We start from the raw sequence: 72,089 nt of genomic DNA, 5'->3' as shown, positions 1-72,089 counted from the left end.
CCCCTATCCCTCGGGCCCCTGTCCCGTGGGGAGGAGGGGCGGGGAGAGAGGGAGTTACATCCCTTGCTCCTGCAGAGGGGCAGGGGGAGGGGTGTCCTGGCCCTGCCCCCCGATGGGGGGGTGCCTGCCTGCCGGGCCTGAAGGGGTGGAGCACGGACCCCCTCCTGGCTCCAGCGGGGATGGGGCTGAGTCCCTCCACAAGCCCGATGAGGGAATGGGAGCCCCGGAGCCCGGCGTGGGGGGATTTGGACCCCCGGAGCCCGGTGTGCGGGGGGGCGGCCCCCCCGCCCGGCTCCTGCGGGGGAGGAGCTGTGTCTCTCCACAGGTGTGGGGAAGGAACAGGCACCCCGGAGCCCAGCGGGGGCGAGCAAAGAAGCCCAGGGAATGGCAGCCCTGGAGAAAATGAAGTTATAGTAACAGCAGCCCCTGTTGTATACAATCACAACAGAGGAGCAATGAGATTACAACATCAGCCTTTCAATTACCAAGTAATCAAAGATATTTGTAAAATTAAAAATGATTTTGGTCGTGATAGTGAAATCTTAAGGGGAATGATAAGAACTACATTGAAATCACTGGATTTAATTCCTGCAGATATTAAAAATGTATTTCGGTGTTTGCTAACTCCCTCTGAATATGATCTTTGGGAAAGTTTATGGAAAAGATCGTTAACAAAACTCCTAGCTGAACTCAAACAAAGTAATCAAAATGCACATGATACAGAGAACAATGAAATCACTTTAGAACATTTATGTGGGGAGAGAAATTGGATTAACCCTGCCGATCAAGTGAGAATATTAACAAAGTTTGTTGCAGATAAAGTTTGTGATGTAGCTGAAAACATTTTTTACCAATTACCAACAGCTGATATTCAAGTCAATTATGTTAATATTAACCAGTTTCCATTTGAGAGTTTCTTACAGTTTGTAGATCGTCTGAGACTACAGATACAGAGACAAGTTAAAGAACCAGTGGCCCAGATAGAACTGCTTAAAGAAATAGACCAAAGAAATGCCAACGAGGCTTGTCGTCAAGTAATTCTGAGTCTACCTATTAACCCTCCACCCACCATAGCAGATATGATTGAAGCGTGTGCCCAGAAAGCAGACTTGTACAGTGTACACGACAAGAAACCGGGCAACCCAGGGACAGTGGCAGCAGTGACACCAGGAATGAACAAGCCACAGATGCCACCAGGACAGCTACAGCACATCATCTGTTTCCAGTGCAAGAGGCCAGGACATTTTGCAAGGAACTGTCCTCAAACCCAGCAACAAGGGAAACAGCAGAAAAAGGACTCTGTTTTAATGGGAAAAGGGGAGGAAAGGGAGCGGGGTGGGAGACTGCAGAAATGTAATTGTGAGGAATGTTTGCCTAATAAGGTCTGGCAACCACAAAAGCGATTCAGACTTGTAACTTCTAAAGCTTTTTGTTTCAGATCTGACCGCTGGGCTGTTGTTGAAGTAGATTTGCAGGAAAATTCACAAGACCTGGCTGGACTGGATAGTAGGTATTTTGTTATTGGAGACATAGCACACACACCAATAGAGATTGAGGTGGCTCCCATGGCAATTATGGGAGACCTAACACATCTCATTCTCTTAGCTAGGTGCCCTCAACCACCTTTCTATATAGACAAAGGGCAGGTAATAGCCCAGGTGATCCCTATTCCAACAGAAGTCCCAGTAGATGACAAAGCACCGGGAGTCTACTGGGCAGAAGTAGTGGGTGAAGATAAGCCCATTATGGGGTGTAATTTAACACATAAATCAGAACATCTCCATGTAGAAGGGTTAATTGATACTGGGGCAGATGTAACCATCATACCGGAGAAGGTGTGGCCCTCACATTGGGAATTACAACCGGTGGCAGGGAAAATACAGGGTGTTGGAGGAATGAAACTGGCAAAAGTTGCTAAAGATATCGTCCAGATCGAAGGTCCGGACGGTAGAATAGCTAGTGTCCGACCTTTTGTAATTGACTACAAGTGTCCCTTGTGGGGGAGAGATACCATGTCGCAATGGGGGGTCAAATTAACAATTCTTGAGACACCTCAGGATTTTTGATAGAGGCCACTGCAGAGCGTCCGGTCCAAAAGTTATCTTGGCTAGATAATGATCCAATTTGGGTGAACCAGTGGCCTCTCAGCAAACAAAAACTTGGGGCGCTAGAAAAATTAGTGGAAGAAGAATTGGCTAAAGGACACATAGTAGAAACAACCAGCCCTTGGAATTCCCCGGTGTTTGTAATAAAAAAGCCAGGGAAAGATAAATGGCGTCTCCTTCAAGATTTAAGAGAAATAAACAAAAAAATACAAGATATGGGATCTCTCCAACCAGGAATGCCATCTCCCACCATGCTACCACAGGATTGGCTACTAGCGGTACTTGATATTAAAGATTGTTTTTTTTCAAATTCCCCTGCACCCAGAGGATGCACCAAGGTTTGCCTTTTCCATTCCTACAATTAACAGAGAAGCTCCAATGAAACGGTACCACTGGACAGTATTACCTCAGGGGATGAAAGCCAGCCCTTTCATCTGCCAGTGGTATGTGGGGTCATTGCTGTCCTCAGTGCGTGCTGAAAAGAGAGAAGCTATCATTTTGCATTACATGGATGATATTTTAATTTCATGTCCCAATAACAACATACTGAAAGATACCCTTGACCTAGTGGTTAAAGTTTTAACCTCTGCTGGATTTCAGTTGCAGGAAGACAAAGTTCAAAGGATGCCACCTTGGAAATACCTGGGCCTGGAAATTACTGCACGGACTGTTGTTCCACAAAAATTGGAAATTATTGGTAATCCTAAAACTCTAGCAGATCTCCATTCTCTATGTGGGTCACTAAACTGGGTCAGACCATGGCTAGGTCTCACAAATGAGGACCTGAGTCCCCTACTCAATTTATTGAAAGGGGAGAGAGAGTTACTGTCTCCCAGGGAGCTGACTCCAGAAGCAAAAACTGTAATTGAAAAGGCACAAAAGGCCTTGACAGAAAGACAGGCACACCGCTTCAAACCGGAGCTGCCTTTCAAATTTATTGTCCTGGGGAAGTTACCACACCTACATGGGTTAATATTCCAATGGGCTGAGGGGCAGAGAGATGCACTCTTAATCATAGAGTGGGTCTTCCTCTCTCATCAAAGGCCCAAAACTATCACCAAGCCACAAGAGCTGATGGCTCAGCTGATTCAAAAGGCCAGGGTAAGGCTGCGAGAACTAGCAGGTTGTGACTTTATGTGTATTCACCTCCCAGTCAGGCTCTCTGGAGAAGGCAAACACTCCCCTGAGAGACTGACCAAAGAGATGTTTGAGCATCTGCTGCAGAGCAATGCTCACCTCCAGTTAGCTCTGGACAGCTATAGTGGGCAGATTTCAGTTCATGCACCATCACACAAATTGTTTCATGAGGAATTCCATCTCATTCCTCGTGAGAAAAGGAGCCGAAGGCCACTCAAGGCGCTCACAGTGTTCACTGATGCATCTGGGACGTCCCACAAGTCGGTGATGACTTGGAGAAATCCACAGACTCAGCTTTGGGAAGCTGATGTTGAGTTTGTAGAGGGGTCACCCCAGATAGCTGAACTAGCTGCAGTCGTGAGAGCCTTTGAGAAATTTTCAGAACCAATTAATTTAGTTACTGACTCAACCTACGTAGCAGGAGTGGTGTCCAGAGCGGAACAGGCAGTTCTCAAAGACATTGAGAACGAACATCTCTTTAGATTGCTTTCAAAACTGATTTACTTGGTCTCAAATAGAGAACAACCTTTCTATGTAATGCATATAAGGGCGCATACACCGTTGCCAGGTGAAATTGCTGAGGGAAACCGGAGGGCTGATTCCCTTGCTGCCCCAGCGGAAAAAGTATGTCTCCCTGATGTGTTTCAGCAGGCAAAAATAAGTCACCAGCAATACCATCAAAATGTGCCAGGACTGATCCGTCAGTTCCAGCTGACACGGGACCAGGCTAAAGCCATTGTGGCTACCTGTCCCAATTGTCAGCTCCAGGCAGTGCCATCATTAGGCCTGGGGGTTAATCCCCGAGGCCTTAAGAGCTGTGAGGTGTGGCAAACAGATATCACTCACATCCCCAGTTTTGGCCGCCTTAAGTATGTACATGTGAGTATTGATACATACTCAGGAGCGGTGTATGCCTCTGCTCACGCAGGAGAAAAGTCTGTGCATGCTAAACAACATTTAGTACAGGCCTTTTCTGTATTGGGAATCCCTAAAGAAATTAAAACAGATAATGGCCCAGCGTATAAATCCAAGGAGTTCCTGGAATTTGTCCAGCAGTGGGGAGTGGAACATAAAACTGGCATCCCGCACTCCCCCACAGGTCAGGCTGTAATCGAGCGTACCCACCAGACGCTCAAACAAGTTCTAGCCAGGCAAGGCAGTGAAGCAGTGTGGATGTCTACGCAGCAGAAACTCTGTAAATCTCTGTTTACCATTAACTTCCTAAACTGCTCATTTGAAAACATGAATCCTCCTGTAACCCGGCATTTTAACATTGGTGGTCAGTTTAAATTGTCACAACATCCACCGGTTTTAATCAGAGACCCTGAAACTTGGCAGACCAAGGGTCCCTATGAACTTGTCACCTGGGGGCGTGGTTACGCGTGTGTCTCCACCCCTTCAGGCCCCCGATGGATTCCTCAGAAATTTGTAAAACCTTTTGTTCCAAAGAATCCAGCACCAGCAAGAAAAAAGAAGAAGCAAGTGGCTGTTGCTTCCAAGAGAAGACGCCGCTGAAGAGAGCAAGAAGAAACCTCTCTAGCCTCTGACCTGCATACTTTAGCTGTGATTATGTTTTAAAAAATTTCTGTTCCTCTTTTTTTCTTTTTGTAGAAATAACCTACCTCTTGCTCAAATCCATGTTTTTCATTTTCATATAACAGAAAAGGGTGAGGTGTTGTAGTGCATCTAAAAATCTTGGTACCTCCCAAGGGTAAAACTCACCTCTGGGTTGTGTAATGTTAGTTCCTACCTGAGAACCTTCTTTCCCTTCCCCCTTCCCATTGGCTGTGACCTTCCTGCATCCCCTAATCACCCCTGCCCCCTGGTATAAGAGATAAGACCCTGAGCATTTTGGTCTCTCTCTTGCCCTGGATGGAACACAGACAATAAACCCGGGATTATTCCAGCAAGTTTGAGCCTCCTGTGTCTAGATACTTTGAGTCCGTGTTGTATCCACTCCAGGACCCCCTCCACTGCCTGTGCCCAGAGACGAGCAGGCTCGCACCACGGGGGGTGGGACAGAGGGGTCCCACTGAGGAGAGGGATAGCGACACCTTCTCTATCTCCTGTGGCAAATTCCTTCATGTCTTAGAGTTTCAGAAATGTGTTGTGTGGCTGTGCTGCACCCCAGGGCCAGGCTCTGCCTCTCTTTGCTCTGGCTGCTGCTTCCAAGCTGTCCGCTGTGATTTTGATTTGCAAGCCACCTCTCTGACCAGCTTCCACTTTGCTTGAAAAATTAAGCAACATGTTGGTGGCTGAACAAGTCCCAGAACTGGGGAGAAGGATTTGAGCATCAATTTGCATCACAGAGTTGTTAGAGTGGGGAAAATGTCCCATCCCTCCTGTGCCTGGAGCTTCTAATCTTGTTGCAAACATTGAAAAGCTTTTCAGCTTCTCTCATTCTACCTAAATTTGATTCCTGCTTTGATTTCACACCTCTTTCATGCAGCTTTTTCCTCTGTCTTTGGCTAGAATTGTCAGGCCTGAGAAATTTGGTCGAGCCTTGGGACAGCTCCCCTCACCTATCCCTGCTCCTAATGCTGCTTTGAATTCTCTTGGGAATCTGAGCATGAGGGAAACTGGGGGGACTTCAGTGAGAGGCAAAGTGAGGCCCAGAGGCTGAAGTGCAAATGCAGAGTGTGGGTCACCAGAGTCTGCAGTGTTGTGGGGATTTGGGCCATGCAAACAGATGTTTCTTCTCTGGGAATGGCTGATTCCTTCGGTGTGTCTCCACCTGAAATTCCTGTGTACCAGGGCTGATGCTGGAGCTGCAGCAGCACAAAGTTGCCAGGGAGCCGTGTGGGACCCAGTGGGAATCATTTCTTTGCTGCTTGTGATGAAAAGCTGTGACATGAATCTCAGTGTCAGGGAGGTGCCCCGTTAATGCTGCTGCAGTGCCCACACACTGTGTCTGCAGACAGCTCAGGAGAAAATGAAGAAAAGCCAGGATGAAATCCCATGTGCTACTGAACTCGATCAGAACCTGCTTGGAGTGAAGTGTGTGAAGTGACTGGGGAGAGCTGGATAGAAGGGACAGCTCTGAGAAGTGTGTGGTACATCAACGACATCCTTCCAGTGATCTTTGCACAGAAACAAAAAAGTATCAGTTTGCATGGCCTGAATCTCTGGGTGTGGAAATCCTGCGTGTTGCACAAGCTGTGCTGAGTTCTTCTGGCTCTGAAATATCATCTCTGCACCATAGGCAGGAAGAGCTTCAGAGTTGTGAAGAGATGAATAAAAATCAGTGGTAACCAAGAAGCAAACCTTGGCAATAGACATGTGTGGCAGGTGAGGAGACTGAAAGCTTTCATTCTTGTTGTGGGAGAATGAATTCAGCAATAAAAAATCCTGTCTCTTGGCATTAAAATACTTTAGTTTCATCTCTGCCCCAGCCCATCAATGTCCCTGTGTGGTTGGGGGTAGGTTCTCCCCCTGTAGCTCTCTGCAGGTTGGTGCTAATTCAAGATGTTCTGGCAGGTTCCATTGTTTTGGTGCCTGTGCAGGGAGTGCAGAAGAGGGATTGCAAGTGCTGCCATTTGCTGTGCTAGAAAGTGCAAGGGACAAATTTATGCCAATTAAGGTCTCCCCTTGAAGTAGGAGGAACAATTGATGTTGTGCTTGTAGCAGAGTGTGGTGACAGAGGGGGTTTCCAAAGGAAATGTTGGTGCATGTAGGCCAGAGGCCCCTGTGCTGAGGCTCCCTCCAGGCTGGCTCCAGCCCCTCAGGGTGCCCAGGAAGCAGGCTGCCCGCAGCCCAGTGCAGCCTCCTTAGCCCTGGGGCTAGCCAGGGAAGAGCCATGGATGAGGCTGAGCCCTGCTCCCATGTGGGATGCCATGGGACAGGGCTCACTGGGATTTGCCCCTCCAGCTCCCAAGTGTGTCCAGAGAAACTGCAAGGAGAGGGTGAGCTCTGTCAGTGGGACCCCCTGTGCACAGGGAGCCACTGCTGGGGTGGCTGTGCCAGCTCCCTCCGGGACATCCAGCCCTGGGAACCTGGAGCAAGTGGAAACCACAACTTTGCAAATGTGCCCGAAGAAAATGCAAAGACAACTGGGGTGTGAAAAACAAAGAATGTTTATTTGTAGAAGAAAATGAACAAGAATGAACTACACAACATATTTACATGGTAAGAATATTTGTAACAACAACAACAAACTATAGAACCTATTAACCTAAGAACTTCTCTAACAGAACTATATGAAACATATTTACAGAAAACTTAAGCAAGCCCTAAAACATCTATCGTGAAGACAACAACTGTAAAACGTATATACAGAAGCGCGTCGTCTCTGCCTGGGATGTGCCTCAGTCCTGGAAGAAAAACAAGTGGCACGGTCAGTGCAGTCAGGCATGGAGGGGTGTTCCATGTGCTCCCGGGCTGGGACACTGGCACAGGGGGACTCTGCTGCCAGAAGTGAGCCTGGCTGGGGCTGGGGGCTGTGGCCCAGGCACTGGAACAGGGCTTGTGTGGCCCAAAGCAAGGCCAGGCCAGGCCAGGGATGGCCACCAGAATCCAGTGCATGGGCTAGCGTGTCCCTGAGCAGGGAGTGCCCAGCCCAGCCCCAGCCTGGCAGCAGGGGACCCACTCTGCCCGTGGGGAGCACCTGCCTGTTCTGCTGCTGGCATCGGTCTTCATCCCAAGACCATGTCCTCCTCCTCATCTTTTGTATCAACATCCATCAACTCAACGTAGTCACCAATTTCCACATCCATTTCTTCCTCTCTGGTGTCCTCTTCATCCACTTCCATTTTCTCTTCTATATCCATCTGTGTATCCACCTCCATCTCCTCCTCTCTGTCCATGACAGCCTGCAGAGGTAGCAAAATCTCAGAGTGGGGTCCCTTTCCAGCACTATCCCACAGAGCTCCAGCCCACCCAGGCAGCTGCGGGATGTCCACCTCCATGGAATAGTACCATACCTTCTTTGGAATAAATGCAGACATCCTGCAGGGATGGGCAGCAAAATCCAAGGAATGGGGAGCTTTCAGGACTGAGGACGGTATCGGGTGGCTGGTGACAAACACGGTGACAGGGGTTGGCTTGGAGCAGGGTGAAGAGCGTCCTGACACAACGAGCCAATCACAGGTTGTGTTGTGGCCGTTGCTGGATGCTGGAAGTTCTAGCTGGAGCGTGCACTGTGACATCACTGCCAGGAGCCCAGGCCCAGGCTGAAGTGGACAATGGAGACCATAGAATGATGGAATCCCTGGGTGGCTGGGCTTGGAAGGGACCCTAAAGACCATCTTGTTCCAAGCGGAGCAATCTTCCCCCAGAACAGGTTGCTCAGAGCCCTGCTCCCAGCTGGCCTTGGATGTTGCCAAGGATGGAGCATCCCCAGGCTGTGTGCACAGCCTGGGCCAGTGCCCCAGCAGCCTGAGTGGAAAAGAGCAGCTTCATTAGATGCAACTTCAATCTCACTCCTGCAGTTGAAAGGCTTCTCCTCTCGGTGCCCATCTTTCCTAGAGCTGCAGGGAGGCCTCCCCAGCACCTTCTCTTTCCAGGCTGAGCATCCCCAGCCCCACATGGACAGCAGTCCGATGCATGGGGGGTGAAGGCTAAAGGGTAGCAAAGAGCATCAGGAAGTGAGAGATGGAAGCTTTTGGAGATGGAAGCTTTGCCTCTAAATGTAGAAAATCAAGAAAAGTGGAGGGGAAAATGGTGGGACTCTGGCTCTGTTCTAACTGGTGATGATTTTCTTTTCTTCTTTTCTGTCGTGCTGCCCCAAGCTTTGTTGTTTAAAAGGAGCTTTGGCAAAATATCCATTGTCTTCTCCATTGGTGAAACACTGAGCAAAGTCTGGGCAAGCTGATGATGCAGAGCAAAACCTGGAAATATCTCCTGGTGATCCTGATGCTGGGGAATGCAGCTAAAGCCAGCCAAAAGTCATTTCTGGAAAGTCAAGCCTGGTTTACATTTTCTGGAGTTTGGCTGTTCCAACTTCACCAGTCATTCATAAAAAAGGAAATTGGGTTATGTCCAATGATGCATTTGGGTTTCCTCCTTACTCCTGTGTGCCCCTGAGTAACCTTCCACGTGGATGGAGGAGATTGTGTACAGGACAATTGATTCCTGGATTGCCATTTTGCTTCACTGTCGCTCAGTTGAACATGGTCCTTATCTAAGAAGGACTTGCAAGAAATGGGTAGGAGTTTTGGCTCTGAGAGGAGCAGAAAGCACATTTTCTACACCAAATTGCCAGCTGATGCACTTTCCCTGCCAAAATAGTGATTCTCATTCATCTTCCTGGGAAGAATGTGAAGACCCATTCAGAGATCCCAGGTTCAGCTGGCCTTTGGCTTTTGTAGCTCATTTCACATGTCCAATTTCAAGGGCCACTAAAAGAGGCTCATGTTTGCCTTGCTAGCCAGAAGTGCTGTAGGTATTTCCAGGAGAAAAGGAAAAACATCGCTGTCCTGTGGTGTGCTAGAAATGCCACCACAATTGTGAGTCTGTGAGCAAAGCCAGCCAGTGCTTTTTGGCACTGCAAGAGCTGAGAGTGTGGCAGAGCGGTTTTGATATTCTTTTTAGAGTCCTGAAAACATTGTTGCCAAAACAATCTTTCTCTCCTGTCTTCTGTCCTAAACTGTGGAACACAGAAAATGGAAAGGAGCAGAGGTTTGTTTCAATTTGCTTTTTTATTTTGAAGTCTTCAAATAGTGTCAGCTTGATGCACGATACTTTAGAAATTGGATGAGTAGCACCTATTTCATCCCAGCAGAGAGGTGGGATTGAAGACTTCCAACAACAGAAGTACTGGATGTGTAAGAGCTCAGTTTTCCACCCCTCACCCCCTGGTATCTCGCTGGACTATTTGAAGCAGCCTCAGCCAGATACATTAAAATACTGCTCCAAACAACAACAGAATGCAAATGTTCCACCAAATGGGCAAAAATAAGCAAAGTGGGCGGGCGGCATCCCTTTCTGAAGAGCTCGTGTTGATTTTGCAATGTCAGATGCAAACAAGTTTTGCCATATTTCTTCCCTAGATAAATGGAGATATTCAATAGAAATCTGTCTCTGAGGCTGCTAAGTTTGGTCTGATTTTCGATGTGGGAGGAATAGACCAGGTTGCAGAGAAGCTGTGATTGTCTGACCCTTGGAAGGGTTGAAGGCCAGGTTGGATGGGGCTTGGAGCAAGCTGGTCTAGGGGAAGGTGTCCTGAGTGTGCTGAGAGTTGGAACAAGAGGAGCTTTAAGGTCCCTTCCAAGGCAAGACATCCTGGGAGTCCATGAAGAGAAACTTGGACTTTTCCTGAGATGCTGCCTTTGCAAGGGCAAGTCCCAAATACTCCAGGTAGTTTGAAATGCCCTGAGCAGAACCCAGCTGTGCTTTCTCATAGGTTGCCGCGGTGGTGGAGGTGGCAGGGGTGCCGCGACTCCCGGAAAAGCGGTCCGCGGTTGGGCTGCCCGGGGCACAGACACGTCCTCTGCCCGGCGAGTGATTTCAGCTCAGCTCAGCTCAGCGGCAGCGTGCAGGCGACACGGAGGGAGAGAGCAGAGCGCTGTGTGGCGTTCCGCAGAGAACTGGCCTTTATTACAGCCGGGCCCTCGGCCAAGGGAGCCAGTGACAGCAGCTCTCTGGAACAGGGGATAAACTGGGGTATTTATAGGGGAGGAGAGGGGCTGGGGGGAAACTGGGTGTCGTGGGTTTAAACTAGTAATTATCAAAAGGGGAAAAAAAAAATTACTTATTTCTTGCTGTGAGATATGGATTAAAACAAGAGCAAAACAAGCATAAAACTTAAAAGGAATAAAGAAAGTTTATTGACAAACTACAAGAATACGAACACCAGAATAAACTTCCAGAAAAACCTTTTCATTTCTTACTGCCCACCATTCCTTTGTTCACATGACAACAGAGACAAAAACTTTAGAATTTTGATGGTTTAAACAGTCCCAATTCTTTCTACAGTCTTTTCACCAGTCTCTGTAGAGAAACAGAAGTTTCTTTCTGTTAATTTATGGAGTTTCTCACAAGAAAACTATTTTTGTTATAGTTTTCTGTTTATCAGCTGATATCAGCTGCCCACAGCTGCTGTTATCAGAGCTCACCCCTCCCATTCCACATCACTCTGAAATGTGTTATGGGTCATGAGTTTGGGGATAGCATTTTTAAGGATAAGTTATTCAAAAGCAAAAGTTTTCTTCATCTGTTTTCTGTGAGCTTTACCAGAAAACAGTTTTTCTCATTGCCCTCCCAAGGCTTCAAATTTTTGCTTTACTGTTTCTACCACTTCACTATACCACAATCACTCTACTTTTTACTCAAATTTTACTTAGAACACTCTATTCCTCCCCATACTCTGTCATGAATTAAAGGAGCTCTTTTCAGGACTTCATTGTCCATCCCCATAGTTTTAACAGAAAGATATTTCAGCTTAATTAAAGCATCTTCTTAATTCTCTACCTTTCTTGAAGCTTCTTTTCTTTCCTGTCACTGGTAGTTTATAAAGTCTCTTTTCATGTTGATCACTCTCCTTTTCTCTCTCTGGATAAAAAGATTAATCCGCCAGTCTCATCTGGGTAAGAAAGAGTTAAAATCCTGCCCAAGCTTTTGTAGATGTTTCAGTGATCTCTGCTGAACAGGAGCTGGAGCTGTCTGCGATGGAAAGTTCTTCATAGCTGCTCTAGAGAGTGTGGTCGGTGTCTCTGCTTGCTGCAGGCCCAGAGCCCCTCTCCTTCTTCACTCAGCAGTTTCTGGTAAATTCCATCACGGCAAAACCTGCAGCCGATCCAGGAACCGGCCTGGCCCGGCTTGGCCCGGGGTAAGCCCCCGCAGGCCCCATCTCCCAGCCGGGAGATACGTCAGGCCCAGCCCGGCCCCCGCCCGGCCGCATGGCCAGGCAGAGAGCGAGAGGCCGCAGCTCAGTTACCTTTCACAGCCAGGAAACAAAGAGCACAAAAAAGCTCTGGTTTTACACTTTAAGGTAGGGTTCACAAGTTGATCCCCCTTTTCAATGGCTAAAACTGCTGTCAGTTCTCAGCAATGACCGATAATTGGTCAGGAGAAAAGACTCCAGACAGTCCCGAGCAACTCCAACTTTCCTTAAAGGTAAAGTAACTCCATGACACTGGGATACAGGTATTGGGGTGGGATGGCAGGGGAGAACACCAATGGAGTGTAACAGTTTAACATAACTAACTCAAAGATTGCTGGGACTGATACTTTACTCTCTCTTAGAAAAAAGTATCTTGACTCCAAGGAAGGGCCAGGATATCTGAATCAGGCAGTTCCCCAGCCTCCACAGTCAACCATGGAAAAGCAGCTTCTGAACAATAAAGATTGCTCTTGCCGTGCCAACCTCGCTGCGTCGTGTGTCCGTCTCAAGCGCCACAGCGACCCTCTGCAAACAGAGCTGCACCTGACTGAAAATGAATGGGACAGAAATCAGGAACTCTGAAAGTTTGATTTCCTATCCAATACAGCCCAGCCAGCCAGCCCCACACAATCCCCATCCCACCGCTCCAAATGTGGATCCCACTTCTCCCAACCTCCTTCTGGCCTGGGGTGACTTTGTGATCCTTGGATCCCCAGGCATCTGTTCTGTTTCTGCTGCCTATTAAGTTCTGCACCTTCAAGACTGGCTCTGAGAGCCAAGGGGGGGAAGACGAAGCTGCAGTTTGTTTGCAGAAATGGCACTCACTGCCCTGCACGCTTCCCCAGCCTGTGTTGTCTGCAGCAGGGACAGACAGTGGGACAGAGCTCTCCTTTGCTTCTAGGCACTCCAGTTCAGTTTCCTTTTTAGTTAGTTTTTAGTTTAGTTTAGTTGGTTTTTAGCTAGCTGAGGCACAGGAGTTCCCCGGAGTGTTTTTTGCCTTTTTCCTTGGATCTGTTCAAAGCTGTTCTGGACTGAGAACCCAGACAAACCCCGGGAGCTCACGGCTGTGGCCCACGGGGGCCTGGGCCCTTTCCAGCGCTGGAGGAACAGATAAGAGACTGAGCGAACTGAGCTACACCCCATGGAAAGGACTTTTCTGGCTTTGCCATCTCTTCAAGCAGCCAGAGGATTAATTCTTTAATATTATTCATATTATTCATATTATTCATATTCAAGGGACAACTTTAATCTGCTTTTTACAGGGACTCCTTTCAGAGGGTTTCTTCCAAATTTGCCCTAAACCAGAACACCTTCCCAATCCATCTCACTTGGCAGCCGTGGAACTGAGTAATTTTGGTGTGGGATTGAGATTTTCTGAGGAGGAACAAGCCCTTTTGAGTTGGGATTGAGCCCTTTTGGGGTTAAATGGAGCTGTTTTCAGTGGGATTGAGTGGTTTTGAGGTGACAGATCGATCCCTCCTGGTTTTTGGAGTGCAAAGAGATGGAGATGAGAAGCTGTTGGTGGTTAGGTGTCCTTCTTTTAGTTCTGGCTCAACTGTGGAATTTTTACCCATTAGTTGGGGGAAAACCTGACTGTGGGTGGTACTTGAGAAACACAAAGAGTTCGGTTGGGCCCAGGGCTGAAGGGGGCAGGAGAAGGGGAAGGTGGGCAGAGTTTGGCGGCTTCTTCAGCTTCAGAGAAGGACACTTTGCTGGGAGCTGTTGCTGCTGAGAGAAGGGTATTTGCCATCACCGAGATGGAGCTGCTGTTTCTCCTTCTCCTTCTTCCCTCTTCGTTGGTGGCCTCACACCCCCTGTCCTGCCAGGACGTGTGGCAGTGCCAGGCAACACCACTGAGCTACTGATCCACCTCAGCCACCAGCCCAGGATCTCAGCTCATCCCTGCTGTTCCAGCTGAGTGTTCCTCAGAGCCCTGAAGGAGCACTGGCACTGACTGCCAACCCGAGGGGGTTTGTGAAGCAAAGCCTCTCCTCCATCCTTTCCTGTCCCGGCCGAGAAGGCTGTCACGGGGTCCCTGGTTCTGTTTTGTTGTTAACGCTGTAGTTATTGTTGTTTGTGCGCCTTGTTATACACATTAGTAAAGAACTGTTATTCGTATCCACAGATCTCTGTCTGAGAGCCCCTTGAGTTCAAAATTATAATGATTCAGAGGGAGGGGGTCTACATTTCCATTCCAGGGGAGGCCCCTGCCCTCCCTAGCAGACACCTGTCTTCCCAAACAAGGACAGATGGGGAATTTCTCCATCCTCCTTACCTTTGTGGGGCCAGCAGTGCTCCTGGTTCCCCATGCTCTTTTTGTGGGGTCTTTCTTGTCTGTCCTGCTCCACTATAGGGGGGGTGGGCGTTGTGTCTGTGCCCCTCCAACTTAGGGGGACAGGGGATATTTGCTGCCCCCTTTCTTCTCCTGGGAAGCCTTTGCGGGCTCTTTGTCCCTCTCTGATTTGGGGGGTGCCAGTGTTGTCACCATCCTGGCAGCCCCCGGCCGCTCTTTGCCCTTTGACAGGCCAGGGCTGTTCCCTGTCCCCTTGCCATTTGTGGGGCATGCACAGGCACAATTCCCCTCGTTTTTAGGGGGGCTGGCAGTCTCCCCTTCCCCCTCTGACTTGGGGGCCTCTGTGGGCTCCATCCATCTCTTATTTTGGGGGGGCCGGGTATTTATCTCCCTTCAGTGTTGTGGGCCCAGGGATCGTCTCCATCCTCCTCCAGTTTTGAGGGGCCTGGGAGTAGTCTCTGCCTCCCACCGATTTGGGGGGACTGGTGCAGGCTCTACCCCTCTCTGATTCTGAGGGACAACCTGGAGGAAAGGCACCAAAAGCTTGACAAAGGCTGAAGGGAACGCTCTGATTACCCCTTTTGCCAAGAGGTTCCCTTAGCTGAAGTTACTAGCAAGGACCAGACTTGCCAGCCCGCACCGGGTTTCGGGTTCTTTTATTTCCTGGGCCCCCAGTCCTGCGTGGGACACGGGAACTGGGTGCTGCAGAGGCTGCGGCAAGGCATCAGAAATGGCTGCCCAACACCCAAGGATGGTAGAAGATCTGCTCCAGCACTGGCCGATCCATGGGGTGCTTGGACAAACAGCAGCGGATCAGATGTTGGCACTCTGGGGAGAGAAGGCAGAAAGCGGCGCTCACTTGCAGAAGGCTCCTGCCCAGCTGCTCCCGGCGCCTGCAGAAGCCGGGCCACGCTGCGTGTGCTGGGAGCTGGCCTTGGCGGGAGAGCGGCACGGCAGGACAAGCGTCCCCTCCTTCAGCCAAGCGTGCCACAGCCAGCCTGCCACGGGCCACCTGCTGCAGCCGGCCCTTGAGGGCACATGGACGTCCCGCGCAGCTGCGGGAGGGCTGGGCTGGGATGCGCACTGCCACCTGCCAAAGCCTGCCTTCTTCAGGCCCCATAGCAACCTGGAGAGGCCTCCTGCGGGAAGAAGAGCTGCCCCAAGACGATGTCTCGCTCCTTCTCCAAGGGTAAGTACCCGCACACCATCTCAAACAGCAGCACGCCCAGGGACCAGATGGTCGCCCCATCGCCGTCGTAGCAGCGAAGGCCGATCCACTCGGGCGGGCAGTACGTGCGTGTTCCTAGGGGAGACGGGCCTTCAAGTCCCCTCAGAATCCAACAAAATCCTCTAAAAGCCCCACAAAATTCCAGAAAAATCCCAGAAAATCTCCAGATATTTTCACAAAACTCATGAAAAATCCATCAAAATTATTTAAATTTTCCCAAAATATCACAAACTTCTAGAAAAATACACTAAGTTCTAGAAAAATCCCTCAAAATTCCCTAAATATTCAGAAATCTCTATCACATTCCAGAAACATCCCACAAAATCTCCACAAATTCCCACAACATTCAAGAAAAATCCCTCAAAATCCCTTAATCTCTTCAATATCCAAAAAATCTCCTCAAATATCTTACAAAATCTCTACAAATAACCACAAAATACATGAAAAATACCTCAAAATTCCAAAATCTCCTCAATATCCCAAAAATTCCACAAAAATCCCAATAAACCCCCACAAATTTCCACAACATCTAGGAAAAATTCCTCAAAATTCTTCAGGTTTCCTCAGAATCCCACAGAATCCCAGAAAAATTCACAAAATTCCTGAAAAATCCCACAAAATTCCCCAAATCTTCTCAAAACCGTACCAAATTCCACAAACATCCCGCAAAATCTCCACAAATGTCCACAAAATTCCAGAAAAATCCAACAAAAATTTCTGAATCTCTTCAATATCCCACAAAATACCACAAAAATCCCACCAAATTCCAGAAAAATCCCAAAAAATCCCCACCAATTTCTCCAAAATTCAAGAAAAATCCCTCTAAATTCCCTCAATCTTCTCAAAACCCAACTGAATTCGAGAAACATCCCACAAAATCTCCACAAATTCCCACAGAATACATGAAAAATCCCGCAAAATCCCTAAATCTCCTCAATATCTAACAAAATTTCGCAAAAATCACACAAAACCTCCACAAGTTTCCACAAAATCCAAGAAAAATTCCACAAAATTCTTCAAGAATCCTCAAAATCCCACACAATTCACAGGAAAAATACACAAAATCCCTGAAAAATCCCCAAAATTCACCAAATCTTCTCAAACCCTTACCAAATTGCAGAAACATCCCACAAAATCTCCACAAAATCCATGAAAAATCCCTCAAAATTCTTCAAGCCGCCTCAGAGTCTCACAAAATTCCACAAAAATCTCACAAAAATCTCCAGAAATGTTCACAAAATCTAAGAAAAATTCCTCAAAATTTGTCAATTCTCTGAAGAATCCCACAAAATTCCAGAAACATCCCACAAAATCTCCACAAATTCCCACAAAATCTAAGAAAAATCCAGCAAAATTCATCGTCTCCTCTAAATCCCACAAAATCCTAGAAAAGCCTTACAAAATTAAAAAAAAATCACTCAAAATTCCCTAAATCTTCTGAAAACTCTAAAAATTCCACGAAAATCCCACAAAATCTCCACAAATTCCCACAAAATTCCTGAAAACCCCCACAAAATTCCAGACAAGACCCACAAAATTCTCTAAATTTTCTCAAAAGCCAACTGAGTTCCAGAAACATCTTACAAAATCACCACAAATTCCCACAAAATCCTCGGAAAATCCCTCAAAATTCTTCAAGTTGCCTCAGAATCCCACAAAATTCTTGAAAAATCCCACAAAATTCCAGAGAAGTCCCACAAAAATCCCTAAATCATTTCAAAACCATACCAATTCACAGCAATGACCCACAAAATCTCCACCCATTCCCACAAAATCCCACAAAAATCCCTCAAAATTCCCTAAATCGTCTGAAAACACTACCAAATTCCAGAAACGCCCCATAAAATCTCCACAAATTCTCACAAAATTCAAGAAGAACACCACAAAATTCGCTCAATCTTTTCAAAATACCACCAAATTCTTGAATAGCCCCACAAAATTCCAGAAACATCCCACAAAATTTCCTAAATCATTCCAAAACCCTACCAAATTCCAGAAACATCCCACAAAATCTCCTCAATAGCCAACAAAATTCCTGAAAAATCCCACAAAATTCCCTAAAACTTCTCAAAACCCAACTGAATTCCAGAATCATCTCGCAAAATCTCCAAAAATTCCCACAAAATACATGAAAAATCCCTCAAAATGCCAAAATCTCCTCAATATCCCACAAAATTCCAGAAATATCCCACAAAATTTCCTAAATCATTCCAAAACCCTACCAAATTCCAGAAACATCCCACAAAATCTACACAAATTTCCATCAAATTCAAGGAAAATCCCTCAAAATTCCCTAAATCACCTTAAAACCATACCAAATTCCAGGAATATGCCACAAAATTCCCTAAATCTTCTCAAATCCCAACAAACTCCAGAAACATCCCACAAAATCTCCTCAATAGCCAACAAAATTCCTGAAAAATCCTACAAAATTCCCTAAGTTTTCTCAAAACCCAACTGAATTCCAGAAACATCCCACAAAATCTCCACAAATTCCCACAAAATACATGAAAAATCCCTCAAAATCCTTAAATTTCCTCAATATCCCACAAAATTACACAAAAATCACACACAACCTCCCCAAGTTTCCACAAAATCCAAGAAAAATTCCACAAAATTCTTCAAGCCTCCTCAGAATCCGGCGCAATTCACAGGAAAAATACACAAAATTCGAGGAAAATCCCACAAAATTCTCAAAATCTTCTCAAAACCCCACCAAATTCCAGAAACATCCCACAAAATCCCCACTAATTTCCATCAAATTTAAGAGTAATCCCTCAAAATTCCCTAAATCATCTTAAAACAATACCAAATTCCAGGAATATGCCACAAAATTCTCTAAATTTTCTCAAAAGCCGACTGAATTCCAGAAACATCCCACAAAATCTCCACAAATGCCCACAAAATACATGAAAAATCCCTCAAAATTCTTCAAGTCTCCTTAGAATCCCACAAAATTCTTGAAAAATCCCACAAAATTCCAGAGAAGTCCCACAAAATTCCCTAAATCATTTCAAAACCATACCAGTTCACAGGAATGACCCACAAAATCTCCACCCATTCCCACAAAATCCCACAAAAATCCCTCAAAATTCCCTAAATCTTCTGAAAACTCTACCAAATTCCAGAAACGTCCCACAAAATCTCCACAAATTCCAACAAAATTCAAGAAAAATCCCTCAAAATGCCAAAATCTCCTCAATATCCCACAAAATTCCACAAAAATCACACAAAACCTCCACAAGTTTCCAAAAAATCTAAGAAAAATTCCTCAAAAATTCTTCAACTCTCCTCAAAACCACACAAGGTCCTTGAAATGGTCCGCAAAATTCCAGAAAAATACTTCAAAATTCCTTAGATCTTCACAAACCCCTACCCACTTCCAGACACATCTCACAAAATCTCCACAAATGTCCACAAAATCTAAGAGAAATCCTGCAAAAATCATCAAGTCTCCTCTATATCCCACCAAATTCCGGAAAAAACCCAGAACATTCCCTAAAACTCCACAATATCCCACAAAATTGCAGTAACATCCCACAAAATCTCCACAAATGTCCACAAAAATTAAAAATAATCTCTCAAAATCTCCAGAAGTTTCCACAAAATCTAAGAAAAATTCCTCAAACTTCTTGAAGTCTCTGCAAAGTCCCCAAAAAAATCCAGAAAATACCACATTATGAAGAATCCAACAAAATCCCTAAATCTCCTCAATATCCAACAATATTCCACAAAAATCCCACAAAATCCCACAAATTTCCATAAAATCTAAGAAAAATTCCTCCAAATTCTTCAGGTCTCCTCTGAAACTCTCAGAATTCTTGAAAAAAGCCCAAAAATTCCAGAGAAATTCCCACAAAATTCCCTAAATTTTTTCAAAATCTCATCAAATTTAAGATACATCCCACAAAATCTCCACAAATCTCAAAATCTAAGAAAAATCCTTCAAAATTCTTCAAGTCTCCTCAAAATACCACGGAATACTAGAAAAATCCGCAAAATTCAAGAAAAATACCACTAAATTCTTTAAATAATCTCAAAACCTTACCAAATTCCAGAAACATCTCAGAAAATCCCCACAAATTTCCAACAATTAAAGAAAAATCCCTCAAAATTCCAGACAAATCCCACAAATTCCACAAAAAACCCACAAAATTATTTAAATCTTCTCAATATCACACAAAATCCCATAAATATTTTACAGATTCCACAAAAATCCCACAAAAATCCACAAAAATCCCACAAAATTATTTCAATCTGCTCAAGATCCTAGAAACTTCTACAAAAATCCATCAAAATTCCCCAAATCTCTTCAAAATGCCACAAAGTTTTTCTCCTGGCCAACAAGTGGCCGATGCTGGAACTGACAGCAGTTGGGACCATTGAAAAGTGACATCAACCTGGGAACAGCACTTGAAGACCTAAGGCCGGCAATTCCTTGCTCTCTTTGCTTTCCGCCTTTTCAAGAGGTACCAGGGCTCCCCTTCAGCCTCCTTCCCCCCAGGCCAGCCAAGGCCACGGGAGGGGAGCGGGGCTGGCCGCAGCTCTGCGCTTCCCGGGGAGGATGGAGACTGGCAAGTGACAGGAGCCCCTTCTCAGAGGCTTGGCTGGGCCTTGCACAGCGGGGCTGCCGGGCCAGGCCGCTCCCTGCCTGGCCTGCACTTGCTGCCGCTGCTCAGTTTCACCACACACTGCCCACTAAAGATATGCAGGGAAAGATAGGAGCTTGCAGCGTGCTCAGATAATGGCCACACTCCCCACAGCAGCCATGGGAAAAAATCTTCTAGCGCAGACAGCTCCAGCCGCTGCTCCGGCAGAGATCCCGGGACCATCCACAAGGCCTGGGCAAGACTTGAACCTGCTCCCTACTCAGGTGAGTCTTGCAAATTCATCCTTTTTTCCAGAGATAGGGGAAGAGAGAGAGAGTGATCAACATGGAAAGAGACAGCATAAACTGTTGTGAGGTGCTTCAGGGAGGCAAAGAGTTACCTTCAGATAAGCATTGTTACAGGAGAGGCATGGCTGTAAGCCAAGCTAGTGAATTTTGACCTCCTGCTTTGGGGGATGGGCGTGGGAGCCCTGGATGAAGTTGTCCCACCCCAAAGCCCTTGTGAAGGGTGGCCCAGGGGTTCTGATTGGCTTTGAGTCCCTGGGGGGTTTCTCCCTTGTTGTGTTTCTAATGGTCCCTGACCCTGAACTCTACCCTCAAGGGTGGAGACCCTCAAGAGTTCTGTCCCTCAAAAACCCCTGCCCTGCCTTTGTTAGGGGCTCTCTGTTCTGTATCGGAGTTGTTCCCGTGCTGAAGAAATGGTTTCATGAACAGAGGTGATTCTCGTTGTAGTACATGCCGGTTTCCAGAAAATATCATCCCTGGACCTGATCCTGCAGTTGCGGACTGCAACAAATGGTGGAGAATGCACGGCATCCAGCGAGGCACCAGGAGAACAGCAGGAGCGGCTCCATGGACACTCCGTAAATCCCCGGCTGATGGCTCGAGAGCCGGCGAGACTCCCGCCTTAGAAAGGAGGAGTCGAGAATACCTGGCAGGAGGGCCAAGTTGGGAGTGCCTCAGGGCCATGGGGGAAAAGGGCTTATGGAGGTGGGGGAGCCGAGAGACCAGACACTGGAACAAACATCTAACATCACCCAACGAGACGTATTATGGAGGGTTTTGGTTTTTTTTATGTACATGGGAAGAACCATTATGGACGATATTAACATTATGGACGATTATGGATGATTATGGACGGTATGGCCCTTCCTGTGGACTGTTTTTTGGCTTCTGTGAAGTCCCTCATTTTTTTTTTGGTGTATTCCTGAAGGCAGGCAAGGGACGGGGAACATCCAGAGTGCTGCGGGTCTGCTGCCGTCTGCCCGCCGTTCCGTGTCCTCCTTCACCCTTTGTCTTTCCATATTCCCGTTCCCTGGCCGGGAAAGTCCATCCCGGACCCTGCCCTCTTCCCAAGATGGCACTGCCCACGCGGTCTGGGATTCCTTTTTTCCCGTCTTGCTCCTTTATTTCTGGTCCCCAACCTTCCCTTCCCCCAGTAACTCCTGCTTCGCTCCCAGCCCTTTCTTCGGCTGCTCCACCCCTGGGGGCTGTGCCTTTTCCATGGTGGGCAACACCCCCTCTGGGGAAATCAAAACTGGAACTGAGCTCTGAAAGCCAGCGTTTCACCAAGAACATCTCAAGTGGCAACGCCCACACCTACGAGACCAGAGCCGAAGCTGGAGATCTAAGAACTCTGCCCCTCGTGAGAGGAGATCTAAGAGCTGCGCCCTTCCTGAAAGAAACTCCAGAACTGGAAGAGACTGAACTAAAAAACCGTTACGTTTGTATTAAGTACCATCATTGTTTAATTTAAGTGTTTGTTTTTAATTTTGTTTTTTTCTGTTTGTTTGTTTGCTTAACGTGTTTTGTTATTGAGTTTTAAGTGTCCCACAGAGCAAAGTGAGTGCTCTGTGGAGGACGTAAGATTTTATGCTGTGAGTTTTGGAAACATTTTTAAGCTCCAAATTAAAATTTGAAGGGAAAAAAAAAAAAAAGGAGCAGATGTTGTGATGTGCCTCAGGGGAGGAAACGAATTCCATTGTCCCACCCCAAACCCCTTGTGAAGGACGGCCCAGGGGTTCAGATTGGGTTTGAATCCCTGGGGGGCTTCCTCCTTGCTGTGTTTCTAGTGGTCCCTGACCCTGAGCTCCAGCCTCAAGGGTGGAGACCCTCAAGAGTTCTGTCCCTCAAAAACCCCTGCCGTGCCTCTGTTTGGGGCTCTCTGTTCTGGATCTCAGTTTGTTCCCATGTTGAAGAAATGGTTTCATGAACAAAGGCTCATCTCGCTGGTGTTCCATGCTGGTCCCCAGAACCCTGCGGCTTCCCTGGATGAGATCCTGAGGTTGCGGACTGCAACAGGTGCCAAGGTTGGAGAAGTTGGTGTGAAAACTCGACTTTGTGCTGTCAATGTTCTGAGTGTTGAGCCAGCACCAAATCTGTGCAACTCTATGGGAAGGAAATAATAAGGCAAAATGACATCATTGAAATGTGGGTACAGAGGAGCCCGCTGGGCCTGAGATTCTGGCTCTACCCTGGAGACAAGATACTTCTCTGTAAGAGAGAGACAATGTGTCGCTCCCAGGGGTCTTTGAGTTAGATATGTTAAACTGTTCGGTCCCATTGGTGTTCCTGCCTGCTGTCCCATCCCAATACAGGTATCTCGGGCTTCCCCCCGCCCCTCTCCTTCCCCATAAATATCCCGGCTTTTCCCCTGTTTGACGGATTCGCTGTTGCCGGCACCCTTCGCCGAAGCTCTGCCTGAATAAAAGGTTTTGCCTTGGTGGAACGCTGGACCAGCATTCCCGTCCCTGCTTCCTGTGTTGCCTGCCTGCCGCTGCTGCCGAGCCGAGCTAAGCTGAGCTGAAATCACTCAACTACCGCTGAGCCTGAGCTGAATCACTCGCCTGCTCGAAGCTGCTCACGCGCCTCGGCCCAGCCCTTATCAGGGCTGAATATCTAGAGAAGTCGCGGTGCTCCGGGCTTTCCGTCGCTGCAGCAACTGGCGTCCCAAACGCGGGGCCTTCGAAGGAGCCCTGAAGAAGCGTCTGCCCGCAGTTTACCTGTGAGACGAGCCGCTGTTTGAGCCTCCGCCCCTCGAGGAAGCCTTTCTTGCGTTCTAGCAAGAGGCGATCCCAGAGGCTGCGACCGGGACCCTCGTCTGACCATCTGGGGCAAGGAAGAGCCCCTGAGGACCGGCCACCAGGTGACCACCTACCCAGCAGCTTTTTTTTCACCCACCGGCATCTGCTGAAGAGAAATTGTAAGTCGAAGGGTTTTTTTTTCCTCGGGCTTTTTCTTTTTTTTCTTTCCTGTTTTACTGCTGGGTGGGGAGTGAAAAAGGATGGGAAACCAGTCCTCTGTACAGAGACTGACCCCACCTGAGAGGGACTTTTATATCCAAGTTGCAAATACCCTAAAATCGGGAACTTTTAAGTTTTCTAAAGGGGATTTTAAAAGATTTATTCATTGGGTTTTTAAACATTTTAAGATTAATTCGGACTCTGCTAAATCGGGAATTTTTTGGGATAATGTGGGAAGAAAGTTATATACAGTTCAAGCTAAAGGGGATTTTTCTGTTGCAAAGTTTTTTCCTGTGTTTCAAAATATTATTTTCTCATTGGAAAAAGAGGGAAAAAAAGAAGAGGGAGTTTTGGGTCCCCAGTTAAACCCCCCAACCCCGTCCACCTCTCCAAGTGCCCCCGAACACCTTTCCCTGTCTGAGAGCCGGTCGGCGGGTGTACGTTGCCCCCAGGCACAGAGCTGCTGCCGACTCCCTGACACCTTCCCACTGTCTCTCTACCCGTACCAGGGTGGCAATGGCCATGCCGCTCTGGGTCTTTCCTCTACCCTCTCTCCTATGCCCTCACACCCGGTTGTGTCCCTCCCAGTTCCTAGCGTTAGCACAGATGGCGCCGGCAGCGTGGCCAGCCCCGCCATTTTGTCCCACTCCCACCCCGGTTTTCCCGCCCTCGATGCCCAAAATGGCCACTTTCCCACCTTCACCCCTTCTCTTCCTGCCGCGTCCTGCGGCTCCTCCCCCCCCACTGCGTCGTTGGGTGTAACCGCGTCGGGCCCTCCCCCATCCATGGGGAAACCCCTCCCCATCGCGGACCCCGGTCCTGTCCCTTTGTGCCGGGGCCCCGTCCCCAGCAGCGCGCCCGCTCCAGGGTCCCTGTGTCCCGGAGGCCGGGACGGCTCCAGCCAGAGCGGGGCCATCTCGGCTTCCCCACCCGGCCACAAAAGGGCCAGCTCTAGACACCCGAGCCGGCCCCGCGCTGCCAGCAAGCGCCCCCCATCTCCACTAGGAGATGAGAGCAGCGAATCTTCTTCTTCAGATTCTGAATATGGAGATCACTGGGCTGAGGTGCAGAGGGAAGCCACACGGGCGGGGAACTCTGCTCTGTCCCAGAAAATACTTGCCTTTCTGGTAATAATGAAGAGAGACAGGACAGGGGCACAGGTTGCTGCATGGGAGTCCCTTCATTATAGGGAACTGCAGGAACTTTGCAAAGCTGCCGAGGAACACGGCAGGGGTTCACATTTTTTTAAACACTTACTAGAAGCTTCCTTCTCTGCCCACGTCATGGTTCCACATGACATCAAGAATATTATGAACTGCCTGCTCTCTCCAGCAGAATACATGTTGTGGGAGAGGCAGTGGAAGAAACATTTAAAGCAGTTAGCAGACGTTTATGCAAAAGATGCTAACAGACTCAATTTTACTTTGGAGCAATTAGCAGGAGGAGGAGATTTCCAAAAGCCCTGAGATCAGGCCAGGGATCTGCCTGAAGCAGCCTTACAGGATATAGCTAATGATGCTAAGATATCTCTTTTTACCAACCCTCATGATAAAGTGCCAACACAGTGCTTCACCAATATTCAGCAAGGGGCAACTGAGTCTTTTATTAAGTATATTGATAAGCTAAAAGTAGCCATTGAAAAGCAGATAGAAAGCCCTCAAGCGCAAAAAGAATTAATAGTAAAAATAGCAATGGCCAATGCTAATCAGGAGTGCAAAGCAGTTTTGCAAGCCCTCCCTCTGGACCCCGAACCAACCATAGATCAGATGGTTGAAGCCTGCACCAAACACTCCTCTGCCTCAAGTGAGAATACAGTGGCACTTGCAGTGGCTAAGGGAGTGGCAGAGGGGATATCTGGAGCTTATGCTGCAGACCCCAACACAAATCGCTGTTTTAACTGCGGCAAGCCTGGACCTTGTTTCAAAGACTGTCCAGAGAGACATTCCATACAACCACCTGCCCACCAACAGTTCCCCAGACAGAACTGGCGTTCGGGAAACTTCAGGCAGAGCGCGGAACGGCTCCGCGCTTCGACATCAAATCAAATGCCGCACCGCTCCACCCCTCCTGCCAAACCCACCATCCTGCCTCCACGGGGACCCCGATATCAAACCCAGCAGGTGGAGCGCTCCAGATGGGAACCCGCCGTCAACTGGTAACTAGACTCTCTTTACAGATGAAGGGTGTCTGTGTTTACAAAATCCCCACAGGGAAACGTGGACCATCAGGCGGTCCCTCCAACATCTTAATACTTGGGGACCCTACCAACTGTCCAGAACAAATGCATACTGTTCCTGAGGTTCAGACCATATACCCTGGAGATGAAATTTCCATCTCCCTGACCTGCATAGACCCTCCTTATTATTTAAAGGAACAGACTCCTGTGGCACAGGCCTTTTTACTTCCCAGTGACTGCCCGGAACAGGTTCCCCTCAACCCCAGCGCTATGTGGACTCAGGTTGTGGGCTTCTGCAAACCTGTTGTGGACTGCAGCCTGTTTTGTTATGGGGAAAGGATTCAGCATCCAGGAATGCTAGACACTGGAGCAGATGTTACCATCATCGCCCGCTCCGAGTGGCCAGACAATTGGGAATTACAACCTGTAGCAGGCATGATTTCAGGAATTGGAAGGATGAGAGCCTCCATGAGGAGCAAACAGAATATTGTCATCGAAGGACCTGAGGGTCAAATGGCAACCATCAGGCTATTTGTGGTGAGAGCACCAATCACCCTCCGGGGACGGGATCTCCTGTCTCAATAGGGAGCTTCTCTGCAGATTCCCAGCAAGGATTTTTAGTGAGGGTCACTGAGAAGCATGCCACGCCTACCATCCCCCAACTCACCTGGAAACAGCACCATCCAGTGTGGGTTGATCAGTGGCCCCTATCTGAGACCAAACTGCGTGCACTGGAAGCCCTCATAGAAGAGCAGCTTGCCAAGGGCCACATTAGGACCAATAGCCCTTGGAACTCCCCTGTCTTTGTCCTATGCAAACCAAGCAAGGACAGGTGCAGACTCCTTCATGACCTCAGGAAAATCAATGATGTCATTGAAGACATGGGACCCCTCCAGCCTGGCATGCCTTCCCCTTCAATGCTCCCCGGGATTGGAAACTGGCTGTCATTGACATCAAGGACTGTTTTTTCAACATAGCCCTCCATCCCCGGGACGCCCCCAGATTTGCATTCTCGGTTCCCTCTCCAAACAGACAAGCACCTTTAAAGAGATACCATTGGCTAGTCCTTCCTCAGGGGATGAAAAATTCTCCTACCATCTGCCAATGGTATGTGGCCCGCATCCTGTCACCTGTGAGGACCCTGTTCCTGGATGCCATCATCCTCCACTACATGGATGACATCCTGGTTAGTGCTGCTGACAATGACTATCTGCACCAGACTTTACAAAAAACCATCCAGACAATCGAGGACACTGGATCTGAGATCCGTGAGGACAAGATCCAGCACACCTGCCCTTGGACCTACCTGGGACTCCGGATCCGTGAACGGACCATCGTGCCCCAGCAGCTGACCATCAAAGATGACCCCAAGACCCTGCGGGACCTACATCAGCTCTGCGGGTCCATCAACTGGATACGCCCTCTGCTTGGGGTAACAACAGAAGTCCTTGCGCCCCTATTCAACCTGATCCATGGCAGCGAAGCCCTCGATTCACCACACTCCCTCACGCCGGAGGCCCGGGAATCCATCACCAAGGTCCAGGAGGCCCTGTCTTCACGGCAAGCCCACCGTTATGAACCCAGCCTGCCCTTCCAGCTGGTTATCCTGGGTAAGGCCCCGCACTTACACGCGCTCATTTTTCAATGGGACATGGCATTGAAGGATCCACTCCTTATCATCGAGTGGATTTTCACACATAACCAGCCCACTAAGACTATCACCACTCCACAAGAAATCATGGCGGAACTCATTAAAAGAGCTAGAGTCTGTCTCCGTACTCTTGCAGCCTGTGAGTTCACATGCATTTTCCTCCCATTGGCAACTGGAAGTTTGGAGCCTTAGCTCCAAACCAATGAGAGCCTTCAGTTCGCTCTCAATAGCTATTCAGGCCAAATTTCTATACACCCACCTGGCCACAAATTTTTCAAAACCACATTTAATTTGGTCCCCAAATCATTACAGAGCATAACACCACTCCAGGCCCTGACGGTTTTCACAGATGGCTCAGGGAAATCCCACAAGTCAGTCATGACTTGGAAGGACCCCAGGACACAGAAATGGGAGTCTGATGTCCAAGTGGTCGAGGGATCACCACAAATTGCTGAATTAGCAGCTGTTGTCAGAGCTTTTGAAAAATTCCAAGAACCTTTCAATCTGGTGACTGATTCGGCTTATGTGGCTGGAATAGCTATGAGAGCAGAACATGCATTTCTGAAAGAGGTCTCTAACCGAAATTGATACCAATTGCTTTCTGAATTACTGTATCTTATCTCCCACAGAAAGCAACCTTACTATGTGTCGTGGTTTTGAACCAGTAATTAACAAAAAAAAGGGAAAAAAAGAATTATTTCTCTTTTGCTGTGAGATATGGATTAAAATGAGAGCGAATCAGGCATAAAACTTAAAAGGAATAAAGAAAGTTTATTGACAAACTATAAGAACACCAGAATAAACTTTTAGAAAAAACCTTTTCATTTCTCACTGTTCACCATTCTTTTGTTCACATGACAACAGAGACAAAAACTTTATAATTTTGATGGTTTAAATAATCTCAATTCTCTTTACAGTCTTTCCATCAGTTTCTGTAAAGAAACAGAAGTTCCTTTCTGTTAATTTATGGAGTTTCTCACAAGAAAACTATTTTTGCTATAGTTTCTCGTTTCTCTGATATCAGCTGCTCAGAGTTACTGTTATTAAAGCCCACCCCTCCCATTCCACATCACTCTGAAATGTATTATGGGCCATGAGTTTGAGGATAGCATTTTTAAGGATAAGTTAGTCAAAGGCAAAAAAGTATTTTTCATTTGTTTTGGTACGCTTCACTAGAAAACAGTTTTCTCATTGCCTCTCAAGGCTTCAAATTTCCCAGCACTTCACTATACCACAATTACTCCACTTTTTACTCAAATTTACACTTTGAACACTCTATTCCTCCCCATACTCTATTATGAATTAAAGGAGTTCTTTTCAGGACTTCATTGTTCATCTCCATAGTTTTAACAGAAAGATATTTCAGCTTAATTAAAGCATCTTCTTAATTCTCTACCTTTCTTGAAGTCTCTTTTCTTTCTTGCTGTTGGAGTCTGAAATACAGACTGTATGCCCTTGCTCTTAATGTTTAGGTCTGGGATTCAAGAAAACACTGAATTTCATATAATATGAAATTCATGAGCATGTTTTCATGGTGATACATGAAAACAAATGCTAAAGTTAGATAAGAAAGGTAGGTGTGTAGATTAGAAAGCTTCTTAAATCACTGGGTGAAAAAGTAGTTTAGAGAAGAGGAGACAATATGGAGGATTTAGGGTGTTGTCCCTTGTCCTTCTTCTTTCTTCTTCATGTTCTTCTCCTAGAGGTTTTTGGGTAATAGTTAGTGATTGGATAGAAAATGCCGCAGTGCATCACAGAAGTGATGGGTCATTGGGTCATTAAGAAAAATAATATACGTGTCTATTGTTAATTGGGTAAAAATAGGTATAAAGATAAAAGAACTGCGTAGCTCGAGGCCATTTTGTGTATCAGACATGAAGTGTGCCACAAGCCCTTGTTTGTACCATCAGAAGAAAGAAATGTACCAAATTGCAAAGATTAACCTTGTAACCAGCCTGGAGAGACCTGTTAACTTTTGTAAGGATCCTGCGATAAACACGAGAAACAAGATTTTAACGAGCTCGAGAGTTTACTTCAAATAATGAGAACTGAGATAAGTGGAACTCCCCACGAGGGAGGATCCCGGGAGAATTCAGCCCAGAGGAGGCTGGGGAATTAGAGAAGAACTGTATTCACAGAGAATTCAGCCCAGAGAAGGCTGGGGAACTAGAGAAAGACTGTATCTACAGAAAATTCAGCCCAGAGGAGGCTGGGAGACTATAGAGAGCTGTATTCACAGAGAAAAGAGCTCAGAGAAGGCTGAGAGACTAAAGAAAAGATATATCCACAGAGAACAGAGCCCAAAGGAGGTGAGGAAAAGAGAGACAGAGGTAACACTTGCCACTAGTAGTTTATAAAGTCTCTTTTCATGTTGATCACTCTCCTTTTCTCTCTCTGGATGAAAAGATTAATCCGCAAGTCTCATCTGGGTAAGAAAGAGTTAAAATCTTGCCCAAGCTTTTGTAGATGTTTCAGTGATCCCTCCTGAACAGGAGCTGGAGCTGTCTGCGATGGAAAGTTCTTCATAGCTGCTTTAGAGCGTGGTCTCCGTCTCTGCTTGCACCAGGCTTAGAGCTCTTTTCCTTCTTCACTCAGCAGTTTTTCAGTGAATGTAGTTACAGCAAACCTTCTAGCTGAACCAGAGATCGGGCCGGGCCCGGCCCAGCCCGACCTGGCTCAGGGCAAGCCTCATCTCCCGGCAGGGAAATGAGAGACGCGGCGGGCCCGGCCCGGCCCCCGCCCAGCCGCATGGCCTGGGCAGAGAACCGGAGGCCAGCCGGAGCTCCGCCACCCTTCACAGTCAGGAAACAAAGAACAACCACGGACTTCTGGGTGTACACTTTAAGGTGGGGTTCACAAGTTGATTCTACTTTTCAATGGCTAAAACTGCTGTCAATTCTCAGCAATGACCGATAATTGGTCAGGAGAAAAGACTCCCAGGAGACCCCAGCAACTTTAACTTTCTTAAAGGTAAAGGAACCCCATGACACTATGTCATGCATGTGAGGGCACACACCAACTTCCCAGGTGCCATTGCTGAAGGAAACAGGAGGGCAGACGCCTTAGCCATGTGTGCTGGGGCAGCCAATGTCCCTGACATTTTCACACAAGCGAAATTGTCCCACCAGTTCTTCCACCAAAACGTGCCTGCACTGATGAGAATGTTCAGACTACCCAGAGACCAGGCTAGTGCAATAGTTGCCACCTGTCCTAATTGCCAATCGTTCCAAATACCAGTCGTTAACTCCGGGGTTAACCCCCGAGGACTTAACAGCTGCCAGATATGGCAAACCGATGTCACTCACGTCCCGTCCCTCGGGAGAGTCAAATATGTACATGTCTCCGTAGACACCTTCTCTGGCACAGTGTTTGCCTCAGCCCATGCAGGAGAAAATGCCAAGCACACCATCTGATATTTTCTCCTTGCTTTTGCTACCCTGGGAGTCCCAGAACAAATTAAAACAGACAACAGACCTGCTTACACCTCTCAGAAACTAAGAGACTTTTTCAATGAGTGGGGGGTGAAACACACCACGGGCATTCCTCATTCCCCTACAGGGCAATCAATAGTAGAAAGGACCCACCAAAACCTGAAAAGAGTTCTTGATCACCAGCGGGGAGGAACAGAGATCATTCCTCCCATTGAGAGGCTCTGTAAGGCTCTATATGTCATGAACTTTCTAAATTGCTCAGCTACAGAGCCTGACCCCCTGTAATTCGGCACTTCTCTAACTCAACTCATGCCAGACTCACAGAGAAGCCACCAGTGCTGATCAAGGATCCTGAATCACAACTGGTATCAGGACCTTTCCCGTTGATTACCTGGGGGAGAGGGTATGCGTGTGTGTCCACGCCATCAGGACCTAAGTGGCTCCCAGGGAAAAATGTAAAACCTTATTTAGGCCCTACAAACCCTGCACCAAATTCAGAACTTTCAAAGTCTCCTGAGACCCACACAGGTCCAGAAAAACAGCAGCCCACTGCAGCCTGGAAACGGAGACGTCATCGGAGTCCACAGAACCGACCTGCCACCAGACCAACAACCAGACAGAGGCCAAACCATCCTGCTACCAGAGCTGCAACGAGACGACTGCCAACGTCACGCCTGACACCGTGACAGTACGCAAGTCTTCTTAACTCCCTCCCCCTTCCCCTTCTTGCCCTCGTTGCCCAGCCCAAATTGCCAGTTTACACCAAAATGCACCTCTGTGCTGCTGCTGGTGTCAGCTCATGTGTCCCCAATACACAGAATAACCTTGCTTATAATTGTTTGTTTTTTTGTTTGTTTTTTTTTAAAAGAGGGGGGAGATGGGAGAGGAAAGGGAAAAAGAAAATAGCTCCCCCCCCCCTCCAAAAATCAGAGCTAATCTTTTATGTCCTGTTGTAGAAAATGGAGAGCAAAACCATCCTTGAGTTCCGGATGTTCCTGATTATCTGGATGCTCCTGAAAACATCAGCTCTGGATGCCTGGCTAGTAGCACAGCCCCAAGAGAACATGTGGATCACCCTGGCAAAGACGCTCAAACAAGACCACATGTGCTTGTCCACGGGCAGTGCCACCAAGCCTCTAGACTTTTTGCTCCTGGCCCATGGACACGGCTGCGAAGAATTTAACGGACTGTGCTGCTTTGACCTCCCCAGCCCCAGTGAAGGCATCCACGCCCTCATCCAGAGACCCCAACACGCGGTCCGGTCCAGGAACTCCAGACTGAAAAGGAGCCCCAGTGGCTTGAGGACCATTTTGGGAGCTAAGGGCTCAAAGGATGGGTTGCCTCCCTCCTGAAAAAAGTTTTTTGGGTTTTCCTAATTGTTATTATCTTCCCAAGTATGTTTTCATGTTTTAAGAATCTATTAGCTAACTCTCTAGGAGATGCCTTTTTAATAAGTAAAGAATGGTGAGTTGTGGCTAAGGAGGAGCCAGCTGGGCCTGAGATTCTGGCTCTACCCTGGAGACAAGATACTTCTCTGTAAGAGAGAGACAATGTGTCGCTCCCAGGGGTCTTTGAGTTAGATATGTTAAACTGTTCGGTCCCATTGGTGTTCCCGCCTGCTGTCCCATCCCGATACAGGTATCTCGGGCTTCCCCCCGCCCCTCTCTTTCCCCATAAATATCCCGGCTTTTCCCCTGTTCGATGGATTCGCTGTTGCCGGCACCCTTCGCCGAAGCTCTGCCTGAATAAAAGGTTTTGCCTTGGTGGAACGCTGGACCAGCATTCCCGTCCCTGCTTCCTGTGTTGCCTGCCTGCCGCTGCTGCCGAGCCGAGCTGAGCTGAGCTGAAATCACTCAACTACCGCTGAGCCTGAGCTGAATCACTCGCCTGCTCGAAGCTGCTCACGCGCCTCGGCCCAGCCCTTATCAGGGCTGAATATCTAGAGAAGTCGCGGTGCTCCAGGCTTTCCGTCGCTGCGGCATTGAAACAAGGAAATGCTCTTGGCACTTGATGTGCACAAATGCACAGCAGGAGAGGAAGAGCAGAGCAGCTACAAGCTGCCAGTACTTGCAGAAGAATGAATGGAAGTAACTTCCTGTTTAGGCTGGAAATTCGGAGAAAATTTGACCCCATCCAGAAGGGTGTTGAAGTGAAGCAGCTGTCTAGTGACAAGAGACAGATGGAGAAGTGAAACCCCAAAGGAAAGGTTTTGAATGTGGAGTTTTTTGGATGGTGGGGTCTTTAGAAACAGATCTTGCAAATCCCATGGGTGATGCAGGCGGCTTGCCAAGGGAGCATCCCTGTCCCCATGCCAGGGAGGAGCTGCTGTGGTCCCACAGGGTGCTTTGGGTTGTACCTGATGGCTCAGCAGAGCTTGGGGAAATGCCTCAATGTTTTTTGGATTTGAATGGCATTTGGGTCAAATCCAATTTCTCCTCTGCAGGATGAAGTCTTGAGCTCTGATGGGTTTCACTTGAAGATTTCTTTAATCTATGCCCCAGGCCAAAACCCCCCAGCAGATCCCCTGCTCCTCCCACTCTGTGTCTGCCCCAGCTATGATCCTTGGAGCTTTTCCCTTCAACTGAAAGAACTGGAAACTGGCTGGGTTTTGTTGCCTCTTGGCAACAAAATTGTCTCCTGTTGTGCAGCTCAGGGGGAAAGAAACTTCTTCCTCCCTTCATTTTGCTGCAACCAAGTGTTTTGTTCCTCTTGGTGAAGAGCTGGGAAGAAAGACTTCTTTTTAAGCTGAGGGAGTCAAATTCAATTCCCTTCTCATTTGGAGCAAAGTCACCCAGTTATTTATGTTGAAAGTAACTCCAAAATTTTTAAGAGATCTTTTGAGAAAATTTTTCTCTTGGTGACTGATTACAAGTGGGTGTTGGAAGAAACTCTGCCTTAAACCATTCAAAGCAGTAATTTCTTCCCAAAGAGTAGAAGCAATTACATTTTCTGGGTGAAAAAAATGAAATGAAATGAAATGAAATGAAATGAAATGAAATGAAATGAAATGAAATGAAATAAAATAAAATAAAATAAAATAAAATAAAATAAAGTAAAATAAAATAAAATAAAATAAAATAAAATAAAATAAAATAAAATAAAATAAAATAAAATAAAATAAAATAAAATAAAATAAAATAAAATAAAATAAAATAAAATAAAATAAAATAAAATAGTAGTGGACCAAAGGAGCTTAAAGCCAATCTCCATGTGCTGCCAATGACTGAATTAAATGCACAGGGCTCCTATCAGCTGGGCCAGACCAAACGCTGTTTTTGGCTTCTTGGGGGTTTTGTCAGAAATCTTTGTAGCACCAATAGTTCATGGACTTCTCTCTGCTGGCTTCAGCCATTCCTGCTGCCCATCATATCTTGCTATTATAAGGCAGCTCTTTTCATGATGTTGTCTTTGAAGTCAGATCTCTGAGCCTTTTTCTACTTCTAGCCCCAGTTTTCAGTAGGACCAACATTTTCTTCTCTGGGAGTGTATTCAGTGGTGGCCACACAAGTGAAGGCAAGGAGGTGGCAGGTGATAATTGATGGAACTTCCTGGAATGGGAAAAACTCAGCATTCAATGTCCATCTCCTTAGAAATCTCTATTTTTCTTTCTTTTCCTGCCTCTTGTGCTCTTTGTGGCTGCTCTGAGTTTAGTCCTTGGAAATGCAATTCTATGGCTCCAAATGATTTGGAGACAGAATAATCTTGTACATAAAACCAACTCAATTTAACTTTCCAATATGAAGGCAGTTTGACATCCAGGCTTGGGGGGAGCTGGCAGTAGTTAGTGCCTGGCCAATGACAGAACACAGAGTTCGTCTGATTGAGGTGAAATTTCATTCACTGGAGACAAAGTCAAATTGCCTCTTATTTGCTCAGCATTACAAATCCATTTGAAGCTGGTTGCCAAGACTTGCTGCAAGTGCTGAGTGATGGGATAAAGGCCTGCAATGGCACCATGAAATGGGAGAGCTGGAGAGAAATCTCAAAGAATGGCCTTTCCAAGCATTTTCAGGCACTGATGTTCTGCTGCTGGCTTGGTGCTGTCCAAGGGGCTGATTGGAATGGTTTTAGAGGAACTAAGCTGGGCAGTGGAATGCACCTCAGGCAGAAAATGCATCTCTGGTCTCTGCAAGTGCCTTTATCTCCCTCCATGCTCCTCAGCACTGAAATCCTGCAAGGACTGAGGGAATCTGAGGCTGTGGGAATGGCCAATAGTGAGAGATATTGGGGAGATTTGACTCAGGAGATGGAAGCAGCAGCAGAAGGTGCTGTCATCTTCATCCTAGTGCTCTATTGCATGCTGATGCATCGTGAAGGAGGCAGGATTCCATCAAGTACCTTCTGTGTCTCCCGTGGCAAACTCTTTCATGTCTTAGAGTTTCAGGCATGTGTTGTGTGGCTGTGCTGCACCCCAGGGCCAGGCTCTGCCTCTCTTTGCTCTGGCTGCTGCTTCCAAGCTGTCCGCTGTGATTTTGATTTGCAAGCCACCTCTCTGACCAGCTTCCACTTTGCTTGAAAAATTCAGCACCATGTTGGTGTCTGAACAAGTCCCAGAGCTGGGGAGAAGGATTTGAGCATCAGTTTGCATCACAGAGTTGTTAGAGTGGGGAAAATGTCCCATCCTTCCTGTGCCTGCAGCTGCTAATATTGTGGTAAACATTGAAAACCTCTTCAGCTTCTCTCATTCTACCTAAATTTGATTCCTGCTTTCATTTCACACCTCTTTCATGCAGGTTTTTCCTCTGTCCTTGGCTAGAATTGTCAGGCCTGAGAAATTTGGTCGAGCCTTGGGACAGCTCCCCTCATCTCTCCCTGCTCCTAATGCTGCTTTGAATTCTCTTGGGAATCTGAGCATGAGGGAAACTGGGGGGACTTCAGTGAGAGGCAAAGTGAGGCCCAGAGGCTGAAGTGCAAATGCAGAGTGTGGGTCACCAGAGTCTGCAGTGTTGTGGGGATTTGGGCCATGCAAACAGATGTTTCTTCTCTGAGAATGGTTGATTCCTTCGGTGTGTCTCCACCTGAAATTCCTGTGCACCAGGCCTGGTGCTGGAGCTGCAGCAGCACAAAGTTGCCAGGGAGCCGTGTGGGACCCAGTGGGAATCATTTCTTTGCTGCTTTTGATGAAAATTTGTGACATGAATCTCAGTGTCAGGGAGGTGCCCCGTTAATGCTGCTGCAGTGCCCACACACTGTGTCTGGAGACAGCTCAGGAGAAAATGAAGAAAAGCCAGGATGAAATCCCATGTGCTACTGAACTCGTTCAGAACCTGCTTGGAGTGAAGTGTGTGAAGTGACTGGGGAGAGCTGGATAGAAGGGACAGCTCTGAGAAGTGTGTGGTACATCACCGACATCCTTCCAGTGATCTTTGCACACAGATGAAAAAGTATCAGTTTGCATGGCCTGAATCTCTGGGTGTGGAAATCCTGCGTGTTGCACAAGCTGTGCTGAGCTCATCTGGCTCTGAAATATCATCTCTGCATGTTAGCCAGGAAAAGCTAAGTTCTGTAGAGATGAATTAAAATCAGTGGTAACCCAGAAGCAAACCTTGGCAATAGACATGTGTGGCAGGTGAGGAGACTGAAAGCTTTCATTCTTGTTGTGGGAGAATGAATTCAGCAATAAAAAGTCCTGTCTCCTGGCATTAAAATACTTTAGTTTCAGCTCTGCCCCAGCCCATCAATGTCCCTGTGTGGTTGGGGTTGGGTTCTCCCCCTGTAGCTCTCTGTAGGTTGGTGCTAATTCAAGATGTTCTGGCAGGTTCCAGTGTTTTGGTGCCCGAGCAGGGAGTGCAGAACAGGGATTGCAAGCACTGACATTTGCTGTGTTAGAAAGTCTAAGGGATAAATTTGTGCCAATTAAGGTCTCCCCTTGAAGTAGGAGGAACAATTGATGTTGTGCTTGTAGCAGAGTGTGGTGACAGAGGGGGTTTGCAAAGGAAATGTTGGTGCATGTAGGCCAGAGGCCCCTGTGCTGAGGCTCCCTCCAGGCTGGCTCCAGCCCCTCAGGGTGCCCAGGAAGCAGGCTGCCCGCAGCCCAGTGCAGCCTCCTTAGCCCTGGGGCTAGCCAGGGAAGAGCCATGGATGAGGCTGAGGCTGCTCCCATGTGGGATGCCATGGGACAGGGCCCACTGGGATTTGCCCCTCCAGCTCCCAAGTGTGTCCAGAGAAACTGCAAGGAGAGGGTGAGCTCTGTCAGTGGGACCCCCTGTGCACAGGGAGCCACTGCTGGGGTGGCTGTGCCAGCTCCCTCCGGGACATCCAGCCCTGGGAACCTGGAGTGAGTGGAAACCACAACTTTGCAAATGTGCCCAAAGCAAATGCAAAGAGAACTGGGGTGTGAAAAACAAAGAATGTTTATTTGTAGAAGAAAAGGAACAAGAATGAACTACACAACATATTTACATTGTAAGAATATTGATAACAACAACAACAAAGTGTAGAACCTATTTACCTAAGAACTTATCTAACAAAACTGTATGAAACGTATTTACAGAACACTTAAACAAACCCTAAAACATCTATCCTGAATACAACAACTCTATAACATATATACAGAAGTGTGCCATCTGTGTCTGGGATGTGCCTCGGTCCTGGAAGAAAAACAAGTGTCACGGTCAGTGCAGTCAGGCATGGAGGGGTGTTCCATGTGCTCCCAGGCTGGGACACTGGCACAGGGGGACTCTGCTGCCAGAAGTGAGCCTGGCTGGGGCTGGGGGCTGTGGCCCAGGCACTGGAACAGGGCTTGTGTGGCCCAAAGCAAGGCCAGGCCAGGCCAGGGATGGCCACCAGAATCCAGTGCATGGGCTAGCGTGTCCCTGAGCAGGGAGTGCCCAGCCCAGCCCCAGCCTGGCAGCAGGGGACCCGCTCTGCTTGTGGGGAGCACCTGCCTGTTCTGCTGCTGGCATCGGTCTTCATCCCAACACCATGTCCTCCTCCTCGTCTTCTAGCTCAATTTCCATCTCCTCAATATCATCTTGCATTTCCACTTCCATTTCTTCTTCCGTCTGATCCACATCTATGTCCATCTCTTCATCCCCAGTGTTCTCTCCATCCACTTTCATTCTCTCTTCACAATTAATTGGTGTATCCACCTCCATCTCCTCCTCTTGGTCTGGGACAGCCTGCAGAGGTAGCAAAATCTCAGAGTGGGGTCCCTTTCCCACACTGTCCCACACAGCTCCAGCCCACCCAGGCAGCTGCGGGGTGTCCACCTCCATGGAATAGTACCATACCTTCTTTGGAGCAAATGCAGACATCCTGCAGGGATGGGCAGCAAAATCCAAGAAATGGGGAGCTTTGGGGACTGCTGGGGCAATCAGGGGGCAGGTGGCAACAAGGTGACAGGGGTTGGCTTGGAGCACTGAGAAGAGCGTGCTGACACAAGGAGCCAAGGGTTGTGTTGTGGCCGTTGCTGGATGCTATAAGTTCTAGCTGGAGCGTGCACTGTGACATCACTGCCAGGAGCCCAGGCCCAGGCTGAAGAGGACAACAGAGACCATAGAATGATGGAATCCCTGGGTGGCTGGGCTTGGAAGGAACCCTAAAGACCATCTTGTTCCAAGCGGAGCAATCTTCCCCCAGAACAGGTTGCTCAGAGCCCTGCTCCCAGCTGGCCTTGGATGTTGCCAAGGATGGAGCATCCCCAGGCTGTGTGCACAGCCTGGGCCAGTGCCCCAGCAGCCTGAGTGGAAAAGAGCAGCTTCATTAGATGCAACTTCAATCTCACTCCTGCAGTTGAAAGGCTGCTCCCCTCTGTGCCCATCTTTCCTAGAGCTGCAGGGAGGCCTCCCCAGCACCTTCTCTTTCCAGGCTGAGCATCCCCAGCCCCACATGGACAGCAGTCCGATGCCTGGGGGGTGAAGGCTAAAGGGTAGCAAAGAGCATCAGGAAGTGAGAGATGGAAGCTTTTGGAGATGGAAGCTTTGCCTCTAAATGTAGAAAATAAATAAAAGTGGAGGGGAAAATGGTGGGACTCTGGCTCTGTTCTAAGTGGCGAAGATTTTCTTTTCTTCTTTTCTGTCGTGCTGCCCCAAGTTTTGTTGTTTGAAAGGAGGTTTGGCAAAATATCCATTGTCTTCTCCATTGGTGAAACACTGAGCAAAGTCAGGGCAAGCTGAAGATGCAGAGTAAAACCTGGAAATATCTACTGGTGATCCTGATCCTGGGGAATGCAGCTAAAGCCAGCCAAAAGTAATTTCTGGAAAGTCAACCCTGGTTTACATTTTCTGGAGTTTGGCTGTGCCAACTTCACCAGTCATTTTTAAAAAAGCAAAACAACTCAAACCAAAAGAGACAAAAACACAAAAAACAAACCCAAAGAAACCAATCAAACAAATAGATAAAAACCCCAAATAAAACCAAATGGAATGAGAAGTTAGGATTAGCTGTAAGGATATCACAGCAGGAAAATGGCTGCTTCCCACAGGATCTCCATCCAAAACCACCTAGAGCAACTTCTCCAAAATATATCCAACGGGAGAAATCTAAAAAGTGATCCATGGCAGCTTTGGGGGCAGATCTGCATTACGGTGAAGGATGAGCATGCAGTGGTACAGATGCAGCATTGCCCACCCTCCAGGCTGCTGTTTGCTCTGCTGAAAGACTCTTGCAGGACTGTGGCCCCTCTCCATGCAATGGAAATCATTGCCACAGCTCTCAGTTGAGGCACTGCCATTTCCAGAGGCAGATTCAGGCACAATCCTGCTGCCTGCTGAGCATCTGGGAAAGATCCTGAGCATCTTCAGGCCTAGAAGCACAAAACAGCTCAGGCTCTCCCTGAACTGGGTTTTCAGGGGAGCTTTCCATAGCTCTGCAAGATTTCTTCATCCCTCAACACGTCTGACTTTATGTCCAATGATGCATTTGGGTTTCCTCCTTACTCCTGTGTGCCCCTGAGTAACCTTCCACGTGGATGGAGGAGATTGTGTACAGGACAATTGATTCCTGGATTGCCATTTTGCTTCACTGTCGCTCAGTTGAACATGGTCCTTATCTAAGAAGGACTTGCAAGAAATGGGTAGGAGTTTTGGCTCTGAGAGGAGCAGAAAGCACATTTTCTACACCAAATTGCCAGCTGATACAGTTTCCCTGCCAAAATTGTGATTGCCATTCATTTTTCTGGGAAGAATGTGAAGACCCATTCAGAGATCCCAGGTTCAGCTGGCCTAGGGCTTTGTGTACCTCATTTCACATGTCCAATTTCAAGGGCCACTAAAAGAGGCTCATGTTTGCCTTGCTAGCCAGAAGTGCTGTAGGTATTTCCAGGAGAAAAGGAGAAACATCGCTGTCCTGTGGTGTGCTAGAAATGCCACCACAATTGTGAGTCTGTGAGCAAAGAGAGCCAGTGCTTTTTGGCACTGCAAGAGCTGAGAGTGTGGCAGAGCGGTTTTGATATTCTTTTTAGAGTCCTGAAAACATTGTTGCCAAAACAATCTTTCTCTCTTGTGGGTGGGATTGAAGACTTCCAACAACAGAAGTACTGGATGTGTAAGAGCTCAGTTTTCCACCCCTCACCCCCTGGTATCTCGCTGGACTATTTGAAGCAGCCTAAGCCAGATACATTAAAATACTGCTCCCAACAACAGAATGCAAATGTTCCACCAAATGGGCAAAAATAAGCAAAGTGGGTGGGCGGCATCCCTTTCTGAAGAGCTCGTGTTGATTTTGCAAAGTCAGATGCAAACAAGTTTTGCCATGTTTCTTTCCTAGATAAATGGAGATATTGAATAGAAATTGATCTCTGAGGCTGCTAAGTTTGGTATGATTTTCGATGTGGGAGGAATAGACCAGGTTGCAGAGAAGCTGTGATTGTCTGACCCTTGGAAGGGTTCAAGACCAGTTTGGATGGGGCTTGGAGCAAGCTGGTCTAGGGGAAGGTGTCCTGAGTGTGCTGAGAGTTGGAACAAGAGGAGCTTTAAGGTCCCTTTCAAGGCAACACATCCTGGGAGTCCATGAAGAGAAACTTGGACTTTTCCTGAGATGCTGCCTTTGCAAGGGCAAGTCCCAAATACCCCAGGTAGTTTGAAATGGCCTGAGCAGAACCCAGCTGTGCTTTCTCATAGGTTGCCGCGGCGGTGGAGGTGGCAGGGGTGCCGTGACTCCCGGAAAAGCGGTCCGCGGTTGGGCTGCCCGGGGCACAGACACGTCCTCTGCCCGGCGAGTGATTTCAGCTCAGCTCAGCTCAGCGGCAGCGTGCAGGCGACACGGAGGGAGAGAGCAGAGCGCTGTGTGGCGTTCCGCAGAGAACTGGCCTTTATTACAGCCGGGCCCTCGGCCAAGGGAGCCAGTGACAGCAGCTCTGTGGAACAGGGGATAAACTGGGGTATTTATAGGGGAGGAGAGGGGCTGGGGGAAACTGGGATACAGGTATTGGGGTGGGGTGGCAGGGGAGAACAGCAATGGAGTGTAACAGTTTAACATAACTAACTCAAAGATTGCTGGGACTGATACTTTACTCACTCTTAGAAAAAAGTATCTTACCTCCAAGGGAGGGCCAGGATCTCTGAATCAGCAAGTTCCCCAGCCCCCGCATTCAACCATGGAAAAGCAGCTTCTGAACAATAAAGATTGCTCTTGCCGTGCCAACCTCGCTGCGTCGTGTGTCCGTCTCGAGCGCCACAGCGACCCTCTGCAAACAGAGCTGCACCTGACTGAAAATGAATGGGACAGAAATCAGGAACTCTGAAAGTTTGATTTCCTATCCAATACAGCCCAGCCAGCCAGCCCCACACAATCCCCATCCCACCGCTCCAAATGTGGATCCCACTTCTCCCAACCTCCTTCTGGCCTGGGGTGACTTTGTGATCCTTGGATCCCCAGGTGTCTGTTCTGTTTCTGCTGCCTATTAAGTTCTGCACCTTCAAGACTGGCTCTGAGAGCCAAGGGGGGGAAGAAGAAGCTGCAGTTTGTTTGCAGAAATGGCACTCACTGCCCAGCACGCTTCCCTGGCCTGTGTTGTCTGCAGCAGGGACAGACAGTGGGACAGAGCTCTCCTTTGCTTCTCGGCACTTCAATTCAGTTTCCTTTTTAGTTAGTTTTTAGTTTAGTTCAGTTGGTTTTTAGCTAGCTGAGGCACAGGAGTTCCCCAGAGTGTTTTTTGCCTTTTTCCTTGGATCTGTTCAAAGCTGCTCTGGACTGAGAACCCAGACAAACCCCGGGAGCTCACGGCTGTGGCCCACGGGGGCCTGGGCCTGGGCCCTTTCCAGCGCCGGAGGAACTGATAAGAGACTGAGCGAGCTGAGCTACACCCCATGGAAAGGACTTTTCTGGCTTTGCCATCTCTTCAAACAGCCAGAGGATTTCTTTAATATTATTCATCTTGCTCATGCTTGTAGATACTTGGATTGTTAAGTAAACTGTGTTTTTCCACTTTTCTCCAAGAAAATGTGTTCCTGAAATATTTGGGGGAGGGACAACTTTAATTTGTTTTTTACAGGGACCCCATTTAGAGTTTTTTTTCCAAATTTGCCCTAAACCAGAACACCTTCCAACTCCATCTCACTTGGCAGCCGTGGAACTGAGTAATTTTGGTGTCGGATTGAGATTTTCTGAGGTGGAACAAGCCCTTTTGAGTTGGGATTGAGCCCTTTAGGGGTAAAATGGAGCTGTTTTCAGTGGGATTGAGTTGTTTTGAGGTGACAGATCGATCCCTCCTGGTTTTTGGAGTGCAAAGAGATGGAGATGAGAAGCTGTTGGTGGTTAGGTGTCCTTCTTTTAGTTCTGGCTCAACTGTGGAATTTTTACCCATTAGTTGCGGGGAAAACCTGACTGCGTGAGATACTTGAGAAACACAAAGAGTTCGGTTGGGCCCAGGGCTGAAGGGGGCAGGAAAAGGGGAGGGTGGGCAGAGTTTGGCGGCTTCTTCAGCTTCAGAGAAGGACACTTGGCTGGGAGCTGTTGCTGCAGAGAGAAGGGAATTTGCCATCACCCAGATGGAGCTGCTGCTTCTCCTTCTCCTTCTTCCCTCTTCGTTGGTGGCCTCACACCCCCTGTCCTGCCGGGACGTGTGGCAGTGCCAGGCACCACCATGGAGCTGCTGATCTACCTCAGCCACCGGCCCAGGATCTCAGCTCATCCCTGCTGTTCCAGCTGAGTGTTCCTCAGAGCCCTGCAGGAGCACTGGCACTGACTGCCAACCCGAGGGGGTTTGTGAAGCAAAGCCTCTCCTCCATCCTTTCCCGTCTTGGCCGAGAAGGCTGTCACAGGTTCCCTGGTTCTGTTTTGTTGTTAATGCCGTAGTTATTGTTGTTTGTGTGCCTCGTTATACACGCTAAAGTGTGTATACAGTAAAGAACTGTTATTCGTATCCCCAGATCTCTGTCTGAGAGCCCCTTGAGTTCAAAATTATAATGATTCAGAAGGAGGGGATCTACATTTTCATTCCAGAGGAGGCCGCTGCCCTCCCTAACAGAAACTTGTCTTCCAAAACAAAGACAGATGGGGAGTTTCTCCACCCTCCTTACCTTTGTGGGGCCGGCAGTGCTCTTGGTTCCCCATGCTCTTTTTGTGGGGTCTTTTGTGTCTGTCCCCCTCCACTATAGGGGGGTGGGCGTTGTGTCTGTGCCCCTCCAACTTAGGGGGACAGGGGATATTTGCTGCCCCCTTTCTTCTCCTGGGAAGCCTGTGCGGGCTCTTTGTCCCTCTCTGATTTGGGGGGTGCCAGTGTTGTCACCATCCTGGCAGCCCCCGGCCGCTTTTTCCCTTTGACAGGCCAGGGCTGTTCTCTGTCCCCTTGCAATTTGCGGGGCTGGCACAGGCACAATTCCCCTCCTCTTTAGCAGGGCTGGCAGTCTCCCCTTCCCCCTCTGACTTGGGGGCCGCTGTGGGCTCCATCCATCTCTTATTTTTTGGGGGCCGGGTATTTATCTCCCTTCAGTGTTGTGGGCCCAGGGATCGTCTCCATCCTCCTCCAGTTTTGAGGGGCCTGGGAGTAGTCTCTGCCTCCCACTGATTTGGGGGGACTGGTGCAGGCTCTACCCCTCTCTGATTTTGAGGGACAACCTGGAGGAAAGGCACCAAAAGCTTGACAAAGGCTGTAGGGAACGCTCTGATTACCCCTTTTGCCAAGAGGTTCCCTTAGCTGAAGTTGCTAGCAAGGACCAGACTTGCCGGCCCGCACCGGGTTTCGGGTTCTTTTATTCCCTGGGCCCTCAGTCCTGCGTGGGACACGGGAACTGGGTGCTGCAGAGGCTGCGGCAAGGCATCAGAAATGGCCGCCCAACACCCAAGGGTGGTAGAAGATCTGCTCCAGCAGTGGCCGATCCATGGGGTGCTTGGACAAACAGCAGCGGATCAGATGTTGGCACTCTGGGGAGAGAAGGCAGAAAGCGGCGCTCACTTGCAGAAGGCTCCTGCCCAGCTGCTCCCGGCGCCTGCAGAAGCCGGGCCACGCTGCGTGTGCTGGGAGCTGGCCTTGGCAGGAGAGCGGCACGGCAGGACAAGCGTCCCCTCCTTCAGCCAAGCGTGCCACAGCCAGCCTGCCACGGGCCACCTGCTGCAGCCGGCCCTTGAGGGCACATGGACGTCCCGCGCAGCTGCGGGAGGGCTGGGCTGGGCTGCGCGCTGCCACCTGCCAAAGCCTGCCTTCTTCAGGCCCCATAGCAACCTGGAGAGGCCTCCTGCGGGAAGAAGAGCTGCCCCAAGACGATGTCTCGCTCCTTCTCCAAGGGTAAGTACCCGCACACCATCTCAAACAGCAGCACGCCCAGGGACCAGATGGTCGCCCCATCGCCGTGGTAGCAGCGAAGGCCGATCCACTCGGGCGGGCAGTACGTGAGTGTTCCTAGGGGAGACGGGCCTTCAAGTCGCCTCAGAATACAACAAAATCCTTGAAAAGCCCCACAAAATTCCAGAAAAATCCAAGAAAATCTCCACCGATTTCCACAAATTTCAAGAAAAATCCCTCAAATTTATTTAAATTTTCCCGAAATATCACAAAATTCCAGAAAAATACACGAAGTTTCAGAAAAATCCCACTAAATTCCCTAAATATTCAGAAAACACTACCAAATTCCAGATCATCCCACAAAACTATACAAATTCCCACAAAATTCAAGAAAAATCCCTCAAAATCCATAAATAGCTTCAATATCCAACAAAATCTCCTCAAAAATCCCACAAAATCTGAGAATATTTCCACAAAATCTAAAAAAAACTCTTCAAAAGTCTTCAAGTCTCCTAAGAATCCCACAAAATTCTAGAAAAATCCCACAAAATTCCAGAGAAGTCCCACAGAAGTCCCTAAATAATTTCAAAACCATACCAATTCGAAGGAATGTCCCAGTAAATCTCCACCCATTCCCACAAAATTCCACAATAATGCCACAACAATCCCACGAAATTCCCTGAATCTTCTGAAAACTCTACCAAATTCCAGAAACGCCCCATAAAATCTCCACAATTTCCTACAAAATTCAATGAAAGTTCCACAAAATTCCCTAAATATTTCCAAAAATACCACAAAATTCTTGAAAAGCCCCACAAAATTCTAGAGAAGTCCCACAAAATTCCCTAAATCTTCGGAAAACCCAACTGAATTCCAGAAACTTCCCACATAATCTCCACAAATAACCACAAAAAACATGAAGAGTCCCTCAAAATGCCAAAATCTCGTCAATATCCCACAAAATTCCACAAAAAATCTCACAAAACCTTCACAAGTTTCTACAAAATCTAAGAAAAATCCCTCAAAATTCTTCAAGTCTCCTCAGAATCTCACAAAATTCTTGAGAAACCCCACAAAATTCCAGAGAAGTCCCACAAAATTCCCTAAATCATTTCAAAATCATACCAATTCACAGAAAAGTCCCACAAAATCTCCACAAATTCCCACAAAATTCCACAAAAATCCCACAAAATTCCCTAAATCTCTGCAATATCCTACAAAATGTCCACAAAAATCCCAGAAAATTCCCTAAATCTTCTCAAAACCCAACTGAATTCCAGAAACATCCCACAAAATCTACACAAATTTCCATCAAATTCATGGAAAATTTTCTCAAAATTCCCTAAATCACCTTAAAACCATACCAAATTCCAGGAATATGCCTCAAAATTCCCTAAATCTTCTCAAAACCCAACAAATTCCAGAAACATCCCACAAAATCTCTTCAATACCCCCACAAAATTCCTGAAAAACCCCACAAAATTCCCTAAATCTTCTCAAAACCCACCTGAATTCCAGAAATATCCCACAAAATCTCCACAAATTCCCTCAGAATACATGAAAAATCCCTCAAAATCCTTAAATCTCCTCAATATCCCACAAAATCCGGCAAAAATCACACAAAACCTCCACAAGTTTCCACAAAATCCAAGAAAAATTCCACAAAATTCTTCATGCCTCCTCAGAATCCCACACAATTCACAGGAAAAATACACAAAATTCCGGGAAAATCCCACAAAATTCACAAAATCTTCTCAAAACCCCACCAAATTCCAGAAACATCCCACAAAATCCCCACTAATTTCCATCAAATTTAAGGGTAATCCCACAAAATTCCCTAAATCACCTTAAAACAATACCAAATTCCAGGAATATGCCACAAAATTCCCTAAATCTTCTCAAAACCCAACTGAATTCCAGAAACATCCCACAAAATCTCCACAAATTCCCACAAAACACATGAAAAAAACCTCAAAATCCCTAAATCTCCTCAATATCCCACAAAATTCCACAAAAATCCCAAAAAACCTCCCCAAGTTTCCACAAAATCCAAGGAAAATTCCACAAAATTCTTCAAGCCTCCTCAAAATCCCACACAATTCACAGGATAAATACACAAAATTCCTGAAAAATCCCCAAAATTCACTAAATTTTCTCAAAATCCTACCAAATTCCAGAAACATCCCACAAAATCTCCACAAATTCCCACAAAATCCATGAAAAATCCCTCAAAATTCTTCAAGTCGCCTCAGAATCCCACAAAATTCTTGAAAAATCCCACAAAACTCAAGAGAAGTCCCACAAAATTCCCTAAATCATTTCAAAACCATACCAGTTCACAGGAATGTCCCACAAAATCTCCACCAATTCCCACAAAATCCCACAAAAATCCCTCCAAATTCCCTAAATCTTCTGAAAACTCTACCAAATTCCAGAAACGCCCCATAAAATCTCCACAAATTCCCACAAAATTCAAGAAGAGCACCACAAAATTCGCTCAATCTTTTCAAAATACCACAAAATTCTTGAATAGCCCCACAAAATTCCAGAAATATGCCACAAAATTTCCTAAATCATTCCAAAACCCTACCAAATTCCAGAAACATCCCACAAAATCTCCTCAATAGCCAACAAAATTCCTGAAAAATCCCACAAAATTCCCTAAAACTTCTCAAAACCCAACTGAATTCCAGAATCATCTCACAAAATCTCCACAAATTCCCACAAAATACATGAAAAATCCCTCAAAATGCCAAAATCTCCTCAATATCCCACAAAATTCCAGAAATATCCCACAAAATTTCCTAAATCATTCCAAAACACTACCAAATTCCTGAAACATCCCACAAAATCTACACAAATTTCCATCAAATTCAAGGAAAATCCCTCAAAATTCCCTAAATCACCTTAAAACCAAACCAAATTCCAGGAATATGCCACAAAATTCCCTAAATCTTCTCAAAACCCAACTGAATTCCAGAAACATCCCACAAAATCTCCACAAATTCCCACAAAATACATGAAAAAAACCTCAAAATCCCTAGATCTCCTCAATATCCCACAAAATTCCACAAAAATCCCACAAAACCTCCACAAGTTGCCACAAAATCCAAGAAAAATACTTCAAGCCTTCTCAAAATCCCACACAATTCACAGGAAAAATACACAAAATCCCTGAAAAATCCCCAAAATTCACTAAATCTTTTCAATCCCTTACCAAATTGCAGAAACATCCCACAAAATCTCCACAAATTCCCACAAAATCCTTGAAAAATCCCTCAAAATTCTTCAAGTCGCCTCAGAATCCCACAAAATTCTTGAAAAATCCCACAAAATTCCAGAGAAGTCCCACAAAATTCCCTAAATCATTTCAAAACCATACCAATTCACAGCAATGTCCCACAAAATCTCCACCCATTCCCACAAAATCCAACAAAAATCCCTCCAAATTCCCTAAATCATCTGAAAACTCTACCAAATTCCAGAAACACCCCATAAAATCTGCACAAATTCCCAGAAAATTCAAGAACACCACAAAATTCGCTCAATCTTTTCAAAATACCACCAAATTCTTGAATAGCCCCACAAAATTCCAGAAATATGCCACAAAATTTCCTAAATCATTCCAAAACCCTACCAAATTCCAGAAACATCCCACAAAATCTCCTCAATAGCCAACAAAATTCCTGAAAAATCACACAAAATTCCCTAAAACTTCTCAAAACCCAACTGAATTCCAGAATCATCTCGCAAAATCTCCAAAAATTCCCACAAAATACATGAAAAATCCCTCAAAATGCCAAAATCTCCTCAATATCCCACAAAATTCCAGGAATATCCCACAAAATTTCCTAAATCATTCCAAAACACTACCAAATTCCTGAAACATCCCACAAAATCTACACAAATTTCCATCAAATTCAAGGAAAATCCCTCAAAATTCCCTAAATCACCTTAAAACCAAACCAAATTCCAGGAATATGCCACAAAATTCCCTAAATCTTCTCAAATCCCAACAAACTCCAGAAACATCCCACAAAATCTCCTCAATAGCCAACAAAATTCCTGAAAAATCCTACAAAATTCCCTAAATCATTTCAAAACCCAACTGAATTCCAGAAACATCCCACAAAATCTCCAAAAATTCCCACAAAATACATAAAAAAAACCTCAAAATCCTTAAGTCTCCTCAATATCCCACAAAATTCCACAAAAATCACACAAAACCTCCACAGGTTTCCACAAAATCCAAGAAAAATTCCACAAAATTCTTCATGCCTCCTCAGAATCCCACACAATTCACAGGAAAAATACACAAAATTCCGGGAAAATCCCACAAAATTCACAAAATCTTCTCAAAACCCCACCAAATTCCAGAAACATCCCACAAAATCCCCACTAATTTCCATCAAATTTAAGGGTAATCCCACAAAATTCCCTAAATCACCTTAAAACAATACCAAATTCCAGGAATATGCCACAAAATTCCCTAAATCTTCTCAAAACCCAACTGAATTCCAGAAACATCCCACAAAATCTCCACAAATTCCCACAAAACACATGAAAAAAACCTCAAAATCCCTAAATCTCCTCAATATCCCACAAAATTCCACAAAAATCCCAAAAAACCTCCCCAAGTTTCCACAAAATCCAAGGAAAATTCCACAAAATTCTTCAAGCCTCCTCAAAATCCCACACAATTCACAGGATAAATACACAAAATTCCTGAAAAATCCCCAAAATTCACTAAATTTTCTCAAAATCCTACCAAATTCCAGAAACATCCCACAAAATCTCCACAAATTCCCACAAAATCCATGAAAAATCCCTCAAAATTCTTCAAGTCGCCTCAGAATCCCACAAAATTCTTGAAAAATCCCACAAAACTCAAGAGAAGTCCCACAAAATTCCCTAAATCATTTCAAAACCATACCAGTTCACAGGAATGTCCCACAAAATCTCCACCAATTCCCACAAAATCCCACAAAAATCCCTCCAAATTCCCTAAATCTTCTGAAAACTCTACCAAATTCCAGAAACGCCCCATAAAATCTCCACAAATTCCCACAAAATTCAAGAAGAGCACCACAAAATTCGCTCAATCTTTTCAAAATACCACAAAATTCTTGAATAGCCCCACAAAATTCCAGAAATATCCCACAAAATTTCCTAAATCATTCCAAAACCCTACCAAATTCCAGAAACATCCCACAAAATCTCCTCAATAGCCAACAAAATTCCTGAAAAATCCCACAAAATTCCCTAAAACTTCTCAAAACCCAACTGAATTCCAGAATCATCTCACAAAATCTCCACAAATTCCCACAAAATACATGAAAAATCCCTCAAAATGCCAAAATCTCCTCAATATCCCACAAAATTCCAGAAATATCCCACAAAATTTCCTAAATCATTCCAAAACACTACCAAATTCCTGAAACATCCCACAAAATCTACACAAATTTCCATCAAATTCAAGGAAAATCCCTCAAAATTCCCTAAATCACCTTAAAACCAAACCAAATTCCAGGAATATGCCACAAAATTCCCTAAATCTTCTCAAAACCCAACTGAATTCCAGAAACATCCCACAAAATCTCCACAAATTCCCACAAAATACATGAAAAAAACCTCAAAATCCCTAGATCTCCTCAATATCCCACAAAATTCCACAAAAATCCCACAAAACCTCCACAAGTTGCCACAAAATCCAAGAAAAATACTTCAAGCCTTCTCAAAATCCCACACAATTCACAGGAAAAATACACAAAATCCCTGAAAAATCCCCAAAATTCACTAAATCTTTTCAATCCCTTACCAAATTGCAGAAACATCCCACAAAATCTCCACAAATTCCCACAAAATCCTTGAAAAATCCCTCAAAATTCTTCAAGTCGCCTCAGAATCCCACAAAATTCTTGAAAAATCCCACAAAATTCCAGAGAAGTCCCACAAAATTCCCTAAATCATTTCAAAACCATACCAATTCACAGCAATGTCCCACAAAATCTCCACCCATTCCCACAAAATCCAACAAAAATCCCTCCAAATTCCCTAAATCATCTGAAAACTCTACCAAATTCCAGAAACACCCCATAAAATCTGCACAAATTCCCAGAAAATTCAAGAACACCACAAAATTCGCTCAATCTTTTCAAAATACCACCAAATTCTTGAATAGCCCCACAAAATTCCAGAAATATGCCACAAAATTTCCTAAATCATTCCAAAACCCTACCAAATTCCAGAAACATCCCACAAAATCTCCTCAATAGCCAACAAAATTCCTGAAAAATCACACAAAATTCCCTAAAACTTCTCAAAACCCAACTGAATTCCAGAATCATCTCGCAAAATCTCCAAAAATTCCCACAAAATACATGAAAAATCCCTCAAAATGCCAAAATCTCCTCAATATCCCACAAAATTCCAGAAATATCCCACAAAATTTCCTAAATCATTCCAAAACACTACCAAATTCCTGAAACATCCCACAAAATCTACACAAATTTCCATCAAATTCAAGGAAAATCCCTCAAAATTCCCTAAATCACCTTAAAACCAAACCAAATTCCAGGAATATGCCACAAAATTCCCTAAATCTTCTCAAATCCCAACAAACTCCAGAAACATCCCACAAAATCTCCTCAATAGCCAACAAAATTCCTGAAAAATCCTACAAAATTCCCTAAATCATTTCAAAACCCAACTGAATTCCAGAAACATCCCACAAAATCTCCAAAAATTCCCACAAAATACATAAAAAAAACCTCAAAATCCTTAAGTCTCCTCAATATCCCACAAAATTCCACAAAAATCACACAAAACCTCCACAGGTTTCCACAAAATCCAAGAAAAATTCCACAAAATTCTTCATGCCTCCTCAGAATCTTACACAATTCACAGGAAAAATACACAAAATTCCGGGAAAATCCCACAAAATTCACAAAATCTTCTCAAAACCCCACCAAATTCCAGAAACATCCCACAAAATCCCCACTAATTTCCATCAAGTTTAAGGGTAATCCCACAAAATTCCCTAAATCACCTTAAAACAATACCAAATTCCAGGAATATGCCACAAAATTCCCTAAATCTTCTCAAAACCCAACTGAATTCCAGAAACATCCCACAAAATCTCCACAAATTCCCACAAAACACATGAAAAAAACCTCAAAATCCCTAAATCTCCTCAATATCCCACAAAATTCCACAAAAATCCCAAAAAACCTCCCCAAGTTTCCACAAAATCCAAGGAAAATTCCACAAAATTCTTCAAGCCTCCTCAAAATCCCACACAATTCACAGGAAAAATACACAAAATTCCGGGAAAATCCCACAAAATTCACAAAATCTTCTCAAAACCCCACCAAATTCCAGGAACATCCCACAAAATCCCCACTAATTTCCATCAAATTTAAGGGTAATCCCACAAAATTCCCTAAATCACCTTAAAACAATACCAAATTCCAGGAATATGCCACAAAATTCCCTAAATCTTCTCAAAACCCAACTGAATTCCAGAAACATCCCACAAAATCTCCACAAATTCCCACAAAACACAGGAAAAAAACCTCAAAATCCCTAAATCTCCTCAATATCCCACAAAATTCCACAAAAATCCTAAAAAACCTCCCCAAGTTTCCACAAAATCCAAGAAAAATTCCACAAAATTCTTCAAGCCTCCTCAAAATCCCACACAATTCACAGGAAAAATACACAAAATTCCGGGAAAATCCCACAAAATTCACAAAATCTTCTGAAAACCCCACCAAATTCCAGAAACATCCCACAAAATCCCCACTAATTTCCATCAAATTTAAGAGTAATCCCACAAAATTCCCTAAATCACCTTAAAAAAATACCAAATTCCAGGAATATGCCACAAAATTCCCTCAATCTTCTCAAAACCCAACTGAATTCCAGAAACATCCCACAAAATCTCCACAAATTCCCACAAAACACATGAAAAAAACCTCAAAATCCCTAAATCTCCTCAATATCCCACAAAATTCCACAAAAATCCCACAAAACCTCCACAAGTTGCCACAAAATCCAAGAAAAATTCCACAAAATTCTTCAAGCCTTCTCAAAATCCCACACAATTCACAGGAAAAATACACAAAATCCCTGAAAAATCCCCAAAATTCGCTTAATATTTGCAAACCCTTACCAAATTGCAGAAACATCCCACAAAATCTCCAGAAATTCCCACAAAATCCTTGAAAAATCCCTCAAAATTCTTCAAGTCGCCTCAGAATCCCACAAAATTCTTGAAAAATCCCACAAAATTCCAGAGAAGTCCCACAAAATTCCCTAAATCATTTCAAAACCATACCAATTCACAGCAATGTCCCACAAAATCTCCACCCATTCCCACAAAATCCAACAAAAATCCCTCCAAATTCCCTAAATCATCTGAAAACCCTACCAAATTCCAGAAACATCCCACAAAATCTACACAAATTTCCATCAAATTCAAGGAAAATCCCTCAAAATTCCCTAAATCACCTTAGAACCAAACCAAATTCCAGGAATATGCCACAAAATTCCCTAAATCTTCTCAAAACCCAACTGAATTCCAGAAACATCCCACAAAATCTCCACAAATTCCCACAAAATCCATGAAAAATCCCTCAAAATTCTTCAAGCCGCCTCAGAATCTCACAAAATTCCACAAAAATCTCACAAAAAACTCCAGAAATGTTCACAAAATCCTTGAAAAATTCCTCAAAATTCGTCAATTCTCTGCAGAATCCCACAAAATTCCAGAAACATCCCACAAAATCTCCACAAATCTCCACAAAATCTAAGAAAAATCCAGCAAAATTCATCATCTCATCTAAATCCCACAAAATCCTTGAAAAGCCTTACAAAATTTCAAAAAAATCACTCAAAATTCCCTAAATCTTCTGCAAACTCTACCAAATTCCACAAAAATCCCACAAAATCTCCACAAATTCCCACAAAATTCCTGAAAAAACCCACAAAATTCCAGAGAAGACCCACAAAATTCCCCAAATCTTCTCAAAACCCAACTGAATTTCAGAAACATCCCACAAAATCTCCACAAATTCCCACAAAATACATGAAAAATCCCTCAAAATTCTTCAAGCCACCTTACAGTCTCACGAAATCTAAGAAAAATCCCACAAAATCTCCACAAATGTACCCAAAATCTAAGAAAAATTCCACAAAATTCTTCAAGCCTCCTCAGAATCCTGCACAATACTTGAAAAATCCCACAAAATTCCGGAGAAGTCCCACAAAATTCCCTAAATCATTTCAAAACCATACCAATTCACAGGAATGACCCACAAAATCTCCACCAATTCCCACAAAATCCAACAAAAATCCCTCAAAATTCCCTAAATCTTCTGAAAACTCTACCAAATTCCAGAAACACCCCATAAAATCTCCACAAATTCCCACAAAATTCAAGAAGAACACCACAAAATTCACTCAATCTTTTCAAAATACCACCAAATTCTTGAATAGCCCCACAAAATTCCAGAAATATGCCACAAAATTTCCTAAATCATTCCAAAACCCTACCAAATTCCAGAAACATCCCACAAAATCTCCTCAATAGCCAACAAAATTCCTGAAAAATCCTACAAAATTCCCTAAGTTTTCTCAAAACCCAACTGAATTCCAGAAACATCCCATAAAATCTCCACAAATTCCCACAAAACACATGAAAAAACCCTCAAAATTCTTCAAGTCACCTCAGAATCTCACAAAATTCCACAAAAATCTCACAAAAATCTCCAGAAATGTTCAAAAAATCTAAGAAAAATTCCTCAAAATTTGTCAATTCTCTGCAGAATCCCACAAAATTCCAGAAACATCCCACAAAATCTCCAGAAATGTCAAAAAAACACATGAAAAAAACCTCAAAATCCTTAAGTCTCCTCAATATCCCACAAAATTCCACAAAAATCACACTAAACCTCCACAAGTTTCCACAAAATCTAAGAAAAATTCCACAAAATTCTTCATGCCTCCTCAGAATCCCACACAATTCACAGGAAAAATACACAAAATTCCGGGAAAATCCCACAAAATTCACAAAATCTTCTTAAAACCCTACCAAATTCCAGAAACATCTTACAAAATCTACACAAATTTCCATCAAATTCAAGGAAAATCCCCACAAAATTCCCTAAATCACCTTAAAACAATACCAAATTCCAGGAATATGCCACAAAATTCCCTAAATCTTCTCAAAACCCAACTGAATTTCAGAAACATCCCACAAAACCTCCCCAAATTTCCACAAAATCTATGAAAAATTCCACAAAATTCTTCAAGCCTCCTCAAAATCCCACACAATTCACAGGAAAAATACACAAAATCCCTGAAAAATTTACAAAATTCACAAAATCTTTTCAAACCCTTACCAAATTGCAGAAACATCCCACAAAATCTCCACAAATTCCCACAAAATCCTTGAAAAATCCCTCAAAATTCTTCAAGTCTTCTCAGAATCCCACAAAATTCTTGAAAAATCCCACAAAATTCCCTAAATCATTTCAAAACCATACCAATTCACAGGAACGACCCACAAAATCTCCACCCATTCCCACAAAATCCCACAAAAATCCCTCAAAATTCCCTAAATCTTCTGAAAACTCTACCAAATTCCAGAAACACCCCATAAAATCTCCACAAATTCCCACAAAATTCAAGAAGAACACCACAACATTCGCTCAATCTTTTCAAAATACCACCAAATTCTTGAATAGCCCCACAAAATTCCAGAAATATGCCACAAAATTTCCTAAATCATTCCAAAACCCTACCAAATTCCAGAAACATCCCACAAAATCTCCTCAACAGCCAACAAAATTCCTGAAAAATCCCACAAAATTCCCTAAAACTTCTAAAAACCCAACTGAATTCCAGAATCATCTCGCAAAATCTCCAAAAATTCCCACAAAATACATGAAAAATCCCTCAAAATGCCAAAATCTCCTCAATATCCCACAAAATTCCAGAAATATCCCACAAAATTTCCTAAATCATTCCAAAACCCTACCAAATTCCAGAAACATCCCACAAAATCTCCACTCTTTTCCAAAGTTTACAGAAAAATCCCTCAAAATTCCAGACAAATCCCACAAATTCCACAAAAATCCCACAAAATTATTTAAATATTCTCAATATCACACAAAATTTCAGAAATATTTTACAGATTCCACAAAAATCCCTCAAAAATCCACAAAAATCCCACAAAATTATTTCAATCTGCTCAAGGTCCTAGAAACTTCTACAAAAATCCCTCAAGATTCCCCAAATCTCTTCAAAATGCCACAGAGTTTTTCTCCTGGCCAACAAATGGCCGATGCTGAGCACTGACAGCAGTTGGGACCATTGAAAAGTGACATCAACCTAGGAACACCACTTGAAGACCTAAGGCCGGCAATTCCTTGCTCTCTTTGCTTTCCGCCTTTTCAAGAGGTACCAGGGCTCCCCTTCAGCCTCCTTCCCCCCAGGCCAGCCAAGGCCACGGGAGGGGAGCGGGGCTGGCCGCAGCTCTGCGCTTCCCGGGGAGGATGGAGACTGGCAAGTGACAGGAGCCCCTTCTCAGAGGCTTGGCTGGGCCTTGCACAGCGGGGCTGCCGGGCCAGGCCGCTCCCTGCCTGGCCTGCACTTGCTGCCGCTGCTCAGTTTCACCACACACTGCCCACTAAAGATATGCAGGGAAAGATAGGAGCTTGCAGCATGCTCAGATAATGGCCACACTCCCCACAGCAGCCATGGGAAAAAATCTTCTAGCGCAGACAGCTCCAGCCGCTGCTCCGGCAGAGATCCCGGGACCATCCACAAGGCCTGGGCAAGACTTGAACCTGCTCCCTACTCAGGTGAGTCTTGCAAATTCATCCTTTTTTCCAGAGATAGGGGAAGAGAGAGAGAGTGATCAACATGGAAAGAGACAGCATAAACTGTTGGGAGGTGCTTCAGGGAGGCAAAGAGTTAGTTTCAGATAAGCATTGTTACAGGAGAGGCATGGCTGTAAGCCAAGCTAGTGAATTTTGACCTCCTGCTTTGGGAGATGGGCGTGGGAGCCCTGGATGAAGTTGTCCCACTCCAAAGCCCTTGTGAAGGGTGGCCCGTGGGTTCTGATTGGGTTTCAGTCCCTGGGGGGTTTCTCCCTTGTTGTGTTTCTAATGGTCCCGGACCCTGAACTCCACCCTCAAAGGTGGAGACCCTCAAGAGTTCTGTCCCTCAAAAACCCCTGCCCTGCCTTTGTTTGGGGCTCTCTGTTCTGGATCTGAGTTGTTCCTGTGCTGAAGAAATGGTTTCATGAACAGAGGTGATTCTCGTTGTAGTACATGCCGGTTTCCAGAAAATATCATCCCTGGACCTGATCCTGCAGTTGCGGACTACAACAAATGGTGGAGAATGCACGGCATCCAGCGAGGCACCAGGAGAACAGCAGGAGCGGCTCCATGGACACTCCGTAAATCCCTGGCTGATGGCTCGAGAGCCGGAGAGACTCCCGCCTTAGAAAGGAGGAGTCGAGAATACCTGGCAGGAGGGCCAAGTTGGGAGTGCCTCAGGGTCATGGGGGAAAAGGGCTTATGGAGGTGGGGGAGCCGAGAGACCAGACACTGGGACAAACATCTAACATCACCCAACGAGACGTATTATGGAGGGTTTTGATTTTTTTTATATACATGGGAAAGACCTTTAAGGACGAGATTAACATTATGGACGATTATGGACGATTATGGATGGTATGGCCCTTCCTGTGGACTGTTTTTTGGCTTCTGTGAAGTCCCTAATTTTTTTTTGGTGTATACCTCCCTGTATCTTCCCCTCTCCTCTGTTCCTAAGGGCAGGACAAAGGGTGAAAAATGCCAAGATGGCTCGGGGTTGCTGCCGACTCCCCGTCACCCCGGTGTCTTTCTGCCATCCCATCCCCTGTTTTCCTGAAGGCAGGCAAGGGACGGGGAACATCCAGAGTGCTGCGGGTCTGCTGCCGTCTGCCCGCCGTTCCGTGTCCTCCTTCACCCCCTGTCTTTCCATATTCTCGTTCCCTGGCCGGGAAAGTCCATCCCGGACCCTGCCCTCTTCCCAAGATGGCACTGCCCACGCGGTCTGGGATTCCTTTTTTCCGCCTTGCTCCTTCTTTTCTGACCCCCAACCTTCCCTTCCCCCACGAACTCCTGCTTCGCTCCCAGCCCTTTCTTCAGCTGCACCACCCCTGGGGGCTGTGCCTTTTCCATGGTGGGCAACACCCCCTCTGGGGAAATCAAAACTGGAACCGAGCTCTGAAAGCCAGCGTTTCACCAAGAACATCTCAAGTGGCAACGCCCACACCTACGAGACCAGAGCCGAAGCTGGAGATCTAAGAACTCTGCCCCTCGTGAGAGGAGATCTAAGAGCTGCGCCCTTCCTGAAAGAAACTCCAGAACTGGAAGAGACTGAACTAAAAAACCGTTACGTTTGTATTAAGTACCATCACTGTTTAATTTAAGTGTTTGTTTTTAATTTTGTTGTTTTCCGTTTGTTTGTTTGCTTAACGTGTTTTGTTATTGAGTTTTTAGTGTCCCACAGAGCAAAGTGGGTGCTCTGTGGAGGAGGTAAGATTTTATGCTGTAAGTTTTGGAAACATTTTTAAGCTCCAAATTAAAATTTGAAGGGGAAAAAAAAAAAGGAGCAGATGTTGTGATGTGCCTCGGGGGAGGCAACGAGTTCCATTGTCCCACCCCAAACCCCTTGTGAAGGACAGCCCAGGGGTTCAGATTGGGTTTCAATCCCTGGGGGGCTTCTCCCTTGCTGTGTTTCTAGTGGTCCCTGACCCTGAACTCCAGCCTCAAGGGTGGAGACCCTCAAGAGTTCTGTCCCTCAAAAACCCCTGCCGTGCCTCTGTTTGGGGCTCTCTGTTCTGGATCTGAGTTTGTTCCCATGCTGAAGAAATGGTTTCATGAACAAAGGCTTGTCTCACTGGTGTTCCATGCTGGTCCCCAGAACCCTGTGGTTTCCCTGGCCGAGATCCTGAGGTTGCGGACTGCAACAGGTGCCAAGGTTGGAGAACTTGGTGCGAAAACTGGAATTTGTGCTGTCAATGTTCTGAGTGTTGAGCCAGCACCAAATCTGTGCAACTCTATGGGAAGGAAATAATAAGGCAAAATGACATCATTGAAATGTGGGTAAGGAGGAGCCCTCTGGGCCTGAGATTCTGGCTCTACCCTGGAGACAAGATACTTCTCTGTAAGAGAGAGACAATGTGTCGCTCCCAGGGGTCTTTGAGTTAGATATGTTAAACTGTTGTGTCCCATTGGTGTTCCCGCCTGCTGTCCCATCCTGATACAGGTATCTCGGGCTTCCCCCCGCCCCTCTCCTTCCCCATAAATATCCCGGCTTTTCCCCTGTTCGACGGATTCGCTGTTGCCGGCACCCTTCGCCGAAGCTCTGCCTGAATAAAAGGTTTTGCCTTGGTGGAACGCTGGACCAGCATTCCCGTCCCTGCTTCCTGTGTTGCCTGCCTGCCGCTGCTGCCGAGCCGAGCTAAGCTGAGCTGAAATCACTCAACTACCGCTGAGCCTGAGCTGAATCACTCGCCTGCTCGAAGCTGCTCACACGCCTCGGCCCAGCCCTTATCAGGGCTGAATATCTAGAGAAGTCGCGGTGCTCCGGGCTTTCCGTCGCTGCAGCAACTGGTGTCCCAAACGCAGGGCCTTCGAAGGAGCCCTGAAGAAGTGTCTGCCCACAGTTTACCTGCGAGACGAGCCGCTGTTTGAGCCGCCGCCCCTCGAGGAAGCCTTTCTTGCGTTCTAGCAAGAGGCGATCCCAGAGGCTGCTACCGGGACCCTCGTCTGACCATCTGGGGCAAGGAAGAGCCCCTGAGGACCGGCCACCAGGTGACCACCTACCCAGCAGCTTTTTTTTCACCCGCCGGCATCTGCTGAAGAGAAATTGTAAGTCGAAGGGTTTTTTTTCCTTGGGCTTTTTATTCTTTTTCTTTCCTGTTTTACTGCTGGGTGGGGAGTGAAAAAGGATGGGAAACCAGTCCTCTGTACAGAGACTGACCCCGCCTGAGAGGGACTTTTATATCCAAGTTGCAAATACCCTAAAATCGGGAACTTTTAAGTTTCCTAAAGGGGATTTAAAAAGATTTATTCATTGGGTTTTTAAACATTTTAAGATGAATTCAGACTCTGCTAAATCGGGAATTTTTTGGGATAATGTGGGAAGAAAGTTATATACTGTTCAAGCTAAAGGGGATTTTTCTGTTGCAAAGTTTTTTCCTGTGTTTCAAAATATTATTTTCTCATTGGAAAAAGAGGGAAAAAAAGAAGAGGGAGTTTTGGGTCCCCAGTTAAGCCCCCTAACCCCGTCCACCTCTCCAAGTGCCCCCGAACACCTTTCCCTGTCTGAGAGCCGGTCAGCGGATGGACGTTGCCCCCAGGCACAGAGCTGCTGCCGACTCCCTGACACCTTCCCACTGTCTCTCTACCCGTACCAGGGTGGCAATGGCCATGCCGCTCTGGGTCTTTCCTCTACCCTCTCTCCTATGCCCTCACACCCAGTTGTGTCCCTCCCAGTTCCTAGCGTTAGCACAGATGGCGCCGGCAGCGTGGCCAGCCCCGCCATTTTGTCCCACTCCCACCCCGGTTTTCCTGCCCTCGATGTCCAAAATGGCCACTTTCCCGCCTTCACCCCTTCTCTTCCTGCCGCGTCCTGCGGCTCCTCCCCCCCCACTGCGTCGTTGGGTGTAACCGCATCGGGCCCTCCCCCATCCATGGGGAAACCCCTCCCCATCGCGGACCCCGGTCCTGTCCCTTTGCACCGGGGCCCCGTCCCCAGCGGCGCTCCCGCTCCAGGGTCCCTGTGTCCCGGAGGCCGGGACGGCTCCAGCCAGAGCGGGGCCATCTCGGCTTCCCCACCCGGCCACAAAAGGGCCAGCTCTAGACACCCGAGCCGGCCCCGCGCTGCCAGCAAGCGCCCTCCATCTCCACTAGGAGATGAGAGCAGTGAATCTTCTTCAGATTCTGAATATGGAGATCACTGGGCTGAGGTGCAGAGGGAAGCCACACGGGCGGGGAACTCTGCTCTGTCCCAGAAAATACTTGCCTTTCCGGTAATAATGAAGAGAGACAGGACAGGGGTACAGGTTGCTGCATGGGAGTCCCTTCATTATAGGGAACTGCAGGAACTTTGCAAAGCTGCCGAGGAACACGGCAGGGGTTCACATTTTTTTAAACACTTACTAGAAGCTTCCTTCTCTGCCCACGTCATGGTTCCACATGACATCAAGAATATTATGAACTGCCTGCTCTCTCCAGCAGAATACATGCTGTGGGAGAGGCAGTGGAAGAAACATTTAAAGCAGTTAGCAGATGTGTATGCAAAAGATGCTAACAGACCCAATTTTACTTTGGAGCAATTAGCAGGAGGAGGAGATTTCCAAAAGCCCCGAGATCAGGCCAGGGATCTGCCTGAAGCAGCCTTACAGGATATAGCTAATGCTGCTAAGATATCTCTTTTTACCACCCCTGATGATAAAGTGCCAACAGTGCTTCACCAATATTAAGCAAGGGGCAACTGAGTCTTTTAAGTATATTGATAAGCTAAAAGTAGCCATTGAAAAGCAGATAGAAAGCCCTCAAGCGCAAAAAGAATTAATAGCAAAAATAGCAATGGCCAATGCTAATCAGGAGTGCAAAGCAGTTTTGCAAGCCCTCCCTCTGGACCCCGAACCAACCATAGATCAGATGGTTGAAGCCTGCGCCAAACACTCCTCTGCCTCAAGTGAGAATACAGTGGCACTTGCAGTGGCTAAGGGAGTGGCAGAGGGGATATCTGGAGCTTATGCTGCAGACCCCAACACAAATCACTGTTTTAACTGCGGCAAGCCTGGACATTTTTTCAAAGACTGTCCAGAGAGACATTCCATACAACCACCTGCCCACCAACAGTTCCCCAGACAGAACTGGCGTTCGGGAAACTTCAGGCAGAGCGCGGAACGGCTCCGCGCTTCGACATCAAATCAAATGCCGCACCGCTCCACCCCTCCTGCCAAACCCACCATCCTGCCTCCACGGGGACCCCGATATCAAACCCAGCAGGTGGAGCGCTCCAGATGGGAACCCGCCGTCAACTGGTAACTAGACTCTCTTTACAGATGAAGGGTGACTGTGTTTACAAAATCCCCACAGGGAAATGTGGACCACCAGGCGGTCCCTCCAACATCTTAATACTTGGGGACCCTACCAACCGTCCAGAACAAATGCATACTGTTCCTGAGGTTCAGACCATATACCCTGGAGATGAAATTTCCATCTCCCTGACCTGCATAGACCCTCCTTATTATTTAAAGGAACAGACTCCTGTGGCACAGGCCTTTTTACTTCCCAGTGACTGCCCGCAACAGGTTCCCCTCAACCCCAGCGCTATGTGGACTCAGGCTGTGGGCTTCTGCAAACCCATTGTGGACTGCAGCCTGTTTTGTTATGGGGAAAGGATTCAGCATCCAGGAATGCTAGACACTGGAGCAGATGTTACCATCATCGCCCGCTCCGAGTGGCCAGACAATTGGGAATTACAACCTGTAGCAGGCATGATTTCAGGAATTGGAGGGATGACAGCCTCCATGAGGAGCAAACGGAATATTGTCATCGAAGGACCTGAGGCTCAAATGGTAACCATCAGGCCATTTGTGGTGAGAGCACCAATCACCCTCCGGGGACGGGATCTCCTGTCTCAATAGGGAGCTTCTCTGCAGATTCCCAGCAAGGATTTTTAGTGAGGGTCACTGAGAAGCGTGCCACGCCTACCATCCCCCAACTCACCTGGAAACAGCACCATCCAGTGTGGGTTGATCAGTGGCCCCTATCTGAGACCAAACTGCGTGCACTGGAAGCCCTCATAGAAGAGCAGCTTGCCAAGGGCCACATTAGAGAGACCAATAGCCCTTGGAACTCCCCTGTCTTTGTCCTACGCAAACCAGGCAAGGACAGGTGGAGACTCCTTCATGACCTCAGGAAAATCAATGATGTCATTGAAGACATGGGACCCCTCCAGCCTGGCATGCTTTCCCCTTCAATGCTCCCCGGGATTGGAAACTGGCTGTCATTGACATCAAGGACTGTTTTTTCAACATACCCCTCCATCCCCGGGACGCCCCCAGATTTGCATTCTCGGTTCCCTCTCCAAACAGACAAGCACCTTTAAAGAGATACCATTGGCTAGTCCTTCCTCAGGGGATGAAAAATTCTCCTACTATCTGCCAATGGTACGTGGCCCGCATCCTGTCACCTGTGAGGACCCTGTTCCTGGATGCCATCATCCTCCACTACATGGATGACATCCTGGTTAGTGCTGCTGACAATGACTATCTGCACCAGACTTTACAAAAAACCATCCAGACAATCGAGGACACTGGATCTGAGATGCGTGAGGACAAGATCCAGCACACCTGCCCTTGGACCTACCTGGGACTCCGGATCCGTGAACGGACCATTGTGCCCCAGCAGCTGACCATCAAAGATGACCCCAAGACCCTGCGGGACCTACATCAGCTCTGCGGGTCCATCAACTGGATACGCCCTCTGCTTGGGGTAACAGCAGAAGTCCTTGCGCCCCTATTCAACCTGCTCCGTGGCAGCGAAGCCTTCGATTCACCACACTCCCTCACGCCGGAGGCCCGGGAATCCATCACCAAGGTCCAGGAGGCCCTGTCTTCACGGCAAGCCCACCGTTATGAACCCAGCCTGCCCTTCCAGCTGGTTATCCTGGGTAAGGCCCCGCACTTACACGCGCTCATTTTTCAATGGGACATGGCATTGAAGGATCCACTCCTTATCATCGAGTGGATTTTCACACATAATCAGCCCACTAAGACTATCACCACTCCACAGGAAATCATGGCGGAACTCATTAAAAGAGCTAGAGTCTGTCTCCGTACTCTTGCAGCCTGTGAGTTCACATGCATTTTCCTCCCATTGGCAACTGGAAGTTTGGAGCCTTAGCTCCAAACCAATGAGAGCCTTCAGTTCGCTCTCAATAGCTATTCAGGCCATTTTTCTATACACCCACCTGGCCACAAACTTTTCAAAACCACATTTAATTTGGTCCCCAAATCATTACAGAGCATAACACCACTCCAGGCCCTGACGGTTTTCACAGATGGCTCAGGGAAATCCCACAAGTCAGTCATGACTTGGAAGGACCCCAGGACACAGAAATGGGAGTCTGATGTCCAAGTGGTCGAGGGATCACCACAAATTGCTGAATTAGCAGCCGTTGTCAGAGCTTTTGAAAAATTCCAAGAACCTTTCAATCTGGTGACTGATTCGGCTTATGTGGCTGGAATAGCTATGAGAGCAGAACATGCAATTCTGAAAGAGGTCTCTAACCGAAATTGATACCAATTGCTTTCTGAATTAGTGTATCTTATCTCCCACAGAAAGCAACCTTACTATGTCATGCATGTGAGGGCACACACCGACCTCCCAGGTGCCATTGCCGAAGGAAACAGGAGGGCAGACGCCTTAGCCATGCCTGCTGGGGCAGCCAATGTCCCTGACATTTTCACACAAGCGAAATTGTCCCACCAGTTCTTCCACCAAAACGTGCCTGCACTGATGAGAATGTTCAGACTACCCAGAGACCAGGCTAGTGCAATAGTTGCCACCTGTCCTAATTGCCAATCGTTCCAAATACCAGTCGTTAACTCCAGGGTTAACCCCCGAGGACTTAACAGCTGCCAGATATGGCAAACCGATGTCACTCACGTCCCGTCCCTCGGGAGAGTCAAATATGTACATGTCTCCGTAGACACCTTCTCTGGCGCAGTGTTTGCCTCAGCCCATGCAGGAGAAAATGCCAAGCACACCATCTGACATTTTCTCCTTGCTTTTGCTACCCTGGGAGTCCCAGAACAAATTAAAACAGACAACAGACCTGCTTACACCTCTCAGAAACTAAGAGACTTTTTCAATGAGTGGGGGGTGAAACACACCACGGGCATTCCTCATTCCCCTACAGGGCAATCAATAGTAGAAAGGACCCACCAAAAGCTGAAAAGAGTCCTTGATCACCAGCGGGGAGGAACAGAGATCATTCCTCCCATTGAGAGGCTCTGTAAGGCTCTATATGTCATGAACTTTCTAAATTGCTCAGCTACAGAGCCTGACCCCCCTGTAATTCGGCACTTCTCTAACTCAACTCATGCCAAACTCACAGAGAAGCCACCAGTGCTGATCAAGGATCCTGAATCACAAGTGGTATCAGGACCTTTCCCGTTGATTACCTGGGGGAGAGGGTATGCGTGTGTGTCCACGCCATCAGGACCTAAGTGGCTCCCAGGGAAAAATGTAAAACCTTATTTAGGCCCTACAAACCCTGCACCAAATTCAGAACTTTCAAAGTCTCCTGAGACCCACACAGGTCCAGAAAAACAGCAGCCCACTGCAGCCTGGAAACGGAGACGTCATCGGAGTCCACAGAACCGACCTGCCACCAGACCAACAACCAGACAGAGGCCAAACCGTCCTGCTACCAGAGCTGCAACGAGACGACTGCCAACGTCACGCCTGACACCGTGACAGTACGCAAGTCTTCTTAACTCCCTCCCCCTTCCCCTTCTTGCCCTCGTTGCCCAGCCCAAATAGCCAGTTTAAACCAAAATGCACCTCTGTGCTGCTGCTGGTGTCAGCTCATGTGTCCCCAATACACAGAATAACCTTGCTTGTAATTGTTTGTTTTTTTGTTTGTTTTTTTTAAAAGAGGGGGGAGATGGGAGAGGAAAGGGAAAAAGAAAATAGCTCCCCCCCCCTCCAAAAATCAGAGCTAATCTTTTATGTCCTGTTGTAGAAAATGGAGAGCAAAACCATCCTTGAGTTCCGGATGTTCCTGATTATCTGGATGCTCCTGAAAACATCAGCTCTGGATGCCTGGCTAGTAGCACAGCCCCAAGAGAACATGTGGATCACCCTGGCAAAGACGCTCAAACAAGACCACATGTGCTTGTCCACGGGCAGTGCCACCAAGCCTCTAGACTTTTTGCTCCTGGCCCATGGACACGGCTGCGAAGAATTTAACGGACTGTGCTGCTTTGACCTCCCCAGCCCCAGTGAAGGCATCCACGCCCTCATCCAGAGACCCCAACACGCGGTCCGGTCCAGGAACTCCAGACTGAAAAGGAGCCCCAGTGGCTTGAGGACCATTTTGGGAGCTAAGGGCTCAAAGGATGGGTTGCCTCCCTCCTGAAAAAAGTGTTTTGGGTTTTCCTAATTGTTATTATCTTCCCAAGTATGTTTTCATGTTTTAAGAATCTATTAGCTAACTCTCTAGGAGATGCCTTTTTAATAAGTAAAGAAGGGGGAGTTGTGGCTAAGGAGGAGCCAGCTGGGCCTGAGATTCTGGCTCTACCCTGGAGACAAGATACTTCTCTGTAAGAGAGAGACAATGTGTCGCTCCCAGGGGTCTTTGAGTTAGATATGTTAAACTGTTGTGTCCCATTGGTGTTCCCGCCTGCTGTCCCATCCCGATACAGGTATCTCGGGCTTCCCCCCGCCCCTCTCCTTTCCCATAAATACCCCGGCTTTTCCCCTGTTCGACGGATTCGCTGTTGCCGGCACCCTTCGCCGAAGCTCTGCCTGAATAAAAGGTTTTGCCTTGGTGGAACGCTGGACCAGCATTCCCGTCCCTGCTTCCTGTGTTGCCTGCCTGCCGCTGCTGCCGAGCCGAGCTAAGCTGAGCTGAAATCACTCAACTACCGCTGAGCCTGAGCTGAATCACTCGCCTGCTCGAAGCTGCTCACGCGCCTCGGCCCAGCCCTTATCAGGGCTGAATATCTAGAGAAATCGCGGTGCTCCGGGCTTTCCGTCGCTGCGGCATTGAAACAAGGAAATGCTCTTAGCACTTGATGTGCACAAATGCACAGCAGGAGAGGAAGAGCAGAGCAGCTACAAGCTGCCAGTACTTGCAGAAGAATGAATGGAAGTAACTTCCTGTTTAGGCTGGAAATTCGGAGAAAATTTGACCCCATCCAGAAGGGTGCTGAAGTGAAGCAGCTGTCTAGTGACAAGAGACAGATGGAGAAGTGAAACCCCAAAGGAAAGGCTTTGAATGTGGAGTTTTTTGGATGTTGGGGTCTTTAGAAACAGATCTTGCAAATCCCATGGGTGATGCAGGCAGCTTGCCAAGGGAGCATCCCTGTCCCCATGCCAGGGAGCTGCTGCTCTGGTCCCACAGGGTGCTTTGGGTTGTACCTGATGGCTCAGCAGAGCTTGGGGAAATGCCTCAATGTTTTTTGGATTTGAATGGCATTTGGGTCAAATCCAATTTCTCGTCTGCGGGATGAAGTCTTGAGCTCTGACGGGTTTCACTTGAAGATTTCTTTAATCTATGCCCCAGGCCAAAACCCCCCAGCAGATCCCCTGCTCCTCCCACTCTGTGTCTGCCCCAGCTATGATCCTTGGAGCTTTTCCCTTCAACTGAAAGAACTGGAAATTGGCTGGGTTTTGTCGCCTCTTGGCAACAAAATTGTCTCCTGTTGTGCAGCTCAGGGGGAAAGAAACTTCTTCCTCCCTTCCGTTTGCTGCAACCAAGTGTTTTGTTCCTCTTGGTGAAGAGCTGGGAAGAAAGACTTCTTTTTAAGCTGAGGGAGTCAAATTCAATTCCCTTCTCATTTGGAGCAAAATCACCAAGTTATTTATGTTGGAAGTAACTCCAAAATTTTTAAGAGATCTTTTGAGAAAATATTTCTCTTGGTGACTGATTGCAAGTGGGTATGGGAAGAAACTCTTTGCCTTGAACTATTCAAAGCAGTAATTTCTTCCCAAAGAGGAGAAGCAATTACATTTTCTGGGTGGAAAAAATCAAATCAAATCAAATCAAATCAAATCAAATCAAATCAAATCAAATCAAACCAAATCAAATCAAATCAAATCAAATCAAATCAAATCAAATCAAATCAAATCAAATCAAATCAAATCAAATCAAATCAAATCAAATCAAATCAAATAAAATAAAATAAAATAAAATAAAATAGTAGTGGACCAAAGGAGCTTAAAGCCAATCTCCATGTGCTGCCAAGGACTGAATTAAATGCACAGGGCTCCTATCAGTAGGGCCAGACCAAACGCTGTTTTTGGTTTCTTCGGGGTTTTGTCAGAAATCTTTGTAGCACCAATAGTTCATGGACTTCTCTCTGCTGGCTTCAGCCATTCCTGCTGCCCATCATATCTTGCTATTATAAGGCAGCTCTTTTCATGATGTTGTCTTTGAAGTCAGATAGCTGAGCCTTTTTCTACTTCTAGCCCCAGTTTTCAGTAGGACCAACATTTTCGTATCTGGGAGTGTATTCAGTGGTGGTCACACAAGTGAAGGCAAGGAGGTGGCAGGTGATAATTGATGGAACTTCCTGGAACGGGAAAAAACTCAGCATTCAATTTCCATCTCCTTAGAAATCTCTATTTTTCTTTCTTTTCCTGCCTCTTGTGCTCTTTGTGGCTGCTCTGAGTTTAGTCCTTGGAAATGCAATTCTATGGCTCCAAATGATTTGGAGACAGAATAATCTTGTACATAAAACCAACTCAATTTAACTTTCCAATATGAAGGCAGTTTGACATCCAGGCTTGGGGGGAGCTGGCAGTAGTTAGTGCCTGGCCAATGACAGAACACAGAGTTCGTCTGATTGAGGTGAAATTTCATTCACTGGAGACAAAGTCAAATTGCCTCGTATTTGCTCAGCACTACAAATCCATTTGAAGCTGGTTGCCAAGACTTGCTGCAAGTGCTGAGTGATGGGATAAAGCCCTGCAATGGCACCATGAAATGGGAGAGCTGGAGAGAAATCTCAAAGAATGGCATTTCCAAGCATTTTCAGGCGCTGATGTTCTGCTGCTGGCTTGGTGCTGTCCAAGGGGCTGATTGGAATGGTTTTAGAGGAACTAAGCTGGGCAGTGGAATGCACCTCAGGCAGAAAATGCATCTCTGGTCTCTGCAAGTGCCTTTATCTCCCTCCATGCTCCTCAGCACCGAAATCCTGCAAGGACTGAGGGAATCTGAGGCTTTGGGAATGGCCAATAGTGAGAGATATTGGGGAGATTTGACTCAGGAGATGGAAGCAGCAGCAGAAGGTGCTGTCATCTTCATCCTAGTGCTCTATTGCGTGCTGATGCATCGTGAAGGAGGCAGGATTCCATCAAGTACCTTCTGTGTCTCCCGTGGCAAATTCTTTCATGTCTTAGAGTTTCAGGCATGTGTTGTGTGGCTGTGCTGCACCCCAGGGCCAGGCTCTGCCTCTCTTTGCTCTGGCTGCTGCTTCCAAGCTGTCCGCTGTGATTTTGATTTGCAAGCCACCTCTCTGACCAGCTTCCACTTTGCTTGAAAAATTCAGCACCATGTTGGTGTCTGAACAAGTCCCAGAGCTGGGGAGAAGGATTTGAGCATCAATTTGCATCACAGAGTTGTTAGAGTGGGGAAAATGTTGCATCCCTCCTGTGCCTGGAGCTTCTAATCTTGTTGCAAACACTGAAAAGCTCTTCAGCTTCTCTCATTCTACCTAAATTTGATTCCTGCTTTGATTTCACACCTCTTTCATGCAGCTTTTTCCTCTGTCCTTGGCTAGAATTGTCAGGCCTGAGAAATTTGCTCGAGCCTTGGGACAGCTCCCATCATCTCTCCCTGCTCCTAATGCTGCTTTGAATTCTCTTGGGAATCTGAGCATGAGGGAAACTGGGGGGACTTTAGTGAGAGGAAAAGTGAGGCACAGAGTCTGAAGTGCAAATGCAGAGTGTGGGTCACCAGAGTCTGCAGTGTTGTGGGGATTTGGGCCACTCAAACAGATGTTTCTTCTCTGGGAATAGTTGATTCCTTCGGTGTGTCTCCTCCTGAAATTCCTGTGCACCAGGCCTGGTGCTGGAGCTGCAGCAGCACAAAGTTACCAGGGAGCCGTGTGGGACCCAGTGGGAATCATTTCTTTGCTGCTTTTGATGAAAAGTTGTGACATGAATCTCAGTGTCAGGGAGGAGCCCCGTTAATGCTGCTGCAGTGCCCACACACTGTGTCTGGAGACAGCTCAGGAGAAAATGAAGAAAAGCCAGGATGAAATCCCATGTGCTACTGAACTCGATCAGAACCTGCTTGGAGTGAAGTGTGTGAAGTGACTGGGGAGAGCTGGGTAGAAGGGACAGCTCTGAGAAGTGTGTGGTACATCACTGACATCCTTCCAGTGATCTTAGCACACAGACGAAAAAGTATCAGTTTGCATGGCCTGAATCTCTGGGTGTGGAAATCCTGCGTGTTTCACAAGCTGTGCTGAGCTCATCTGGCTCTGAAATATCATCTCTGCACCTTAGGCAGGAAGAGCAACAGAGTTGTGAGGAGATGAATAAAAATCAGTGGTAACCCAGAAGCAAACCTTGGCAATAGACATGTGTGGCAGGTGAGGAGACTGAAAGCTTTCATTCTTGTTGTGGGAGAATGAATTCAGCAATAAAACATCCTGTCTCTTGGCATTAAAATACTTTAGTTTCAGCTCTGCCCCAGCCCATCAATGTCCCTGTGTGGTTGGGGGTAGGTTCTCCCCCTGTAGCTCTCTGCAGGTTGGTGCTAATTCAAGATGTTCTGGCAGGTTCCAGTGTTTTGGTGCGCGAGCAGAGAGTGCAGAAGAGGGATTGCAAGCGCTGCCATTTGCTGTGCTAGAAAGTCCAAGGGACAAATTTGTGCCAATTAAGGTCTCCCCTTGAAGTAGGAGGAACAATTGATGTTGTGCTTGTAGCAGAGTGTGGTGACAGAGGGGGTTTGCAAAGGAAATGTTGGTGCATGTAGGCCAGAGGCCCCTGTGCTGAGGCTCCCTCCAGGCTGGCTCCAGCCCCTCAGGGTGCCCAGGAAGCAGGCTGCCCGCAGCCCAGTGCAGCCTCCTTAGCCCTGGGGCTAGCCAGGGAAGAGCCATGGATGAGGCTGAGCCCTGCTCCCATGTGGGATGCCATGGGACAGGGCCCACTGGGATTTGCCCCTCCAGCTCCCAAGTGTGTCCAGAGAAACTGCAAGGAGAGGGTGAGCTCTGTCAGTGGGACCCCCTGTGCACAGGGAGCCACTGCTGGGGTGGCTGTGCCAGCTCCCTCCGGGACATCCAGCCCTGGGAACCTGGAGTGAGCGGAGAGCACAACTTTGCAAATGTGCCCAAAGCAAATGCAAAGAGAACTGGGGTGTGAAAAACAAAGAATGTTTATTTGTAGAAGAAAAGGAACAAGAATGAACTACGCAACATATTTACAATGTCAGAATATTTGTAACAACAACAACAACAAAGTATAGAACCTATTTACCTAAGAACTTATCTAACAAAACTATATGAAACGTATTTACAGAAATCTTAAACGAACCCTAAAACATCTATCATGAACACAACAACTCCAAAACGTATATACAGATGGGTGGCATCTCTGCCCGGGATGTGCCTCAGTCCTGGAAGAAAAACAAGTAGCACGGTCAGTGCAGTCAGGCATGGAGGGGTGTTCCATGTGCTCCCGGGCTGGGACACTGGCACAGGGGGACTCTGCTGCCAGAAGTGAGCCTGGCTGGGGCTGGGGGCTGTGGCCCAGGCACTGGAACAGGGCTTGTGTGGCCCAAAGCAAGGCCAGGCCAGGCCATGGATGGCCACCAGAATCCAGTGCATGGGCTAGCGTGTCCCTGAGCAGGGAGTGCCCAGCCCAGCCCCAGCCTGGCAGCAGGGGACCCACTCTGCCCATGGGGAGCACCTGCCTGCTCTGCTGCTGGCATCGGTCTTCATCCCAACACCATGTCCTCCTCCTCGTCTTTTATGTCAATATCCATCTCTTCAATATAGTCCTCCATTTCCACCTCCATGTCTTCCTCTCCAGTATCCTCTCCGTCCACTTCCATGTCCTCCTCTCTATCAATCTGGGCATCCACCTCCATCTCCTCTTCTCGGTCTGGGACAGCCTGCAGAGGTAGCAAAATCTCAGAGTGGGGTCCCTTTCCCACACTGTCCCACACAGCTCCAGCCCACCCAAACAGCTGCGGGGTGTCAAAATCCATGGAATAGCACTATACCTTCTTTGGAACAAATGCAGACATCCTGCAGGGATGGAGAACAAAATCCAAGGAACGGGGAGTTTTCGGGACTGATGGGGGTATCAGGGAGCAGATGATAAGCAAGGTGACAGGGATAGCTCTGGAGCACTGGGAAGAGCGTGCTGACACAAGGAGCCAAGGGTTGTGTTGTGGCCGTTGCTGGATGCTGGAAGTTCTAGCTGGAGCGTGCACTGTGACATCACTGCCAGGAGCCCAGGCCCAGACTGAAGAGGACAATGGAGACCATAGAATGATGGAATCCCTGGGTGCTGGGATTGGAAGGGACCCTAAAGACCTCCAGGCTGCTGTTTGCTCTGCTGAAAGACTCTTGCAGGACTGTGGCCCCTCTCCATGCAATGGAAATCATTGCCACAGCTCTCAGTTGAGGCACTGGCATTTCCAGAGCCAGATTCAGGCACAATCCTACTGCCTGCTGAGCATCTGGGAAAGATCCTGAGCATCTTCAGGCCTAGAAGCACAAAACAGCTCAGGCTCTTCCTGAACTGGCTTTTCAGGGGAGCTTTCCATAGCTCTGCAAGATTTCTTCATCCCCCAACACGTCTGACTTTATGTCCAATGATGCATTTGGGTTTTATCCTTCCTCCTGTGTGCCCCTGAGTAACCTTCCACGTGGATGGAGGAGATTGTGTACAGGACAATTGATTCCTGGATT

Source organism: Poecile atricapillus, chromosome 31 (genome assembly GCF_030490865.1).
Source record: "Poecile atricapillus isolate bPoeAtr1 chromosome 31, bPoeAtr1.hap1, whole genome shotgun sequence".
Taxonomy (NCBI): domain Eukaryota; kingdom Metazoa; phylum Chordata; class Aves; order Passeriformes; family Paridae; genus Poecile; species Poecile atricapillus.
The sequence above is the reverse complement of the archived record's forward strand: the minus strand, read 5'-3'. Positions refer to the sequence as shown.